At 36.2% G+C, this 72,089-nt stretch overlaps 2 protein-coding genes across 2 annotated transcripts; one reads left to right on the top strand and one right to left on the bottom strand.

Moving 5' to 3' along the window:
* Window positions 1–23,795: 23,795 nt before the first annotated feature.
* LOC110098295 (probable alkaline/neutral invertase D) lies at window positions 23,796–45,264 on the top strand. The gene is made up of 5 exons (XM_020825072.2): window positions 23,796–23,885; window positions 24,072–24,487; window positions 24,781–25,212; window positions 44,076–44,634; window positions 44,781–45,264. The coding sequence occupies exons 2-5, from the start codon at window positions 24,101–24,103 to the stop codon at window positions 45,074–45,076; spliced, it is 1,674 nt and encodes a 557-aa protein (XP_020680731.1). The 5' UTR covers window positions 23,796–23,885; window positions 24,072–24,100; the 3' UTR covers window positions 45,077–45,264.
* A 43-nt stretch (window positions 45,265–45,307) lies between these two features.
* Window positions 45,308–62,677, bottom strand: LOC110098296. The gene is made up of 2 exons (XM_020825075.2): window positions 62,488–62,677; window positions 45,308–45,827 (listed from the first exon to the last, which is right to left on the bottom strand). The coding sequence occupies exon 2, from the start codon at window positions 45,799–45,801 to the stop codon at window positions 45,520–45,522; it is 282 nt and encodes a 93-aa protein (XP_020680734.1). The 5' UTR covers window positions 45,802–45,827; window positions 62,488–62,677; the 3' UTR covers window positions 45,308–45,519.
* Window positions 62,678–72,089: the final 9,412 nt, after the last annotated feature.

The raw sequence follows: 72,089 nt of genomic DNA, 5'->3' as shown, positions 1-72,089 counted from the left end.
TGGAGATTTTTAAATTTATTACTAATGCAATGCATGTATATCGACTCGATTAAATGATTTAAATTTGAAATGAAGAAGTTTTTAAAAGGCTTAAAAATAGGTTTTATCATAAAGATTCACAAATTTCCCTTGACAGATCTGCACCCTCATAGGCTATGTGGTCTACCAAAACTTGCAGGCGGGGAGGTGCCTAGCAAAAGGAAAGAAGATACAACAAATATACATGTGAACTCCCAAAAATCTCAGGTTTACTTGTTAAATTCATTTGAGTGGCTATATTGTCTTAAAAGTTTTAATTTTGTTTAAGTAGAAATTATTTTAAATGAATCCTTATGAGCCTACGGTCAGATTTCAAGCTAAACAAAATATGGTATGCAAGTAAAAAGATTAGAAAAATAGGTAATTCTATTGCATAATTAATTAAATAAATCAAATCAAATTAATTACTCAAATTGAATGTCCATCTCATCATGTGGTAAGTGCCACTTAATATTACAAATCAGGGTCTGCAGAAAAGTAAAGTGGTCGGACATCACTGAAAACAATCCGGATTTCTAATCCTAAGACTCAAGTGACTTTGAGAATGGGTCTTATCGTTATCCACTTCTTCAACCTTCTGCAACTCCTTGGATCGTTGGATCTGGATATCCAAATGAAAAGAAACTTCCCCCAGAAGGGTGTTATCTTTTCTCTTTGGATATTTTAAAATTATTCTAATTTGGATCTCCAAATGGAGAGGGACTCTCCCCTAAGGGATGTCCCTTCCTCTTTGACTTCCAAATTGGATGTCTAATCCCCTTCTTAAAGTACTTTAAATTATTACAACTCAATGCTCAAATTAAATTACATCAAATGAAATTATAAAATCTTGACTCAACACCTCCAAGGTTATCCTAAGTAATTAATATTTAAAACATCCTAAGTAATTATAATTAATCTCAAGCAGTTAATATTTGAAAATTAAAAGGCATAATCAATCACAACGCAGAGTGCAGTAAATAAATAAATAATCAATCAATTCTAAGCTAGTAACTAGCATGCAGTAAAAACCACAGAAAATACGACACACAACTGCAGAAAAGTAAATACTTGCCTATCCTGAAACTAGAGTTGGTTGTCCTTGCAAACCATCTAAAGTATGTGTAGAAGGCTGTGTAGTTTGGATATGTCTTATATATGATATTTGATTGAAGCTGTTTAAGGTTCTGGTTGGTTGAAACATTTAAAGGAATATTTAAATTTGAGTTTAAATATTAATAGCTTAAAGTTCATTTTAAAATATGTTTTAAGGAGTTATTAGTTACCAGCATTGTTGCTTACTAAGGTCGTGAAGTTTATTTCATCTTCCTTGGGGCTAATTTAATAGCCTCATAGGCCTGAGTTACCCAATAGTACCCGGTATAATTAAGTGGTTTGATTTGATTAAAGTTTAAAAGTTAAAGAATTTTAATTAAAGTTGATTGATTACTAATTTTAAAATTGATTTAATTTTTTTTGGATTTTAAAGTGATTTTTAGATTTAAGAATTTTTGGATTATTTTAATCATTTAATTAAGGGATTAAAAGTTAACTTTTTAATTAAAGTTAAATTCTAGAAAGTTAGTATTTTTATAAAATATTAGACCTTAAAATGAGTTATTAAACACTAAGTTAACTGAATTTGGATTTTTTTACAATTAGTTATGATTTTTCAAAGCTTGATGAATTAATTAAATTTTTAAATTGGTTTAATTAAAGGACCTTTGTTGATTTTGCTTCAAATGAACTCCAAACTCCTTGGAATCAACTCTAAAAGTTACAAATGACCTAAGGAGAAATTACGCAGTGCTTAGGAATTTTTTAAATTTTTTAATTATTTTTAATTAATTAAATTAATTAAATATTAAAATTTAATTAAAATTAAATTAAGTTCAGGTTTGCTTTCAAATTAAAGAGCTTTTATTTTTCTTAAATTATAAATTGAATTCTGGTCAGTTTGAGGTATTTTTTTATATTTTTTGGGTTTAAATTTGATTTATTAGGATTTTTAAAAATTTTAAAGGCTTAATTAAGGGTTTAATTTTAAGTAGATTGATTAAGATACTTAATAATTTTTAAAACCAGTAAAAAAATTTTCTATGGGCTAAAAGTGTCACTAAGTTTAAGTAGTTTAAATTTCAACTCAATAGAAGATGTATCCTAATTATTGGAATTTCTCTAAGTTCTCTACATGTCCTTAATTATTATCCTTAATGATGTCTTAAGTTTAAATATATTTATACAAGGTTTCAACTAACCCGTAAACTTAACATAAACAACATGTAATTACACAAAACAAAACCTAGATCTAACAGAGCATAAATTTAAGTGGTGGGTGCACAACCTAAACATGCAAGGATTAAACATAAGATATGTAATTAAAGATAAAATTAGTGAACAATCAACAAATGACTATTCACTAATAATCCCCATTAATTCTATTCAAACAAGTTTACTCTAGGTTTTAAATCTCAAAGAATCTCTCAAATGTTCAAAATTTAAAATATGTATAATTTTAAAATATATACATATAAACTTAAATATGAAAAAATAAATCTTGGAATTAAATACTTAAAATATCATAAAAAAAATTTAAAAATATTTTGAGAGATCCTCTGATTTTTCAAAACAATTTGAAAATAAATTTTTAATTTTGAAAATATTTAATATAATACTTAATTAAATATTATAATATTCAATTAATTCAAATTAATTATAATAAATTAAATTTTAAATTACTATTCTTGATTTTCTAAAAATTTTAAGGTATTATGTTAATTTTAATGAATCAAAATGAATTTGTTTTGAATTTTGAAAGTTTTAAGGTTAATTAAAGTATTTAAAATAATTCAAAATTAATTACAATTTAAAATAATTTTTAAATTACATTTAATTTAATCTTAAATATTTTTTGGAATTTTAAATTGGTTAAAATAAATTTTATTTGAATTTTCAAAACTATTCAAATTTAATTTCAATTGTTAATTAATCAAAGATAATTAAAAATATATAAAGTTTAACTTAAATTAAATTAAATTTAAAATTAAGTAATTAAAAACTCTTTCTGATTTTTAAAATATTTAAAATAAATGATAAAAAAGGTTTAAAAATATTTAAATTAATATTAACCTAATATTAATTAGATATTATCATATTAAAAATATTTAAATAAAATAATTAAAATTAAATTAAATTTCAAATTTAATTTAAATTTTAAAATAAATACATTTCAAATATTTACAAAAAATTTTGAAATATTCTTAAAATCAAAATTTAAATCTTTATTATTAAAAAAAATAAAGAATTATTCATTTTTGATAATTATTAATTCAAAATATCAAATATTTAATTGCGAAATGTCACGTGGCACGATCGGATTGGAGGGATCCAACCGTGACCAATCATTAGATGGCAGCGCAATGATTGTGTCGCCGTTGATGATTGGGGAAATGATATCACGAGATGCGGTATCACTTAAACCACGTTTGACGATGTGGCGAGCCGTCTGATCTTCCTTCTTATGAAACCAACGGCTCAGATCAGATCCTACAGTCTGATCTCGTGGAGAGAGATTAGACGGTGGGGTTTTAATCCTGTGATCTGGATCAAGGGCCCAGATGTTGTCGGATGAAATGATTGACTGTTAGATCAGGTTCACGATCGGTCAAAGGCTCGGAAAGGATATATCTGGACCCTTGATCTTGAGATCAACGGTCTAGATTTTACGTAGTTGGAAGGTTATGTAAGTTGAGCCCTAGAATGAGTTTTTTAACTTGTTTGTTCGATCCAGTCAACCAAATCATTTGAAATTTTAAATCTAGGCTTATAGTTGAATAGAAATGATGGGGGATTTATTTTGTTGTAAATAAAGCACTTAATAAAAAGCTAAATAAACCTAAGTGTCCTAAGCTAGGTTTAGGATTTTCACCTTAATTTGTGAATGGATTAAACTGTTAAAGATAGCCTTGAAATTGTTATCTTTCCACGTATAATTTTGTTGAAGACACCACGATCAGAGGAACTACTGATTGGGCTAGAGAAGACTTGGACGTGGTCAGCCTTCAGTTTGGCCGGAAACTCACCACCGACAACCTCTAAACACCGGATTTGGACTTGGAAGGTATGAAAGAAGTGTTTGGGGTCTTGAAGGAGCATAGGGCTCAGTTGTGGAGGCTTGAGAGGGTGAGAGAATGTTAGGGTAAGAATAAACCCTTAAATGAGGGTTTTACCATATTCAACTTATTCTAGGTTGAATGGAGGGCTAAGATCGCTTGAGTGAACTCCCAGATGGATGCCATCTGTCCAAGGAGTGGTTGGGAGCAGGGGCATCAAATGACAAAGGTACAAATGAGGTAGAAAGGCCTTTTTGTCCTTTTGTCCACATGGGAGTGAATGAGAGCCATTCAATTTTGATCTAAGGGTCATGATAGACTCAAAGAAAGTTCTAGAGGCTGTAAATTTGCTGGGATGATTTGGATTAAGGAGGATTAAGTTTAAATAGGACTTTGACCAAGTTTGACCAATTTAAATGATTTGTTTGACTATTTGACCAGTCCACATGCTATGTGGGCTGGTGATGTGACATGGGAAAGAGTTTAGGAGCAAGTTAGATGTATTAAACCCAATGTCCCAAGAGGAATTAGGTGTTTAAAGGTGTTTGTCCACTTGAAAGCACTTTAGGGACTTGTTGACTGAGTTGACTAGTCAGCAAATCTACATGGCTGAATGAGGTGACACATAAATAGTATATAAATGTCCATATGATAGGTTGCAAAGGGTCCTAATGGGTAAAGCCATTGGATAGTGCATATATGGAGAGATTTGACCATGAATTGAAGTTTGACCAAGTCAAACTTGGTGTGATTTGACTTAAAATAAATTTGAATGTATTTGATTTAAGTTTTGAGATGGGTTTAAGAGCTTGAATTGGTTAGATAGGTCAAATGGGTTGAAGTGACTCATTTAAAGCCTTAAGGGGTAATTGGGTCAAAAGGTGTTGACCTGGTCAACTAGGTTGACCCAGGGGATGGGTCAAGGCTCAAAAAGTTTGATTAAATATTAAAAATTTGTTGGAAGAAGTTCCAAGCAATTTGGAGTTCATTTAGTTTGAAATGGGTATTTGAATCCCTAAGGGGTATTTTGGTCATTTTGTCCCCTGGTCAACTAGGGGTCAAAATGGGTCCACCAAAGTACAGTTTAATGATCAACAGCTAGGATTAAGGGTCTGGAAGTGAGTGGAGGGATTGGAGAAGGCTCCAAGGTCTGGTTCCACTAAGTGGCAGGTCTAGTGGCATAGGCCATAAATATTTGAAGGTTTTATATCCTTTGAATTTTAATTCAATTTATGGGGTTAGAGACCTCATAATGAGCCCAAATTTGTAGGGTTGCCTCTAGAGACATGTCATATCAATATGAAATTAATAGACTCTAAATTAGAGGTAATTTAATTAGATTTTGAAGTGTTTGAAAATTTACTAGAAAAGGCTTTCAAGACTTAGACCTTTAGCCTTGGGTTTGAGTTTGGACTGATCTAAGATCTAAATAGATCCTAAGGTCTAGATCGATCTAGGGTCTAGATAGATCGTAGGGCCTGGATTGGTCCTAGTTACCTCATACAAAAATGAGGTCAACAATAAGTTAATGTCATCAAATAACAAGCAACTTTAAAAATATTAAATATAATTGGTCGACTCTATTGACTTCTTCTCAACTGCACATTGAAGCATCTCCTATAACTTCTTCTTCAAAAAAAAAAATTTTGTTTATTAATCATCAGGCCTCCACTCAATTGACAATATTAGTGTGTCACTAGACCGGTGACAAGGTACATTGCTTTAACCACTTCCATCAGGAATATCTAATGTCCTCACACATTAGTATTGATGCATATTATTTTAGCAAAAAGCTACATAACACCCACCATCATCAACACTTCATCTGATGTCTATCGTCGGTCCTTTACTTCTTATAAGCCATCATCAGCTTCTCGCTTAACTGCTATTAGTAGTACACCCTCCAACAATCTCCCTCAACTTTCCATTTGGACATCAATTGCTATCATGCTCCCCTCGATCATCGATCTCTAACAGACTTCTACTCAAGCATCATCAAAATTCCTCCCATCTACTAAGAATCATTAGTAGTACACCCTCCAACAATCTCCCTCAACTTTCCATTTGGACATCAATTGCTATCATGCTCCCCTCGATCATCGATCTCTAACATACTTCTACTCAAGCATCATCAAAATTCTTCCCATCTACTAAGAATCATTGGTTTTCTTTGCGGGCACTATTACCACCAGATCTTCTCAAATCACCCTCGCATGTAAAAGGCATTTGATTTTCATTTATCAAGGATAGTTTTCATCTTGACTTATTCTACAAGAGAGGGGCTCTGAAATTTAATAGGGGATGTCACCTATCTAAGACAATGGAATGCCTCTAATGTAAGAAGAAGGCCAAAGGAGAATAAAAGCGACAAAGGAAAAAATTTTTAACTTCTACACAATAGAGGGGCACTGAATTTGATAGGGAATGCCATATATCAAAAAAAGCAGAATGCCTCAAATGTATGAAAGTTAGAGGGAAAAGAGAGGAGAATAAATGAGCAATTTTCCTCATGCTCTAAGGGGGGTATTTCTAGGAGGAAAATAGGAGAAATGGTTTGAAAAAGGGGAGAAAATTTGCTTCCAATTATGTTTAAAAATTTTCAAAAATTCTTTTAGAGTTTTCTAGAAATGTTTTGGGCCCCACATAAAAAAAAAAGAAAAAGAGATAAAAAAATTTTCTTTCTTTCAAAGAAAAAAAAAGTGCAAGACTCAAGAAAAAAAAGGAAAGATAATTTTTTTTTCTTTAAAAAATGTGTGTGGTGGCCACTAAAAAAATTGCCCTCTCATGCAAAAAAAAAAAAAAATCGGGCACTATAGCAACCGTACTATAACTGCGGTTATGTGGTGTAAAGCAGAAAGAATTCTGTAGAATTAAATATCATTTTACAAAAATTGCCCTCTCATGCAAAAAAAAAAAAAAATCGGGCACTATAGCAACCGTACTATAACTGCGGTTATGTGGAGTAAAGCAGAAAGAATTCTGTAGAATTAAATATCATTTTACAAAAATTACTATAGTGAATTACTGTAGCGAGTTAATGTAGTGCAAGGATCTGCAATCTTGTAGTAGGTATTGTAGCATATTGTAGCAACGTTGTTTCAGTATAACATTAGCTAGGGTTAGGGCTCCTAGTGCTGCTTTGCCGATTCTTCCCCGCCGCCTCTCGAGGAGGAGAACCCAGCAGCATGTCCTCCTCCCATTTTCCTCTTCCCCCTCCGCCTCCGCTCTTCCTTCCACTGATCTCCTGGAAGCATCTTTTTGACCTCCCAGGAACAAGTTTCTCAAGGTTTCTCCAACTCCCTTAGGCATTTCCCCACTGAAAACTTCACTGCTCATTTCTCCAAGTCCCAGTTCAAGGCTGGTGCGCCAGAATGGTCCTTATCTCTAGTTGGGTACTCCATTGGGAGAAGACCCTACTATGAAGCCTTGCTTTCCATTATAAAATGAACTTGGTCGCTAAAGGGGGATCTCACACTCCTCACCCTCGATGATGGTTTCTTCATTTTAAAGTTTACTGCTCTTGAAGACTATGAAATGGCCTGAACTGGAGGTCCGCGGTTTTTCTTTGGGAAGCCATTCATCCTGTAAAAATGGTCGCCTGATTTTGTTCCAAAAAGAGAAGAGTTCTCATGCATTCCTCTATGTATTAAGATTAATAACTTACCGCTCTCCTATTGGACCCCTGAAGGCATTTCTAGGGTTTCTAGCTGCGTCGGGATTCCCCTAGCTGTGGACGCCCTCACTGCGGTGAAGACTAGGCTTACTTTCGCCCGTGTTTGCGTTCAAGTGAAATGTTCCTCTCCCCTGCCGGATGAAATTTTCATATCTATTGATGGCAAAGTCTCTCCCCTAACGGTGCTTTATTACTGGAAACCTATACCTTGTACTCATTGTGCCTCCATCTATCACTCTCCTCCGTAATGCCCAAAAAACCCAAACCCTACCCTGCAGACTACGCTCCCTCCCCATGGGCGTAGCTCCAGTCGAAAGCCAAAACGCTCCCAGACCCCGAACCTCACCATTCCTAAACCTCCTCTGCCCCCACCTCAACACAGTAACACTATCCCCCCTCAGAATCTTCCTCCAAAAACCCAAATTTAAAATAACCTACCTCTAATCCCTAACCTAAACCTCCCCACATAAGAGTTGCGTCATCCTCCTGACCCTCCACCCTCTCCTCCTCTCGTGACATGTCTTCCTTGTTCTGCCTCTCTTCCCAAAGCAAATCAATTTGATGCCCTCTCTAAGCCTGAAGCCTCTGACCCCACTCCAGTTCTCCCCCTCCATTAAAGCCTCTTCCTCCTTCCTTGAACCTCATTCTATTCCCTCAAACTCAGACCCGGAACCTTCCTCCAGTCTCTAGGATTCCCCTATTAGCAAAACTCTATGCAATAACAGTAGCAACAGTCCAGTTCATGATTCCACATCTCCCACCTCCAAGCCTAAAAAAAGCAAAAATGCCAAAAAAAAGGCATCTAACCCATAATAATAAATCTAAATGTTCCCCTTATGGCATCCTAGAACATTAGGGGCTTCAATAGCCCAGCAAAAGTTATGTCTTGCAAAAACCTTATTAAAAACCACAACTTGGATATAGTTTTTATACTTGAAACCAAGATTAACCCCTCTGCTGCAGCAGACAGTCGGTTTTTATCCTCCCATGATGATTCCTACAACAATTTCTCTTTTTCCTCCCCTGGCCGTATTTGGATTAAATGGAATGTCCTTAGAATTTCCTTTACTCCTATCTTCACTACCAGCCAACTCATACATGGTGAGCTTTTGGTAGGTTCTGCTGTGGTCTGTTATCTGATGGTAGTTTTTGCTTCCAATTTTGTTATTGAAAGACATAATCTTTGGGATCAAATCACTCATATTGCTATGAATATTAACCTGCCCTGGGCTTTTATTGGCGACTTTAACTGTTGCAGGTTATCTTATGAAAAAGTTGGGGGGCACTCCTCTACATCACAGCAAGCTCGGGGAACTTAACAACCTTATTTTTAATAGCAGCCTTTTTGAATTGGCTTCTGTGGGTCATGCTTTTACCATGTATAATCAGATATCTGATAAGCCTATTCATATTAAATTGAACCGTGTACTTATGAATAGTGTCTGGCTTAATGTCTTTTCCAACTCTTTTTACAATGTTTGTGACCCAGACATCTCTGATCATTCTCCCTTAATCCTCTTGGATGGCTCCAATTTTAAGAAAAACCATAGATTCATGTTAAAAAATTACTAGACCAAAATTCCTAGTTTTTGGGATGGGCTTTTGGATGTTTTCTCTCAGCCTACTTCTGCTAGCCCTATTTGTGATCTCTATCACAAACTTAAAGCTCTCAAAAACTTTCTCAAAAGTTGGAATTGTTGCTCGTCCAATTATCTGAAACTGGAAATTGACAAACTCTCCTCCCTACAAAATGCTCTCCTATCTAAACTTCAGGACACTCTGTTGGATCATGATATTGTTGTTAGTCTTAAGGAGACTAATTTGAAACTTTTTGAAGCTAGTTCCCGTTGGGCTGAGTGGACCATAAAAAGAGCAAAGGCTAAATGGCTCACTTCGGGTGAAGATGACCTTCAATTTCTATACTCCAAAATTAATCAAAGATGAAACTCAAACCTCATCAAATCTATTTCCTCTAATGGTGTTATTTTGAATTCCCCCTCCACTGTCACTAATGCCTTTATTAGGCACTTTAAGGGATTGTTCTCCAGGCCCTTGTAACCCTCTAATAATGTTTCTCCTCTTCCGACTGGCACTATTATTCCTAATAACCTTGCTGCAGCTTTAATTGTCCCCATCACTATGGAAGAAATTAAAGGTATCATCTTCTCTGCTCCCAGTAATGTAGCTCCTGGACCTGATGGCTACTCTTTTGAATTTTATAAGGCTACTTGGAATGTTACTGGTAAGCATGTCACTGATGCGGTGCTCTCCTTCTTTTCTACCTCCTTTTTGCACCTAAGCAAGCTAAACACTCTACCATTACTTTAGTTCCTAAACACTTTCATGCTTCTGGTATTAATGACTATAGACTGATATCTCTTTGTAATTCCTTTTATAAGATCATTGTAAAAATTTTGGCAAATCGTATGAAGGATATCATGCCTTTTATTATTCACAAAAGCCAATCTAGCTTTGTGAAAAAGAGGATTATCACGGATAATATCATTCTTGCCAAGGAACTTTTAGGGAGGTTCAATCATAAAACCAAGGATAAATTCTTTTGTGCTAAATTTGATATATAAAAGGATTTTTATTTTGTCTCTCGTAGCTTTCTTTTGGATTGTTTGCATGCTAAAGGCTTCCCTAGCCTCTTCATCAACTGGATTAGCTCTTGCATTTCTGATATTCATTTCTCTCTGGCTATCAATGGTGCACTGGAAGGGTTCTTTAACTCTAATACTGGTCTTAGGCAGGGGTGTTCCCTGTCTCCTTATCTTTTTACTTTTATCATGGACGATCTTTCTGCTTGCTTTGATGAAGTTACCTCCAACCACAAGTTCACTGGTATCTCTACAAGTAATGCCTCTATCACTCATCTCCTTTACGCTGACGATCTTCTCATTTTTACAAAGGCTAGCTTGGAGAATGCTTACACTCTTAAGCAATTTTTGCATCGCTTTGCCTGCTGCTCTGGTCTTCTTATTAATCTTGCTAACATTGTAATTCTTTTCTCTAACAATTGTCCTCTAGCCAATAACATCTGCTCCATCCTGAATATCCAGTAAACACAAAGTGCAATTAAATATCTTGGTCTGCCTATTTTTATAAAAAACCTCTCCAGGCAGATTTCAAGCCCCTTATCCTGAAAATCATTCAAGCCCCTTATCTTGAAAATCTCTAGATTGTTGGATGGCTAGAAGGCTAAATGCCTCTCTTTTGCTGGTAGAATTCAGTACCTTAGATACACTATTTTCAACACAATTGGTTACTGGATTAGGGGCTCTATTTTCCCTAAAGTCTACTACAAAACTATTAATGAACTTTGCTCCATATTTCTCTTTAGTAGGGATATTAAATAGAAAAAATTACAATTGGTAGCTTGGAAAGACACCTATTTGCCTAAAAGGAATGGAGGGCTTGGCCTCCCATCTTTAGATTCTCTTTTACATGCTTTGGTTGCTCTTTGATCTGGCATTTTTTTCATGAAGATAACTTTTTGTCCACCTGGTAGAAAGATCATTACCATTCTCTATGGTGCCCCCGTCCCAAAAATAGCTTGGCTTACTGGAATTTTCTCTGCTCTATTGCTGGTAGAGTAAAACATTACCTCACTTTTAAAATTCATACTTCGAGCACACTATCTATGCTTTTGGACCCTTGGTGTCATGGGAAATCTTTATGGGAGATTTTGGCTTCATCCCCTAATGACTCCTTTGCAATAACTTTTGTTATTGCAAAGTTAATAATTTTATCATAAATGGCAATTGGCACATCCCCCCTATATTGGGAGAAGCGGTTACTGCACTGATTAATATGGTACATATTTTTGGAGTTAAGATGCGTAATCTCTGGTTGGGTACTGACAGCCCCTCCATTAGTTCCTTCAAGATACAATATTACTCCAACCTCCCGGTGGTTAACTGGTATAAATGTGTGGCTTTTAAATCTGGTCTTAAAACTGCAGACCTCTTAGCAAAGTGTGGTATTCAAGTTGATCCGATTTGCAAATTATGTTTTAAGGAGGAAGAAACCCATAGTCACATTTTCTTTGAATGTGACTTTACTTTTGGAATCATCAAATCTTTAATCCCTGGCATTGGTTCCCTCCTCATGAGACCAAACCTTTTACAAACCTACAGTTTTTGGGATGAGAACTGGCCAAACAGAGATGTGATTAATCTCTTTTATCTGATAATTGGCGCTACTATTTATTTCACTTGGAGATCAAGGAATGACCATATTTTTGGTAACTCTTTTGAATGTTCCTCTACTGTGGGTAGGAAAATCAAAACATCCATCCTCCACAAAATTTCTCACTGGAAAAATGTGCATTCTCTTAGACAATACCTGGCTTAAAGGGGAATTTTTGTACTCTGTCTCTTTGCCTTATTGGTTGGGGTATTTGGTTTTGGTCCTGGCTTCCTCGTTCCCTCTGGACGGCTCTGGCTGGCTACTAGGGAACTTATGCTACAAAGTTTCTTGCCCGAACATTTTTTGTTGGGATGATGATGAATGTTGGCTATCCCAGCTTCTCCTTGGATGGTCTTCTGCGGCAACCAGGAGTTTCGATGCTCTATTCGCTTGCTGGTGATCTCGTTTCTTTTTTGAGCATTATGAGTCCAATTTTTGGCTTCAGCCCCTCTCTTTTTATTTAAATTTTGTTCTAGTTTTCTTCTCTTTACAAGTTTTTTACTTTTGCTCTTGTTCCTACCGTTTTATCTGGGTAGTTGCTGGAGCCTTTTCTTTGTAATTATTTCTATTTTTTATAATCTATAAAATGGGCTTTGGCCCCTAATTTTCCCAAAAAAAAAGCATATTGTAGCAACCGTACTCTCTCTCTCTCTCTATAATGATTTAAATATATTTAAAATTAATCATATAATGTCTTAGTCAAATGATATGTAACCAATGAGCCTAAGATCACCAAATTTTGATACAATCAAGGGATTCAACATCGGCCATCCATTCAAACCACTCCCAATGAGAGAAGGAGGCCCAAGCAAGAAGAGGAGGAAAAGGATGAGTCTCCTCGACCACCACCAGACTTCCACCAGACATCCATCCGACGTCGGAGTTCTTCCCAATCACCAACTGATGCCATAAGTAAGCAAGAAAGTAAGACGAAAAGGAAGAAAAGAAAGATAAGGATGAGACTCCTTCTCGACCACCGCCAGACTTTCACTCGACAGTCGAACAGTTCTGCCTGACAACCGACCGACACCGGAGTTCTTCCCGACCACCAACTGACACTGGAGTTCTGCCCGTCTACCAATTATTGTCAGATTTCTATCCAACATTAAACTTCTGCCTGTTGTTGGACTTATGCCTGTCGTCTAAATTCTACCCGATGCCAGACTTTTTCCCGTCGCTAAATTTCTACCCGATGCTAAACTTATGCCCATCACCTGACTTCTGCCAATCGTTGGACTTTTGCTTGACAACCAATTGACACCATACTTCCACAAGACTACCAACTAACATTAGAATTATACTCGACTTCAAATTAATGCCAAATTTTTTACTTAGCCACCAACTAACTCCAGGCTGTTGCAACGCCACCAATTGATGACAGACCTCCAATGCTTTCCAACTACGGTCCTTTTGACCTCCATTGCCCATCGACTACGGTCCTTCTGACCTCTGTTACTAGACAACTGTCCTTTTGACCTCCATCTCCTTCTAACTATGATCCTTCCAACCTCTGTTGCTAGACAATAGTTTTTCTGACCTCAGTTTCCCATCGACTACGGCCCTTCCAATAAAAAAACACATCAATCGTGATTCTTCCTATTTACACCATGTAATACACTTTGTATGATGTATATTTGTTACATCAATCCAAGGCCTTCCCCGTAATAAAGGGCCTCATTTGTAAACAACTGCAAAAACTAGTTGATTCATTCAAACTGGGCAAGGCCCCATGACTTTCCCCTTTTCAGGGGTTTTCCATATAAAATCCTTGGTTTCTCTTATAAATGATGAACCCTCTTTTTTATCTAATTGCATGGTGGATCTTTGTACAAAGCTAAGATGTTAAACTTTATATTTCTCTACGGCCACAAGTACTCTATGACGTAATAGTTTGGCACCGTTTATGAAAATATTATTCCTGACTAGGGGGAAACTACTATTCCAATCTCGAAAGATTGCTCATATCAACAACCTAATATTAGTCATTGTTGCATCAATTTCATAAGAATTAGATGCGGACTAGGGGGCGACGTTGACTCCAATCATGGTTAAAAAGATCCTCCAATACTTTTCAACATCAAGATGATATTTCAGGAAAATCCCAGCAAATGCGAGGATGTTTCCAATCACTTATAAGCTTTATACAGTTATTTGCTGGACTTCAGGCATGCTCTTAATCTTGACCATAAAAAAGTAGTAACGATCTAAAGATTAACCATAATTCATCTTAAATTTGGGATACAGGTGGCGTTCACCCCCTCCTAATCAAGGCAAAATTGATCCTATGAGGATTTTATTTGACCTCTTCCATATAAGTTAACATCATTGATCAGGGATCTGACATACAACCTAAGATAGGTCATACATCCTTGGTGGATTCTCTCAACCTCTTCTATATAGGTTAATATCATTAAGGAGGGTTCTGACATATAACCTCAGATAGGTCATACATCCTTGATGGATTCTCTCGGTCTCTTCCATATAGGTCAACGTTATCGAGCAATGCTCTAACATAGAACCTAAAATAGGTCATACATCTTTGGTGGATTCTCTTAATCTCTTTCATATAGGTTAATGTCTTCGAGCAACACTCTAACATAAAACCTCATGTAGGTCATATATTCTTGGTGGATTCTCTCAATCTCTTCTACATAGGTTAACATCATCAAGTAGCGCTATGATATACAACCTCAGATAGGTTATACATCCTTGGTGGATTTTTTTGACCTCTTCCACATAGGTTAACATCATCGAGTAGGGCTCTAACATATAACTACAGATAGGTCATATATTCTTGGTAGATATTCTCGAACTCTTCTACATAAGTTAACTTCATCGAGTAGTTCTCTAACATACAACATCAACAAGGCCATAATTCCTTTGTCAATTCTCTAGACCTCTTCCACAGAGGTCAATATCATCGAGAATGCTATGAGTGAATAACATTCTCTTTATAGAGATTTCATGAAAATAATTTGTTGATAAAATCTTCACTCATATGAAAACCTTAACAATCTAAAAAAGTCTCAAAAAGCATGGGGGGAAATATATCAAAGCATGACTAAAAGTTGCACAAATAACTTAGTTTCCTCTAGGGGATAAGTTCATTTAAAATAAAAAATAAGTATCGAGCTCATGCAATAATCTAAACTTCATTTACAATATCAATGGAATCACATTGCAAAATTCCACATCAGGTTGAAGTATACATTCATTTGTACATGAAGATGAAATTAAAGTTACATCGATATCATCCATACAAGTTAATGTCATCAAGTAACATGGTGGATTCTATTGACCTCTTCTCTATAGCACATTGAAGTATCTTTTACAACTTTTATAAAGAAATATTATAATCTGATCTTCATTAGGCCTCCACTTAATTGACACTATTAGTATATCATTAGGCTACTAACATGACACACTGTTTCGACCCCTTCAATCAAGAATATCTTGTGTCCACACACATCAGTATGGATGCATATTGCTTTAGCAGAATACAACTGGACCACCACCATCATCAGCCCTTCGCCTGATGTCCATTGTACATCCTTCACTTCATATCAACCCTCATCACCTTCTCGCTCAACTACTAATAGCAGCACAACCGTTAACTCTCTCCTTCAGCTCTCCACTTGGTCATCAAGTGCCAATAAATTTTCACCCAATCATTGATCACTGACAAACTTCTGCTAAAAAATCATTAAAATTCTACCAGTTAACTAACAATCACCAACTTTCCTCCTAGGTGTTATTATTGTCGAACCTTCTTAAATTACCCTTTAATATAAGAGGCAGTTGATCTTCTTTTATCAAAGGTTATCTATAGAGAGAATAAACTCTCATCATGACTTCTTCTACAAAAAAGAGGGGCAATGAAGCTTAATAGGGGATGCCACCTATATCAAATAGGGGAATGCCTCTAATGTGGGAAGAAAAACACAAGAAAAGAAGAAAGGGAGGAGGAAAAAATCTCCTTCTACACAAGAGAGGAGCATTGAATTTGATAGGGGATGTCACCTATCTAAGATAGTGGAATGTATCTAATATAAGAAGAATATCAGATAAGAAGAAAAGGAAATAAGGAAAAAAATTTCATTATGTATTAAAGAGGGGCATTAAAATTTGATAGGGGATGTCACTTATCTAAGATAATGGAATGCCTCTACTGTAAAAGAAGACCAAATAAGAAGAAAAGGGAAGGAGGAAAAAATCTCCTTCAACACAGAAGAGTTGAGGCTCACGATCCCTCTAGGATGATGTCCCCTTCCACCTGGCGCCCATCCGAGGCCCAACCCAGTCAATCCCGGCCGTCCAAGCTCGCGGGAGGTGGCTGAATAGGGCAGCTCATCCTAGGAGCTCCCATTTGATCCCAAGCATTCGTAATCACTCCCCAGAGCTCTCTTGTCTTTCCAGTGCCATTTCCCAGCCTCCTAGGCTGTCCCGTCAACCCGTTCATGCGAACTCCAGCGAAAGCTTTTAGCATCGCGCTCAATGTTGTACCTCCGGCCATCCTCCAATCTCAACATCTAAACGAGATCTACTCGCCTTCATCCCCTGAAGCTTCCTGATAGGGAAGCTCATCCGTTGAGGCCTTCTCTATGGTAATATTTTGATCCCGAGCTCCCTAGCTAGGTAGTCCGGTCAAGTGTGAAGGAAACCTTCACCCCAGCGAATCTCCACCGTTGGATTGAAGGTTCCCATGCCCCTGATCCTCCCTGTGAAATTTTGTCAACGTTCACTGGCGGGATTGCTCAGATTACGCCGGAGAAGCTTTACGGCTTCGAATCTCTACAGGAGGTTGAAGATAAAATCCTGGCCGTTGATTTTAATCAATGGCGTGGATTAGATCCTGCGGTCCGGAGCCTTTTCAATCATGGCCGTTCAATCGTTCATCCAACAGCTACAATTAATCCGACCATTATCCAGTCAACCGCCAATGATTTCCCAACCAATCGCGGCGCGCCGCGTGTAAAGCACCGGTTGACTGAGTAATTAAAGTATTTAAATTCACAAAAATTAGGGGAACTTAAAAAATCAATATATCCTTGCACACTTAGTCGAATTAGGTGTTCTTAGGCTCATTGGAAAGGTCTCAGGGAGACCTACAAAAGCCCTATGGTTCCATGCTCTGATTGCATATGTATGAAGTCTAATTTCTATATTAGTGTTTTGTTAATTATTGCATTTACTATTTAAAATGAATTCACCAGGTCCTGTAATTTTGGGAGAATGAGTTTGAGTATGTCCCTGACATGACCAAATTTTATCTCCCCTATTTGAAGTGTTTAAGGGCATTAGCATGCCAATTTTGATTCAAGGGTCATGGGTTGACCCTTAAATCCAAATTGGAATTATGACCTATCCAATGAGATTTAGGATCTGATTTTGAGTGTGCTGATGATGTGTAGCATAGGGAGTTTAGCGCCAGTGATTTTACCCCAATCCAATCTTAGGATAGCTCCCTAGGATTTTTTATGGTGACTTAGGGATCACCTTAGGTAGCTTGGTTAGCCATCTTAGAGAATTCCACTTAGGATCAAATTTGGTTTGTTTAGGCCTTGGGATCAGGTGATCCCATGGTCCAAATTTCATCAGATTTGGTGCCCATTTGGTCCACCAAATAGGAGCCAAAATATTCCTTCCCAAGAATTGGCTTAAAAGCCTAATTAATTTACTAAAAATTCCTATTAATTCCTAAAATTTCTTAAAACACCTTTAACTAACTCTAGTTAATTCCCTAATATGTAGAGATTTAAACCCCTTTAATTTGACATTAAAATCCACTTTAATTTAACTTCAATCAAAATCAATGTTTAATTAATTTTAATTAATTAAAAATCCCAAAAATTCTTTAAACACTTGCTGATCTCGCCTTAGATCATTTCTTATCTTTGGGGTTGATTTCAAGAGGTTTATGACTCATTTGGGCTCAAATCACTAAAAAGGACCCTTAATTAAAATAATTAAATAAGTCCTTAAAGTACCCAAACTTGTAAAATTCATAACTAATTATACAAAATTCCAAATCAATCAAACTCAATGGCTCTAAGTAAAATATAGTATTTTCTAAAAATGTTAAATCCCCAAAATCTGGTCAAAGTCAAAAGTCAACATTTTGGTCAACTCTGGTAAAAAACAGGTCAAAACTTCTAAAAATCATAACTTTTTATAAAAAACTCTGATTTGAGTGTGCCACCTATCTAACAACTCATAATAAGGCATAGTATTTATTAAAATCCGAAACTTATAAAATTTATCCTAATTCTAAAAATCAATTTTTAACCCCTTAGTTAATATATATGGATAATTTCCCCAAAACCCATTAATGCATTCAAACTCCAAAAATTTTTAACTTGGTTAATAAAATTCTCAACCAATCTTTTAAAATTAATAATCAACTCTCCTTAATATTAATCCACTCCTCTTAATGTTAACCAACTTAAATTAACTTAATCTACCCTGATTACTACTATGTAACCCAGGCCTACGAGACTATTAGCTTAGCCCCAAGGAAGGTGAAATAAACTTCACGGTCTCGGTGTGAAACAAAAGTAGTAATCAATTAACCTTTAAAATATATTTGAATAAAATTCTTAATATATTAATATTTAAATTCTAACATAAATTCCCCTTAAGCCTCAACAAATTCAAATTTTGAGATAACTCTAACTAATCACCCAACCTAGGATCTACCCCAGCCACACAACCTTTTACACACACTTTAGATGATTTGCTAGGACAACCAATTCTAGATCTAGGTTAGGCCGGTGTTTACATTACTGTTGTGTGCCGGATGTTTTATGATTTTACTGCATGTTGTGGATGACATTGCCTTGCTGTGTCTGTTTATTTTTTTACTGCACTTTGTGGATGATTGAGGTGTTTGGCGACTAGATTATCCTTAGGATAGGAACGATCTGGATGTTCACACAGTTTTCTGTAGGTGGCCACGCTCATGCAGGGCGATGAAAAAGGGGGCTAAATAAAAAAAATTAATTATAATTATGCTTGCACATGTGCTTCAGCTGCTAAAGCCCCCAAATAAAAAGAGCGTGGCCAGTATATTTATTTAATTTTCTACACATATATAACTGCTTGGAAATAAATGATCTTGATTTATTAACTACTTAGGATAACCCTGCAGGATAGTCTAGAATTTTTATTTTTATACAAATATAATTTGTGTAAGTGTTAAGCGTTGTGAAAGTGTAGTTTTGAGTTGGGATACTTAGATCCAAAGATTCGATTCCAAAGAGAAAAGGACACCCCTTAGGGGAGTAGCCATTTTCTATTTCGAGATTCAAATTTGGATCACTTCTTCCCTACCCAAAGAGGAAAGAGTGACCTTCCCCTCAAAGGAAGTGCCCTCTTATCAATTTGGGTAGCCTACTACGAAGAATCCAAGGAGCTTGAAGAAAAGGAGCCCGAAGGAGAACAAGATTGAAGATTTGAAGACTAAAAGTATCCAACTCAAAACCACTTGCATCTCTACTAGGTTTAGAATCCGGGTTATTGTCAGTGGTGCCCGGCCACTTTACTTTTTACAAGACTCTGGTTTGTAATAAGCAAGACAACTTTGCCTATGGACATTTATTAATTAATCCATTTATATTTGATGTTTTGATGTGATTGCCTTTAGGATTACCTATTTTTCCTAGTTTTTTTGGCGTATGTGTGCCGCTTTTATTTTCGCCTGGACTCGTGAGAGTCGTAAGGGTGTGAAAGTTTTATACTCATAATTTTAAAATTTAAAAATTAGTGAGTCTAAATAACATAGAAAGATAACGAATCTAGGGAACTAGCCAGGGATCGACCCCGAGGTCGCATGCATATTTCTGCACTATTTCTCTCCTTTCTTTAGACCTTTCCCCACCTGCGGGTAGAGTCCGGATAGTCTGACCTATGAGGATGAGGTGTCGGGCCTGCGGAAGCCTAGTCTTCTAAAAATAGGATTACCTATTTTTCCTAGTTTTTTTGGCGTTTGTGTACCGCTTTTATTTTCGCCTGGACTCGTGAGAGTCGTAAGGGTGTGAAAATTTTATACTCATAATTTTAAAATTTAAAAATTAGTGAGTCTAAATAACATAGAAAGATAAAGAATCTAGGGAACTAGCCAGGGATTGACCCGGGGGTCGCATGCATATTTCTGCACTATTTCTCTCCTTGCTTTAGACCTTTCCCCACCTGCGGGTAGAGTCCGGATAGTCTGACCTATGAGGATGAGGTGTCGGGCCTGCGGAAGCCTAGTCTTCTAAAAAATTATTTTTTAAGCCTATATTTAACTTTCAAGCATATCTGATTTGAAGTTGTTGACTAGCATGCATTGCATTAGAAACACATTTGAAAGAGTTAAAATTTTAATTGCATTAGTTCTTAGCATTTTGCACCCAACATAAGTCAAAGGGGTCAATTAGAAAAATCTCTAGATGTCGGCCCCAGCTCTCCTAAACCCTAAATAAAATGTCCATACTACTCTTTCATAAAAGACTGGGACTCATGTATTTTAAATCGGTAGGTGGTTAGCTAGCTCCCCAATCCAGGCCGGGGTAAGTCCAGACCTTGCACTGCATTAGTTAGGTTCGGATCTGGGGCATATCTTTGATTATAAGACCCCAAACTTCGGGAATCTAATCTCAAATTTCTAATAAAATGGTCAACTTTATATAAATATCATTTCAATCTAAAATATAAAGCCCAACACTTAGATTAAGTTGGGACACTTTCGGATGGTTCCGAAATCTCAAAGTGTCCTCTACTCTTCTTCCTTTGATTCTGTTAATAACTGCTCAATTTTGATCCATTACCTTTTGAGTTTCTAAAATCCACCTATTTTTGATATCACTCCTATAAAATCTAATGAAATTTTGTCGCTATTTTAATCGAGAGTTTTCATAGGGGACTATATCTCCCTACGATGTAATTAACTATGAGGGCTTGCGCTCTTAGGAGATTTAGAACCACACACGCACTTGATTTTAAAAATTTGATTTTTCAAAAATTATATTGGGTTCCTTTGGGAAAGATCAAAAGATGATCGTTATTATCACATTCAAAGAATTATCATTGAATGACGTTATCTCCCTTTGGGGAGATACATCTTTCTTTAATAAGGTTTTGGATGTGAACTTAACGATCACACTTCTTGAATATTATAGCTGGATATTCCGTTGAACTTCATTTTGACCCTTTGGGGCCATATGAAGTTCTCTTTAGCATCCGGTTATAATATTCAAGATGAATTTCATAATTCTAAATCTGAAAGCTATTATGAATTTTTTTTCTCCTTTCGAGGTGATATAATCTTTCTAACAGGATGATTCAATTTTAGAATTAGGATTTAACTTTAACTCCCAAAGAAAACCAAACTTTGAAAAAATCCGCTTTCAAATTCCAACAAACACCCACCTAAAAAAATAGATAAGGGGAGGCTGTAGCAGCCACCCCATTAAAAAAAAATTACGTGGGCACCACAAGATTTAAAAAGATATTTATTACAGCATATAACTGGTTAAATAACCGGTTGCTGTTGTTAACTTACGCCAATTGGCGAACCTCTTTCTGCCAAGTGCAAGTGCAGCTACCGGCGGCAGGCCGGCCGGCCGACCGGTTCAGCCACCTATGCATGTTCGGGTCCAATTTTGGTCTGGACAATCCAAATCAGATGTTTTTGGGGTCTCCGAAACTTTTTTTCTGACGTTCTGGACTCAATTTTGAAACTTTCGGAGCTCAACCGAGCTTCTATGATCAAATTTAAGCAATTTTAAATTTTTTGGAACTCAATTTTCCAAAATATTTTGCGATTCAAATAATTTGAAATGATATAATATATATATTTTCAGACTGAGCAAGCATTGACGTCTGAAAGTAGGGCAACTAATATATCATCAAAAATTATGTTGATTGGTACTAATCTCGAAGAAAAAATCAAGTTAGAAAGTTCAAAAATTAAATCATAGACCATCTCTATTCCGATTTCAACAAATTTATAGTCAAACTGAAGGTCTCGAAAATACAAACCCAATGACACCAAATTTGACCGAGCTCAAATGGACCCAAATCAATGACTCGAAGCACATTTGAATGGTTCAATCCATAATTTGGGTTGCCAAATAGTTTCTAAATGTAGTGAGATTATACTCGAATCGAGTGGCTTGATGAGATGAATCCAGTGAGCTAATGATCACCAAATTCTGATATCATTAAGACATTTAAATGCTCAATAAATAATCTAGGATCAAGAGATTCAACATCAACTATCCATTCAAAGCACTCCCAATTTACCCTTGATCTTCCTTATATTTACTGGTCATGTCACTCTGAGAAAACTATAAACAGACTCATCGTTTCTCATAGAAAGGGACCCCCAAAGAGGGGAAGAAGGATGCCCAAGCAAAAAGAGAAGGAAGAAAAGGAAGAGAAGAAAGAGACTCCTCCTCAACCACCTTCGGACTTCCACCAAGCAGCTGATCGACTCTAGAGTTCTTCCCAATCACCAACTGATGTCAGAATTAAGCAAGAAAGCAAGAATAAAAGGAAGAGAGGAAGAGACACCTCCTCGACAACCACCGGACTTTCACCCGGTAACCAATTGGTGCCAGAGTTCTTCCTAACTACCAACAGACGCTAAAGTTCTGCCCGACGTCGACCATCGTCAGATTTCTACCAAACACCAAACTTTCTCCTGTCGCCGGACTTGTGTATGTCGCCGAACTTCTACCTGACGCTAGACTTTTGTTTGTCGTTGTATTTCTATTCAACATCGTACTTCTACCCGACTGCCAACTGACGCCGGACTTGTACCTGGCTACCAACAAACATTAGAATTCTACCTGATTGTCAACTAATGCCAGCTTTTTTTACCCAACCACCAACTAATGTCAGACTTTAGCAAGGCCACCAATTGATACCAGACCTCCATCGCCTTCCGGCTACAGTCCTTATGACCTCCGTCGCACGCTGACTACGATCCTTCTGACCTCTATCGCTAGACAACGATCCTTCCGACCTCCGTCTTCGGCTGACTACGGTCCTTCCGAGCAAACGAGCACATCAACAGTGATTCTTCTTGTTTCCATCATGTAACACACTCTGTACGATATATATTTGTTACATCAAGCCATGACCTTCCCCCTAATGAAGGGCCTCGTTTGTAACAGACTGCAAATACTAATGGATTCATTCAAACGAACTGGGCTAGGCCCCGTGATTTTTCCCCCATTTCAGGAGTTTTTCACGTAAAAATTTTTGTGTCTCTTATAAATGATGCACCCTCTCTTTTTTTTGATTGCGTGCTGGATCTTCGTACAAGCTAAGACATTAAACTTTATATCTCTCTACCGCCACAAATACTCTAGAACAAAACATATATATTGGAATATTTAGACCAATTAAGATAAACTCTCACACGATATATACGTAAGACTGGAATAAACTTCTTGATTAATAATCAAAGCTCCCAACCAACTTATCAAAATGGACTATATCAATTTAAAAATATTAAACGGATTCTTATTCATTTTAATCTAATTTAATACATAAACTAAAGTAAGTATACTTCAACATCATCGCATTTACTTAGTGAAGAAAATGGATAAGTATCAAATCAAGACTGTTCACGAGTGTTGGCTTTCCAAACAACTCTAATTTTAACCGCAGACACTCCAACCAACAACTCGCGATGCATTCTCCTTCCTTAACCATAAAGGCGGGACCCGCGAGGGAAGCGATTCCCTTCGCGCTCGGTCACCTTCGTCTTCCCTCCAACTATAAATACTCTTCTCCACTGTTACTCATCGTCCCCGTCCCCCGAGCCTTGCTCCTTCCGATCCGCTTCAACAGCCCCGGATTACGTAGCTCTAGCTCACTTCTTCCTCATTGGAACATCTCTGGTTTTGTCTCCTCTCCTTGCCAATTCCATTCCTCTTGGATTTATTCTGTTTTATTTTGCTTTCGAGAAATTGTTTTTTTTTTTCTCCTGCAAATTGTGCAACTGGAGCTCCCAGATCTTTAACAGGACGATCTTGCATTTTTAGATTTCTTGATTGATTTATTGGATTTGTTGGCGCTTGATGCAGATCGGTGGATCTTTCTCTACGGCGGAGAGATGGAGGAAGCCCGGGAATCCGATTTTCGGAAAGTGGAATCGAACTCGTATATGGACGCCGACGACTTGGACCTCTCGCGGCTGCTCGACAAGCCGATGCTAATCATCGAGCGGAAGAGGTCGCTGGATGAGCGAACAATTAGCGAGATCTCTATAGCCGGAAACTTTAGGAATGTTGAAAGTTACGAAAACATGTTCTCGCCTATGGCATCAGGGGCGGGATGGAACACTCCAGCTTCGTCAACTCCTCACGCTTTGGAAACCGTCCCAATGGTGAGCGAAGCCTGGGATGCTCTACGCCGCTCGTTGGTGTATTTCCGCGGCCTCCCGGTTGGAACCATGGCCGCTTTTGATAACCAATCTGAAGAAGTCCTAAATTATGATCAGGTATGCACTGTACCATAAGCTGCCTCTAAAACTGGACGGGATAATGCCATGATATCTCGCATTCCAGTTTGCCACAGTTCTTTTTATTATAATTTTTTGAATGTTATTGGATACGAACATTTCTTTAAATTCTGCAATTTACTCTGCATATCTAATGCTTACAACATTGATAAAACAGTTTTGAGATAATAATTTTGTTTTAGTTTCAATAAGTGATAGAAAATCATATGATATAATTGGAATATTGATCAGCCCAAACCTGCTTCTTGATAGTTTCCTTGCCTAGGGAACAGGTGTTTGTGCGTGATTTTTTTCCAAGTGCGATGGCTTTTCTTATGAACGGGGAATCTGATATAGTTAAGAACTTTTTATTGAAAACTCTGCAACTTCAAAGCTGTGAGAAGAGGATAGACCGCTTTAAGCTTGGTGAAGGAGCTATGCCAGCCAGCTTCAAGGTTCTTCACGATCCCATTCGGAAAACTGATACCATAGCTGCAGATTTTGGCGAGAGTGCCATTGGAAGAGTTGCTCCTATTGATTCTGGCTTTTGGTGGATTATACTTCTTCGAGCCTATACAAAGTCAACTGGAGATATATCTTTGGCTGAATCATCAGAATGTCAGAAGGGGATGAGGCTTATACTATCCTTATGTTTGTCTGAGGGTTTTGACACATTTCCGACCTTACTATGCTCTGATGGTTGCTCCATGATAGATCGAAGAATGGTAAAGCTGATAAATTGCATGTTTCTTTGTATCGCACCCCATATTTCCTTTTTTTTTTACTTCTATTAATTGCTTGTCTTATATTGAGATTGAATGATTGTGCTCCGATGATCGTAGTGCTATGAGACTTGCATAAGACAATGGCCATTTTGGCTCCCACATTACTAGATTGCATCAAGACTTATTGATGAAGATCAAAACCTGCAATGAAAGGATTACAGAACACAAGAGATAAAACAGGAATTCTGTATTAGAAAATCAAGAAAAACTGCTATACTCTGCTATACTCATCACTCATATACCCCTCTCCTTCCTCTCCAGGCGTTCCCCAAACGGGACAAAAAGTAAAAAGGCCAAACAGTACGGTTTAACTAACTAAAGTAACTAAGATAGTGGTCATGTGCTAAACGGCTAACGAAATAAGAGAAAATGAGATAAAATGCTCCTCAGGATCACTGTAGTATCGATGCACCACATCATTCGCCCCAGCCGTGAGAAGAATCGGATTGTACCGATTCGATAGTAATTGGGCTGTCATCTGGTGGCACATAAGCAAATATATCAGTAACATTGAATGTATGTGACGTAGTAAATTCGGCCGGAAGATCGACAACATATGCATTGTCGTTGATCTTTTTGCTGATAGCGAACAGTCCCCATTTTCTCCTGCTTAACTTTGACTGAGGACCTGGTGGCAGCCGCTCCTTGCGTATACGTACGTATACCAAATCTCCTGGTTGGAAGGTGTGTTCCCGACGGTGTACATCTGCGGCTGTTTTATAATTTTGGGAAGATTCCTGTAGCTTGCAGCGAACGTCAGCAATCAATTTGACAAATTGATCCGCGAATGTAGCAGCGGCTTTACTTTGAGTTTTGGGAAGAACTGCAACGTCAAGTACCGTGTTAGGTAATTTGGTATAAACAATACTAAACGGACACATACCCATGGACCGATTAGTCATGGAATTAAAGGCAAACTCGGCTTGACAGAGAATTTCATCCCACAATTTAGGATGTTCTTGAACAAGGCATCGGAGGAGATTGCCGAGAGTCCGGTTAACCACTTCCGTTTGCCCGTCTGTTAGTTGATGATAGGCTGAACTCAGTTGTATCTGTGTACTCATGCGCTTCCACAACTCCCGCCAGAAATGGCTAATAAATTTAACATCTCTGTCTAAAGTAAGACTGCGGGGAATGTCGTGAAGACGTATCACTTCTTTAAAAAAAAGTTTGGCAAGGTTGAGGGCGTCAAACGTCTTCTTACACGCAATGAAATGCGCCATCTTGGAGAATCTGTCCACTACAACCATAATGGAATCGTTACCGTGCTTTGTTCGTGGAAGACCCAACACGAAATCTAAGCTTAGATCTTCCCAGATCGAGCTTGGGATCGGTAACGGTTGATACAAGCCGGTATTGTGTCCCCCTCCCTTGTAGCTTTGGCAGACCGCGCACCGTTGCACAAATTTATTCACATCACGCCGGAGGTGTGGCCAGAAGAACCGTGTCTGCAACTGAATGATGGTGTTATCACGCCCCATATGAGCCGCCAAATCTCCTGCGTGAGCTTCGTGGATTATACGTTGCCTCCAGGATGAACTCGGTATACACAGCAAGTCAGCCTTAAATAAGAATCCATCCTTTAAGCAATAGTCTGCCACTGTTTCACGGTTCCTGCACTTGGACCAAATTTCTTTAAAAATAATATCATCAACGTATAAATCTTTGATACCTTCTAATCCTGAGAAGTCCGTCTGTAGCTGAGTTAAGAGAACAACGCTCTGGCTTAAAGCATCAGCTACCAGATTTTGTGTTCCACTCTTGTGTCTTAACACAAAGGTGAATTTTTGTAAAAATATAATCCAGCGAGCATGCATCCGGTTGATGTTCTTTTGAGTGTTAATATATTGAAGAGCCTTATGATCACTACAAAGAACAAAGTCTTGATGTAGTAAGTAGTGTTCCCATTGTTTCAGCGCTCGGATGACAGCATACAGCTCCTGTTCGTATACCGTCCATTTTTGTCGAGACGGGCTTAATTTTTTGCTGAAGAATTCAACCGGTCTATTATCTTGGGATAGCACAGCACCGATCCCCACCATTGAAGCATCAGTATCGACGGTGAATGGCTTATCAAAATCTGGTAAAACTAGAACAGGGGCGTTAGTCAAGGCGGTTTTGATCAATTCAAAACTATGTTGCTGTTCTGCTGCCCATGAAAATTGCGGTTGTTTGAGGATGTCAGTGATTGGATCCATGATCAAACTGAATCCCTTGATAAACCGCCTATAAAAATTCGCCAATCCATGGAAACTGCGGATATCAAAAAAAGTGCGTGGTGTTGGCCAATCTCGGATAGCACTAATCTTCCTTGGATCAACTTGTATTCCAGCAGCCGAAATCATGAAGCCAAGAAAAGCCACTTGAGGAGTTGCAAACTCACATTTTATGATATTCAAATATAACTTGTGGTGTCGCAGAGCTTCGAAAACGGATGTCAAATGTTTCACATGATCTTCCAGAGTTGTGCTGAAAACAAGAATGTCGTCGAAGTACACCACACAACATTTATTGAGAAGGGGCTTTAAAACTTCATTCATTAGTCTCATAAAAGTTGCCGGAGCATTACATAAGCCAAATGGCATGACTCTCCATTCGTACAAACCTTGGCGAGTTTTAAATGCTGTTTTCCACTCGTCGCCCGGTCGAATCCGAATTTGGTGATAGCCACTCCTCAGATCTAGTTTGGAGAAGATTTGAGCCCCCGCCAATTTGTCCAGCATGTCTTCCATACGTGGCATTGGAAAACGAAATTTAACTGTAATTTTGTTTATGGAGCGACTGTCGATACACATCCTCCAACTACCATCCTTCTTGGGCACTAACAGAGCCGGCACTGCACATGGGCTGAGACTGTGTTGGATTAATTGTTTCTCAAGTAATTCATCAACAATTCGTTGTAAAGCCTTGTGTTCATTCGGGCTCATGCGGTAACGTGGCAAATTGGGCAACGTTGATCCAGGAGTTAATTCAATTTGATGTTGAATTGTTCTAACCGGAGGTAGCTCGGACGGTAACTCAGGAGGAGCAATGTCCATAAAACGATGCAATAACTGGCTAATACACTTTGGGACTGCACAAGGTTCTGTAGAAGTGTTCTGTTCTGAAATGACCAATGCCAGGATGTAATCGGACTCCCTCCAAGCGTTGAGCAAAGCCTTTCGGGTAACAGCAAACAAGGCCGTTTTGCTATGTGAAGAGCTGCTTTCTTGCTCTGGTGAATGCGGTAGCAAACGTAACTTCTTACCCTTCCACTCAAAGCTGTAAGTATTCGCCCGACAGTCATAAATGGCTCCCATATCAAATTGCCACGGTCTTCCAAGAATCAGATGGCATACATCCATGTCTACAACATCGCACATAATTTCACTCACATAGTGGCGGCCAATGGAAATCGAAACTTTACACATGTCCGAGACTGTAATTTCGATCCCCTTTCGTACCCAGCTTATCTTATACGGATTTGGATTGGGGGAGGTTTTAAGCTGTAATGCTTGAACAACCGCTCGAGAAATAACATTCTCCATACAGCCGCTGTTGATGAGTAAATCACAGACTTTACCCTTGATAGTGCATTTAGTTTTGAATAAAGCATTACGTTGTGTCTTGCTGGGTTTCCGAGGAGCTATGAGAAGCTTTTGTAAAACACAAACCAGGGGATCTCCTTCATCTCCTGCCACATCTTCTGCATCGGCATCATCGGTCACCTCGTTGTCTTCGAAAGTTTCTTCTTCCTCACCATCCATCAATTGAATTTGTGCCCGGGTCGGACATTCGTTGGACTTGTGGCCCACTTAAAAACATCAAAAGCACTTAATACCTGCAGGTTTAGCATATGGGTTCTCTCGTACAGGACCCTTCCCTTTTTGAATTTCCTTGGCTTCCACACTTTTCTTGCCATTACCAGAAAATGAATTGTTGGCCGTTGTAGCTTGTATTGATCTGTTACCACTCGGTGTGTTCTGAGAACCCAATTTACTTGCCTCGGCTGAATGCTGAAATTCAGAATTTCTCCTGAGTGGCCTATGATGCATCTGTCTCTGCAATTGTGTCTCTACCTTGAGGGCATAGTTCATGGCTTGTGATAATGACCAAACCGAGTTTAGTTCAAGACGATCCTGAATTGACTCCTTCAGCCCTCCAATGTATCTTGCAACCAATTGATTATCGGATTCGTTGAGATTGTTTCTCACGCTCAAGCGATAGAATTCTTCCGTATAATCATTTACCGATCTAGAACCTTGCACACAATGTTGATATTGCATATATAACATTTGCTCAAAGTCTGTTGGGAGGAAATGGCCTCTCAACAATTATTTCATACGGTGCCAGCTTCGCATGTTACCCTTCCCCTCTCGCCTCCTGGATTGAATAATTTGTTGCCACCACGCGCTAGCACCGCCCTTCAATCTGCAAGCCACGTACTTCACCTGTTTCTCCGGCTCAATCTCCATGTATTCGAAGAAGGTTTTAACGGCCCTCTCCCAATCCAAGAAGTCTTCTATGTGTAGTTTTCCTTCAAAAAAGGGTATATCTAATTTAACTCGAAATTCACCTGGATAGCGGTCTCTGGCGTTCCGGCGATGCCTTCGAATCAAAACCGGCTCCTCTTCAGAATTAGTCAGCTCCCCCGAATTAAATTGCCTCAGTTCTGCATCCGAATCCGAATCTATTGGCCGCTGAATATCTTGTTGCCGCTCTCTGTCCGTCACGGGCTCCCGTCTCACTGCCGGCATAACCACCGGAGTTACCGTTCGAGCATGAACATTCCGATCAAGACGAGCGTTAATCAACCTCAATTCTCGGTGCATTTCTCCAAACAAGCGATCTATATTATTGGCGATGTCCTCCGTTCTTCTCGCCAACTGACGGTGCTCCGTCCACAAAGCTTCCAGGCCGTGATTCTCTCCGGCAGCCACCCGGTTGTTTGCATCCCCCATGCTGAGCTCTGATACCAATATGTTGAAGATCAAAACCTGCAATGAAAGGATTACAGAACACAAGAGATAAAACAGGAATTCTGTATTAGAAAATCAAGAAAAACTGCTTCCTCTCCAGGCGTTCCCCAAACGGGACAAAAAGTAAAAAGGCCAAACATTACGGTTTAACTAACTAAAGTAACTAAGATAGTGGTCATGTGCTAAACGGCTAACGAAATAAGAGAAAATGAGATAAAATGCTCCTCAGGATCACTGTAGTATCGATGCACCGCATCACTTATGATAATCTTTGATAAACCTTCTTAAGTTACATCTACTCAGCACTAGCTCATGCTCCAACATAAATCCAACTATCCAATTAAAATTATCATCAACATCAATATCAAAACTATTAATATTGGACCGAAGGTTCGACTATCCAGACCAAATCTCGAGCATTGATAATCTAGTGGCTTAAGGTTTTTACAGATCTATTCACTTCATTATGAGCATGATGGCCCAACATGGATAGCATTGGTCACATGATTTGGCTTTCAAACCTTCATTGATTGGAACTAAAATGCAACTAGATTAGAGATATTTGTGCTACCATAGATCTTAGAGGTGCATGACTCACTTATTCAATTTAAATTTTGCTGATGTATCAAAATGTCCTTTGCTCAAGTACGTATAAATACACCCCCTCAAGGAAAGGTAAAGGACTCTTCTTTAAGTTCTCTTTACACTTTTACCCTAAAGAGAATAACTCTACGAAGTTAGTTTTAGCTCTTATTCACCTTTATGCTAATCCATTGATTTGAGCATTGGATGGCCTTCCTAAGGAAAAATCCATTGATTGGTTTGTTGACCCTACTTATGTAGCTAATGTGTGCATGATATAGTATTAGGTATAAAACAATCCATCAATTCAAACTATTAGCTTCAAAAACTATTTTCATCACACTAGTTTGGTAATATTTATGGGAAATTCATCTTATCATCACCAATTGAAACAATTCATACCAGTCGATGAGCTTTTTTATGCGAGGATGTATTATTTTTGTTGAGATATTTAAAAGTGAACCCCTTTACTTTTTATCAAGGGTTGACTCTCCTCCCCTTATACTCAGACCTAAAAAACTCTTAAAGCCTCCACCAAGGATTGAGAGGAAAGTAAGGAGGATTGTCATATATAGGGGGCATCACAACAATATCTTTTAAAGACAACGACAACAATATAATGCTCCTCCATAACAAATATTACTCCAAGATAAAAATGATGTCATGGCTTTGGCCTACATCGCCATATTATAGAGTAGACAATGGCATAGCCCTAACCTACCCCATCAACCTCAGAAGGACTCAAAAAATATCACAATTTCATTGCCCACTGCTTAGATCTCCACATCACGCATACCCTTTCATGTATCTTTGATGCTCAATACTTAGTTGTTGTCATCAATTGCTTTTTTTTATGAAACTTTGTTATTATTCTTAATAATCTTTGTTGTCTACACATTTTCATACAAGTTTCATCTCCTACTCCTTGGTCGACCACATTGTCTATACCTCTTCAATGGCCTTGTTTTATGCACCTCATGCAACTTCATTGCTTATCCCATAAGCAACATAAATGCATGTCACTTATGCAACACTTCATCTACAAACTAATATCACCATATAAAAGGATTAATCACCCTGCTGATGGTATTTCCTACAAGCAACAAAGTGTCATGAAACATTTTCAAGGTCTTAAATCTCTCAAAGAATAGAATGAAGCACTAATGGAGTTTCATACAAGGGTTAATTTCTAACTTGGAAAATGCACCACTTCCAAGAGTTCCACTAACCCTTATCATGGATTAAAGCAATCAAGGTAACTTCCCTTCACTCCTGGGATGCCCACTTTATGGTTTAAGAAACACATTGAAGAATAATCCCAAAGGGATGTTCTTCAAAGTCTAAAGAGAGATTGTGATTGTTGAGTGTTGACCACTACACATCAAAGGATGCACAAAAATGGCAAAATCGATGAATTAGGCAACACCGTGCATCGGCGCGTCGCATCATTTGAAGGGTCAAATGACTTTTGATTGTCATACGGACTGCGTCATTGCAATCAGGACGTCAAGTTCACCTAAGAAGATATCCCTTGCAGTCAAATCTGATGAGATCGATACAAAGAGACTACCGACACCCAGAATTAACTTGCGATGTCGCTCAAACTATGTTCGATCTCCAAACGGATTTCTCTATTGTATCTGAAATGTCGCAAACACCAAAAAATCACCATCAACCTATTCAATTGGGGTCATTCCAGGCGTCGACATGAATTTTGAGGCGATGACACGAAAACCAAGGAAATTAATGCGCAATGTCATCCAAACAACGTCTGATCGCAAAATGAACTTTGCCGTTGTATTTGTATTGTCGTCAACAACAAAAAATGATAGTCAATTTCATCAATTAAAGTCAGTAAGAAGATCAACACTCATCTTGAGGCAACTTGCACAAATCGAAGAAATTAACTCGATGCGTCGCCCAAATGACGTTCGATCACAAAATGAACTTTGTCATTGCATTTGAAAAGTCAACAATACTCAAAATTGACTGCAAATTTATACGTAGTGCATTCCTGATGAAATGCTCTGATTTTGAAGAAACTCACGCAGATTGAAGCGTTGACGTGTGAGTTTCGAGAATGAATTGATTTTGGATTCATTGCTCTAGTTGTAATAAAATTACTATTATTATAATAATATTATTATTATACTTTAAAAAAATTAAAGTCAAATGAAATCAAAATCTAATTTAATGCAAACCTCGTATCACCTGTGTCATCCCTGCTAAATCCCGTAAATACAGTCGGCTTCGCGATCAAATCCCATCAAAATCATCTACTGAAGCTACCGCGCGTCTCCTCACGAGATATTTTTCTCAGCTCGCCTCGATTAAACATCGGTCTCGTCATTAAAACGAGACAAAAAAAAAACCAACGACCTCTCCTCTTCTTCGCAGGCTGAACCTGCTCTGATCTTCTCTCTTCCAACCGAAATTCTTCACGCTACAAGACTCTGTTTGACCCCAACTGTTCATCAATTTCCTCCTAGCCAAATCGCAAGCGCCCTTCCCACGCACGAGATTTCCTCCACTCGATTCCCTGTTTCACTTCCTCGCGTGAAGTCCACAGCTCATCTGTCAGCCCCTTCAGGTTCGATTTGCTTACAACTGCTACTCCAACTCCTAATCCAACCCAAAAAAACTGGTCTTCTCTCTGAAAAGCAATCAAGCCCCCTCAAACCTGGCAGGCCTCTACAACTCTCCAAATTGTGCCAAGCTCTCCCAATCCATTCACCTCTACCTCACCAATCCCTAAGTCACGATCCCGCCTCCCTCACAACAACTTCCACTGAGCCTCCTCTCACTAGTGAAAGCTCCAGCCTTACTCGACACTTCACGTGAACAAAACCAAACTCCAGCCCTTACCCTTACCTTTCCATTGTGTTCCCTCACAGCCACTCACAACAGCCTTTTTGTGAGATGTCGGGAGGTTGCCAAAATTTTGATTGAACGTAAGACTGTACTTAGACTTGATTGAACTCAAAGAGCAACATAACTTGGACTCGAACTTGTGAATCTTTGAACAAAATTTGAACTTGATTGAACATATACAAAGGACATGAATTGGGACTCCAATGAACTAGCTACAAGGACTTATATTTGAACACAAATCAAATGACTAATCAAGACTTGCAACTTGACTATGAAAGATTTGGTCTTTAACTTAAACCTAAACTAGAACTTAAATGAACCACAAAAGAACTTGAACTTGAATTGAGTTTGAACTCAAGAAGATCAAAAGAAACTCAAGTCAACAAATAAACAAGAGACAATTGAACTGGAATCTGATCACAAGAGTTTTGAACAATATGAACTATAAAGAACTTGGTCGGAATACACAGGATTGGGCTTTGGATAGATGAGCAAATCAAAGTCTAAATGCATCATGGTCATCCTAGTGAACAACAAGTATTCTACTACCATAATGACATTCATCGATTAGCAATGTGCAGTCTAGTTGCAAGTGGAGGCATAAGGATATTTCAGTGAACCTTACAACACATGTGTAAGTTGAGTTACTCACAGTTGAAGATGAAAACCAAGTAATCATCAACAAGAAGAAAGGACTTGTGGATCCGAACTTGAAATCAAATTTAAATTCGATGGGTGTATAATTATCTCAAAACCACAAGTATCGATCATTGAATTCGATAATGCAAGCTCTCAATGAATATAATTTGCTTATAATCAAATGAAATATTTGTGTGACATCATCATATATGTTACAAACAGCATGTGGAAACAAGGAGTTCACAATCATACCCTGTCTACAAACAATTCATCTCAATTATGAAGGATACACAGTGGATACGACGGGTCCTTCACATAACTACAGTGTGTTGTCTATAAATGAAGGAGTCAATATAATAACTATAAACAAACAACAAATGTAAAATCCTCCTTACATTCAACATCATATATTTTGCAAATGAACACAACCACCTGTCAGTCAATGTATATGGGGAGAACATGCAATAAATGCAATTCATCTGGAAGGCAAACATCGATATACAGATGGGTATACCAACTCATTGGCAACGACAAAGTTATAAGCAAATACACACAATACAGCATATGATGATCATCATGATGGTAGAAGATCGCACAGTAATTTGCTCACAAACAGTAGAGAATGTATGACATGTGTAGTGGTATTCCTATGACAGGGGATGATTAAATAAAGAATACTGATGCCCATGGGCTTTGAAGGTTGATACACAAGGAAGTGAATAGTATAGTCTCCTATAATCGACACTGATCGACATACAAGTACCTGTAAAAATCCCCACGAACACTGAAATAAAGGCAAGATAATGTAGCGGCTCGTCAATTAACAAGTATGAGGGGGAAATATTAAATGTAGCAATATCAAACATCCAATGTCAATATACACTGCATCTCGCCCATTAGAGTCAATTATCCATGTTCAACAAATGTGCTATTAATGATTAATGCAAAGTTTGGTGGTCCAAACCCTCAACTACATATAGAAAATACATCTGTCATTCCAATCATCCCAATGGTTACAACAATCACTTTGGAAATGAATATCTCGTATGTTTCTCCTATACGATGCGGGGTGCCTTCAATCGCTATAATGTTCACTCAAAGCCAACAGCAAAAAATAATGATGATGGCATAACTCAGAAGCTGCTTATTGATTTTCATTTGAGTCATGAGAAAAGAAAGACAAATCAAATCATTATTTTCAAAGGAGTGAGTGAGTCTCAGTTCAACCAGATCCTAAACATTGAGTTGGATAAGATTATTGAGGCTTGCAAGCTTCTTGATGAATAATGGTCGTGCATCTAATATGCATTATATGTACAAGTATTGAAATACTACAACAAATGCAAACTTCTACAAGTCATCGTAGAAGACCCATCAAATATTCAAAATGCCCCCGCACATGCACCGTAGTTTGTATACACATAGGTACACAAAAGAGGTAAGTGCAATCACAATACCTGTATGGGCCCCACCCAGTAAATGTGTTGTAGGAACACACATTACGTCTAGGGATGCTACGCGGGTCAATAAATTTGAACACCTTCCTCCTAAACAACTAGATAGGAGTCGATAAGGATCAACAAATAATTATAAAAAGACCATAAACACCCGCATGGGCCTCGACGAGCGTGTTATTGGTACACATGTAACGTCTAGGAATGCTGCGCTGGTCAATAAATGAACTCAAGTTCGAGTCTGATCCTCCTATGTAGGTAGATAGGGGATAACAAGGCTCAAACTATTAAATAAATATCTGGTCGCGAGGTCGATTGCGATATTTATTTTTAATACATTCGTATTATGCTTTCAAGGCTTATAACAAAGAAAATTCATCAACAAAGGCATAAAGCCTACGAAACTCAATCCCTTATCGGAAAGTTGATAGGATCCATAAGATTTAGTAAATGAATGACCCCATTATCCCGATGGTGGCCATGTTGAACGTAGATCTCAATCAGAGAGATTAATTCAAAATATTTCTAATGCTTCCCAAATACCCATGAAACTCAAAACCTCCAAAATTCTAAACTCTAAGGTATTTAAAATGGAATACACTCATCTAACCGCTTAAAGAAAAATCCATCCACCCTCCACAATAGTTTGTCGGGATGGACAAATTGAAATTTACTCTAGCTCACATAGAGCTAATATCTAGCCAAAAATATCACTATGATCCATTCTCAAATAATCTCCTGCTAGTAAGGACGTGGTACATGTCCTCTGAACAGCGGTATTGCTGCCAAATGACACCGCTAGATAAATGGTTATGATTCAGGTCCCTTTGAACCAAGTGGTTTCACCACCAAATGGCACCACGAAATAATGGTTATGGCCAGAACCAATACATTCCTTAATGGCATCAAATCCTTGAAATATGAATCAATAGTATATGATCAATAGGGCACAAAGCCCTCTATTAGCTAAGGTGGATTCAAATTTGTCCCCTTAGATAAATATCCACCATAGGTCTATAAGGTCCCCTTGGAGGAAGCAATCCATGGCTGCCGACAAGGATTCTTCTGTTAGGTTGGGTCGACTGCCTCCTCTGACTAAGTAGACCAAGGACCACGATGGCCCGGGATGACGTAACCATGGGATCTTGATCGGGTTCATCATCCACTCCCCCTCCATTTGCTTTACATGCAAGATGGTAAAATTCTTCAATTTTAAATATTAAATTCCCAAATCCAAACTCATGTTGCTACTATACACCCGATATTACGTATCTATGGATATAATGTATCTGATTGATGACTAGCCTTAATCGAAAGTTCTATCTCATTATCGGGAGGGGTAATAAACTATAGGGGCTTACGCCTATAGGAAACTAGAACTCAGATCATAAAGTCCTCGCAAAGAGAGGACGAAATCTCCAGGTAGTGTCTTATATACAAACTCATCTGTCTTCTCAAAATTACCCCATAACTTAATTCCGTTAAAACTCCCCCGCAGAAAAACAACAGCGAGCAGAGGCTAGGACCGAATTTTTGGAGCCCACAATTCATAATGAGGAAGGTTAGGAAGTTGTGAACCCAGAACTAAGTCAATAGCATGTTGGGTGGTTCTAGGAGGTGGTAATTCATCAAGAAGTTCTTCAGGTGTAATTTCGCTAAACTCAAATAGGAGTGGAGATACCCCAACAAGTATGTTAGTCTTGTTTGAGTCTTGGGTTACTTCTTTCACATATAGCAAGTGTAGGGAGATCAGATTAGCAAATTCCTTCTAATTGATTATAAATCATACAGTTTTTATTATTGAGGTTATATAAGAATGTATAATAGTGGTACTATAATTAGAATTAGGAATGGCAATGTTATCCCTAGCAGTAGGGTTTCTTATGACGATGAATTGGAGTTTAGTGCCATTCTTGTGGTTGAGTTTGGGCTATAAGCCGAGATTATTTTATGAGGTGTTATGATGGGTGTCTTTTTCATAGGTTTAACTAATAAGAGTTTGATGGTTTATTATTATATTTAAAAATATATGTATTTTCCCTACTATAGTGAGTCACATTTAAGTTATATAACTAGGGCCTACCTAACAAAATATGAGCAACATCCATAGGGAGGACTTCACACCAAACTTAATATTCATAACTACTAATTTTAATGGGAATGAGACACCTATCTATTATGGGCAAGATGTATAATTGACCCAACAAATATGAAAATGTTCATAGTGTGGTTCAATCTTGAGATTGGCTTTTTGGTGCTGGTGAGGATTGAGATGACATTCATTTCACTTTCTCCATTTATAACTAACAGTTGAACTACATATGAAATACATATGTATAAAAGAGTGAAGTTGAAGACATAAGTGACGCGCGCATCGGCGCAATGTGTCACTTTAGGGGTCAAATGATGTCCAATCGCTGAACGGATTGCATTGTTGTGACCATAATGTCGAATTTCCCTAAGTCGATGCCCCTCGAAGTCAAATCGGGCTCTATAGGTCGAAATCGGTGACTAACACCAGAAAAGAAGCATGACGTCGCTTAAACGACATTCGATCGCAAAACGGACTTCGTCGTTGCATTTGGAGCGTCATCAATATTCAAAAGTGACTGTCAGTTTGTTTAACTGAAGTGGTGCAAGGAGATCAGTGTGGGTCCAAAGGCAACAACGTGTAAATTAAAGAAATTAATCCGAGATGTCACCCAAACGACGTCCGATGATAAAATGGATTGCGTCATTGTGTTCAGAACATCAAAATCATCCAACAAGGACTATAATTTCACTCAACAAAAGTTATGGGTGCGAATCAACACGGTTTCAGAGATGTCGACGCACGAATTTTGAGAAATTAATGTGAAAGTCGATGCAAAACTTTCGATTCTAAATTCTATTCATTTAGCAATAATTATTATTCATTAAAAATAATTATTATTACTAACTAAAAAAATCATTAAATCAAATTAATTTAACTATCCTCATTGTAGATCGGATGATCGGCAAAAAGCTTCACAAGATTACACCCACGACGACGACGAGCGCAGTTCGGCCTTTCTGTACGACCTCTGATTTCGTTTTAATTGAGATGGAGAGGGGTCTTCAGCTTTTAACCCACAAATATGAGCAATTCGCGAACTCTCCGTCACTTGAAAGCTTTTCTCTTGTCTCTCTATTCTCTCTGTTCTAGCACTCGATTCCACGCCTACTTCCACCTATTTCTCTCATGTCCTCCTTGTCTCCAGGTGAATACCCGTCCGTCGAAATCCCCTATCCACTGAACTGGTCATCCTCACTGGATTCAATCAGGCGCAAGCAACCGCAAGTCATTGTTTGGAAATCCTATTTGAAGTCTCCACTACTTACCTAGTCTAGCTCAGGTCTATCACCTGTATTGAGCAGCGCAACCTCCCAAACCTTCAATCCAATACCTCCAGAATCGAAGATCACTCTGCCATATGGTCCTACTTCCTTCCACCTTCTACAGATATATAATTGGCCCAATCACTATGTCGATCGGACCTGTGTTGATCAGCATAGCTGAATCCATCCAAGCAGCTGATCTTGACGCATCCTTTGACGAGCTTTCTTTCTGACGGATCAGAAGTCGCAGCCTTTTGTGTTCTCTGTTGGATCGGAAGTGATAAAGACAGAAGCTTGTAAATTCGGACGTGCAAATTAAAGAAATTAATTTGAGATGTCACCCAAACGACGTCCGATGATAAAATGGATTGCGCCATTGTGTTCAGAACGTCCAAATTCAGAACCTGAAATTTAATGAGCAAGGATGTCAAAGTCCTTTGACCGAATAGTGCGCCATCGTGCCTTTCAAGAAAGGAAGTTGGTCTTGGTGCAGAGAAGGTCAATCATACCGCATCGAAAAATTAGTGGCAAATTTGTATCTAACTAGGAGGGCCCTTTCGTTATTGAGAAGGTGTATTAGGGAGGAGCGCATCAGCTTATCAATCTTGAACGGTTATAGGCCCATGTCGCGGATTAACAGTCTATACTTGAAGAAGTATTATGCATAAAGATTACTTGAGAAATCATGTGCTTAATGTATTATGTAATTGTTAAAGTATTGTATACATGTTTGTTAATGTATGTACATATTTCCTTAAAATTCTCTTGTAATACAAGGAATCATTTCAAGTATCCCATAAAATCCTCTGTAAGAAAGGGGTCATTTTAAATATTTATTTGGGCCACTAAATGGCACTACTAAATTATGGTTATGACCAGAGCTAATACATTCCTTAGTGGCATTAAATCCTTGAGATATGAATCAATAGGATATAATCGATAGGGCACAAAGCCTTATGTTAGCTAAGGCAGATTCAAATTTGTCCCCTTAGACAGACATTCACCCTATGTCTACAAGATCCCCTTGGACGAAGCAACCCATGGCTGCTGACAAGGATTCTTCTATCAGGTTGGGTCGACTACCTCCTCTGACTAAGTAGACCAGGGACCACGATGGTCCGGGATGACGGAACCATGGGATCTTGATCGGGTCCATCATCACTCCCACCACCATCCACTTGAAGTGCAAGATGATGAAATTTTCAATTTTAATTATAAAATCTTTAAATTTCCAAATTCCCAAACCCATACTGCTACTATATGTTAAATAAAACGTATTTCTATGTATCTAATTGACGACTAGCCTTAATCGAAAGTTCTTTCTCGTTACCAAGAAAGGTAATTAACTATAGGGGCTTGCGCCTATAGGAAACCAAAACTTAGATGATAAAGTCCTCGCAAAATTAGGGCGAAATCTCTGGGTAGTGTCTTATCTACAAACCCATCTGTCTTCCCAAAATTTACCCCGTAACTTAATGCATAAAAGCTCCCCCGAAAAAAGCAACAGGGGAGGCCGGGCGAATTTTTGGAGCCCACAAGATGACAGTTACACACAAATGAACATGTCAATTTGTTTGTAACCAACATAATAGATTCTCTTGCAAATATACATAATGTTGCATACAATAAAAGCTGACATATGCTAGCAATAATGGAAGATCTGTTGTATGCGCAACAGTGATAATCAACAACCATTCATTGTCGGGTGAATACATCAATCCCCTACAAGCAAGTGCACAAAGTAACCCATTACAAATCACAAATATGAATGATACTCATTGACAAGTAGTAGTAGGAGACATGCAGGAATATGCTTGCAAACAAAGTATGGAGATACACAATGAATGTACAACATCCCCACAACTAACACCAACTAATTTGCAAAGAAGTACATCGTACCCTATAAGAAGTGACAATCGACATACGATGAATATGAAAGACAGCTTTCAGATATCGATGAGGGTATGATGAGCCTTGTGAATGCATATACCCAAGATGCTACCTATAAGCAAAATGCAAAAGAGCCGTAGTAAATTCAAACATTAGTAAATGACACGAAAAAATATACATTCGATGCAGCTCACCCACAAGTAACATTAGAAAGCATAAGGAAATCACAACAAATGCAGGACTATAATAACTTCAAATACCTACGAGCCCTTGTAGAAGAATTGTTGTATACACTATGTGCTACATACGAGTAAATACAAAAGAACTATAGAAGATATCAACAATAGTAAGAGATTTGTTAGTGCACAACAAGCTACCTGCAGAAAAAAAATAAGTAGTGCATAATAGTTTACTTTTACGAAATGGGCAGATGACCACAGTGCTACGCCAGGCCATCGGATCCGCAACACTCATACAAGCAGACAGAAGATGTGTATAAGATCTATAATGGAATGCTTCGCACTCGAACGACAGTTGCTGATCAGCTAAAATATTTCAAAATATCCTCACATCTCAACTATAATATGTATACACCTAAATACAAAACTGCACGTGTAATCATATACCCGCATAGGCATCGACTAACGTGTTATATTTACACATGTGACGTCTAAGGATGTTGCACAGGTTAAGAAATGAACTTAAGTTCAAGTCTGACCCTTCTCCTTGCTAGGACATGAGTCGACATGACTTGAAAAAATGAATAAATATACAATCGCGATATCAACCGAGACATTTATTTTATACGTTCATATTTGGCCTTCAAAGTCTATTAAAAAAGTCTGCTAAGAAAAGCACAAAAGCCGGCAACGAACCTGATCTTCTGTCAGCATCTAGATAGAGTCAAAGGTTCAATAGACAATTACAAAAATGCCCCTCAAATACCCGCTTTGTCCCCGACGAGCGTGTTGTATTTACACGCAACTTCTGTGGATGCTGTATAGGTCAAAAAATAAACTTAAGTCCAAATCCAATTCTTCCCCTTGATAGGACGAGAGTCAACACAACTTGAAAGAATGAACAAATATAAGGTCGCAATGTCGATCGGGACATGTTTTATACATTCATATTAGACCTTCAAGGTATATAAAAAGAAAATCCACTAGTAAAAGCACAAAAGCCGGCAACAAACCCGATCTTCTATTAGCATCTAGATAAAGTCAAAAAGGTTCAATGGACAATTACAAAAATGCCCCCCAAATACCCTTATAGGCTCCAACGAGTGTGTTGTATTTACACACACGGCATTTAAGGATATTGAGCGGGTCAAGAAATGAACTTAAGTTCAAGTCCAATCCTTCCCCTTGATAGGACAGGAGTCGATACAACTTGAACCAATGAACAAATATACGATTGCGACATCAACTGGGATATTTGATTTTTATACATTCATATTAGGCCTTCAAAGCATATAAACAATGAAATTTCACTAACAAGGGCATAAAGCCGACAACTAACCAGATTCTTTGTCAACAAATCGACAGGGTTCAATCCATGAATGAAATATCCCATAAATAACCCGATGATGACCATGTTGAACATAGATATCAATTGGAAGGGTCCCCAAATATTCAGAATGCCACCCAAATGCCCACAATACAAAATTCTAAAGATTCCAAAATTCCAAATATTTAAAATAAAAAATTAAACCATTAAATGCTTAAAGCAAAACTCATCCATTCTCCGCAACAGTTTATTGAGGTGGACAAATTCAAATATAACTTCAGCTCATAAAGAGCTAATATATGGTCGAGAATATCACTAGGATTCATTCTCAAACAGTCTCTTAATAGCAAGGACATGACATGTGTCCTTTAACCGGCGATTTTGCCACCAAATTGCACTGCAGTTAAACGGTTATGATCGGGGTCTTTTGAATTGGGTGGTTTGCTACCAAATGGTTCCACTAAATTACGATCATGGCTAGAGCCCATATGCTCCCCAATAGCATAAAATTCTTGAGATATGAATTAATAAGATATAATGAATAGGGCACAAAGACCTTTGTTAGCTAAGGTGGACAACATCAACCCCAGGTCTACAAGGTGCTCTTGGACGACGCAACCCATGACTGCCGACAAGAATCCTTCTGTCAGGTTAGGTCGACTACCTCCTCTGACTAAGTAAACCAGGGATCACGATGGCTTGGCACAACGGGACCATTGGATCTTGATCGGGTCCATCATCCTTTCCCCCACCATCCACTTTAAGTGCAAGATGGTGAAATTTCTAATTTTAAATATCAAATCATAACTCAAATCATAAAGTCCTCGCAAAATGAGGGCGAAATCTCTAGGCAGTGTCTTATTTCAAACCCAATCTATCTTCTGAAAATTTTACCCCAGAACGTAATCCATTAAAAATCCCCTGAAATAGAAGAGGCCGGGGCACGAATTTTCGGAGCCCATATCCAACAAGTCAAGTACGCATAACATTAAGGTTATGTTTACTCTTCAATTTATTGGATTTTTCCTTCAAATCAAAAAAGAAAGGGAATTTACTTTTCTACTCAATCAAACAAGTGTTTCAATTAAATTCCTATATCATCTGCATTAACATTTATTTTCATTTCACCTCTTTCAATTCCTTCAAACCATAGTGCCTTAAGGAAGCAAATCTAGATAATTATGAAGAGATTAGAGATGCCTTTTAATGAGCATTCCTACAAATTATTGAGCCAATGCTTCTACGTTGCAGTATTTTCACCACCTGAGTTCACTTTAATACCCAGCTCTCTTAGATAATTATTTGTCGGAATGCATCCATGCTGACATGTAACTAAATGGTGTCATTATAACTATCAGAAAAAGATGCTGCTTTGGTATTACATTGGTACTGCTTTGTCATTACATTTTTTATGATGAGAATTCCTAACAATATATTCATAATCCTTGCAATAAATAGTATAAAATTCTTGCTAATAGTTCTTCATTTATTGAATTAACTCTAATCAAATTTTTATGTGCCCATATTTTTCAATTCCTATTTGCAGGGTATTTATGGTTACCCCATTGAAATCCAATCTATTTTCTTTATGGCACTGAGATGTGCTTTTTCAATGCTGAAACATGATACAGAGGGAAAAGAGTTTATAGAACGAATAGTGAAACGTTTACATGCTCTAAGTTATCACATGCGGACTTACTTCTGGCTTGACTTTCAACAACTTAACATCATCTACCGTTACAAAACAGAAGAGTATTCTCACACAGCAGTTAACAAGTTCAATGTCATTCCTGATTCTATCCCAGATTGGTTGTTTGATTTCATGCCAACTCGTGGTGGTTACTTTATTGGAAATGTGAGTCCAGCAAGAATGGACTTCAGGTGGTTTGCCCTCGGTAATTTCTTCGCCATCTTATCTTGCCTTGCTACTCCTGAGCAATCTACTGCTATTATGGATCTTATAGAAGAACGTTGGGAGGAGTTGGTTGGTGAGATGCCCTTGAAGATTATTTATCCTGCCATTGAAGCACATGAGTGGCGAATTGTGACAGGTTGCGATCCAAAAAATACCAGATGGAGTTACCACAATGGCGGATCATGGCCAGGTTAGAAAACAATTGATTCCCATTTTCATGATTCTACATTTTGGGAAATTGAATCTCCGATATTATAAATTTCTCTATACCCTAACAATAATGCCTTTGCACTAACTCATTATATATAACTTTTTATCTTTAAAATTGTTGTGCAGTGCTTCTATGGATGTTGACTGCAGCATGCATTAAGACAGGGCGGCCACAGATTGCAAGAAAAGCACTTGATCTTGCAGAGGTCCGACTATTAAAGGATGGCTGGCCAGAGTACTACGATGGAAAGTTAGGACGCTACGTAGGCAAGCAAGCTAGAAAGTTTCAGACTTGGTCCATTGCAGGCTATTTGGTTTCGAAGATGATGCTGGAGGATCCCTCTCATGTGGGGATGGTCGCCCTTGAAGAAGACAAGGCAATGAAGCCAGTCTTGAGGAGGTCTGCCTCATGGACCTGTTAGATTGAAGAAACCGTGTACGCCTCTGCCATTATTTCCTGCTGAAAATTTCATCAAATTATTTCATTCTTTACTTTTCAAATAGGAAAGCTGTGTTGTTTTGGCCCAGCTATTTCATGTACAATACAATTTTTTTTTGGTTATATTGATACTTATTAAATGATAGGGCATTTTTAGGAGAAATAGGGTGATTGGTAACAAAAGACGTAGACAACAAAATGCACCAACAAGAAATAGGTGCCAAACATCATTACAATGACTTGAAATCAGAGTGTTTGGTGTTTTCCAAACAGTTTCTAATCAAATCTACTTTTAAACACTAGGCCCTCTTAAATACTCTCATCATGGCCACAAACACTGAGGAAAGTAGAAATCGTCATATACAAATGGCTGAGATGCTGGGGATCTAATGTTGTACTGAGCCTTCTGGTTCAAGACGGAGCAAATCAGCTCTCCAGAAGAAGTTCATCGAAATTCCAATCCCTCACAAGATCTCTTGTCACAGCACAGCTCCGCACGAGGCGTGGGGCTCCTGCCATGCCCTGGGCATTTGTGATGCTCGAGAGCGGGGCAACCTTTGCATTCCCTAACAGATTGTTGGTCGTCCGGGTCAGGCAGCTCACCATTGCAGTGCAGCGGCCTTCATTGTCTGCACTTGAGACAGAGTAGCTTCTTAAGGAATGTGTTGGGCTGTCTACGCTGCGGCACGCAAGGCACCCCAAACTCATGATTTGCTCAACTCACATGCAATGAACTTAATAAAGGAAATGTCACAAAATTAGAACAAATTAGACGATTAGCTAGCATAAAAGCATCAAAATAATTCATCCTAAAAACAGGTATGAAAGGCTTTTGCAATCATAAACCTAATATAGGAATAACTTTAGAAAGGAACATCAGTTTGAATAAATGAAAATCCTGAAAACAATTTTACTTGAAAGGTGAAGATTTGAAAAAAAGAAAGACACAAACACTGGGCGAATTATTAGGTCCGGTCACCGGACTTAAATCTGCGTCCTAAATCTGCGTCCGGAACCCATGCGCTTTTACTGAGCTTTTGATGTATTTTTGTAAAATGACAGTTAATACACAATTTTAATCGCATATTAGCTGCTTTTTTGTTGAATATTTGCAAAAATAAAGCAAAAGCGCAACAAATATCTCACTCATTGTGTATTTGGTGCCCTTTTGCTGCGCTTTCAAATACTCAGTAAAAGGGCAGCTAATAAAAGCGCATATTAGTTGTCCTTTTGCAAAAATACATCAAAAGCGCAGTAAAAATGCATGAAAAGTGCAAGATTCCGGACGCAGATTTAGGTCCGGTGACCAGACCTAATAATTCGCCCAAACACTGAGGTGTTCTAAATAGGCTAATTTTTTAAAAGGAGATTAATTAGTAATTAAATAAGGAGAAGGAACATTAAAGCATATAATATTTTTCTTCCTTAATTTTAAACATTTTGACAATTTTAGTAACCAAAGAAATAGTTCTATCAAATTACGAAGCACAACACAGGTTAAACAATCAACAATACAATGTCTTGAGATTACTAGCATTGGATCCCAATTTTACATTATTAAGAAGTTAAACCTTAAGGGGAGCATGTAAAGCATAACAAGAGCATTGCATTTCTTTAGAGCTGTTCTGTACCTAATGATTTCAAAGCCATAAACATAGTAAATTCACATTCTATATTCTACCAACTCCCTAATACGTGAGAGCTTTATATTATCCAAGGCACTAGTAATGGATTTGAAGTCAAGGATTCGAATGAGTTGATAGTTGTTTTGTGAATGACTTCCATATGATTATCTTATGTTAAGTCCTAGTTTATGAAAATATAATCATAGCACTTTTGTTTCATTGTAACCGTGTACTTCTCTGCTATGATGCATAGATACTTTTACTCAAAAAGGTATGAAGTGCCCGACAAGTATCAGACATAACAGGCATCCGACACACCTTTGAAATGTGTCAGATATGCCGATGACAGGTCGGATTAAAAAAATATATATTAAAGACAAATTTGACACGTGTCTTAAATATTTTATGATTTTTTAATATATTTCTTTTACTTCAATTTTTATTTATTTAAAAAATAAAAATTAAATTTCTTATTTTCTCTTCATAGCCTCAAACTCTTGCTTAGAAAATATTAAAAATTACTTTTTTTTCCTTTTAGATTTAAATGAGAATTTGTCGCCTTAGATGATTTGGTCACATAAAATGACAACCTTCTAATGACCCGGTTAGGAAAGTAGATGTATCATATTTGACTTATGTTAAGAAAGATAGAGGTAGACCTAAAAAGACTTAGATAGAAAATGTTAGAAATGACATTTTCTTATTAGATTTAAATGAGAATTTAACTCTTAACAAGTCACAATGGAGAAAAATGATTCATGTAGCTGACCATACAGTGGGATAAAGGCTTGATGTTGTTGTTGTTGTTGTTGTAGATTTAAATGAGATTTAACTTTTAATGGGGCATAATGGAGAAAAAAGATTAATGTAGATGACCCTGCATAGTGTTATAAAGGCTTGTTGTTGTTGTCATCATCGTCATATACATAGCTCCATATCAATCGCCCACACTCAATACTTCATTCCCCAAATATTTCCATTTTCATTCCTCTCTGTAGGATCGCGTCTAAGATCTCCCAACAATGTCCGATGTCAATTCAATATCAACATCTGATATCGTCACAAGATAAACATTTCAAAGCCACCTCAAAATCGATGTTTTCTTAACATTGACACTTGATGCCAGCAATTCACCCACAATCACGCCCCGCCCCATCTCGACATCTCATCTTTAATCAATGTATCTCAACATCAACGACCAACGTCGTTTCTACATTAACTATCAATGCTGCCTTAACATTGAAACTCGATGTCTATTGCACAACATCAATGCCCGACTTTCGATAGCAATCTATTCCCCTCTCGATGCTTGACACAGAACATTAATACCCGACTCTCAACATCCTAATATTAATCATTTTAACCACAAATCTTAGTTAAATGATTTATTATTTCTAAATTATTTTTAATATTATATATGGTCATTCAATTTTTATACACTGTTTTTAAGAGATAAAAATTATAATATAGTGTCTAACATGTATTTGTGTCCTATATTTTTAATCATTGATATGTCCCATGTCCATATCATGTTGTTTTTTATGTATGTGCATCATAGCTTCTCTATTGTTGCATTTAAAGTATGGCAAACATGAATCAAATTCTATTAAAAGCTAAGATGCTTCCTTATATAGTATCATGAAATGCCCATCCATCTAGGAATTTGCCAATTTCTTGAAATCAAATCAAATTTCAAGAAAAAAAAAATGAAAACTAAGTGGACTTGATCATGGGACTGCGGACCAATGTGAATAACATAAACAATTTTCATTTTGAGCAACACATTCCAAACCGAGTCTCAAAATTGGCTCAGCTCAACCAATCTAATGCAATTACATGTGCAAGTTGAGTTTTGGTAAAAGAGACTCCATGAGGATTGTTCTACCTGAAAATTTAATCTACACTACACCAACACCAATTGACTCAAGCCTGAATTTTATCTTAAAGACCTCCCTTCCACAAAATGCATCCATCACAAATGTTGCCCAATTCTATAAACAAGTGCAAAGTGACTTTTGGAGGTCTAAATTGTCTCAAATTTTACTAATATGAAAATAGTTTAATAACTGTTTTTGAAAAATTAGTAATTGATAAAATCATATTCTAAACAACTTGATTTCTTCTTCTTCACCAATAACGTGTGGATAGACCAAAAGCATGAAGCTCCCGCCAAGGGGAGTTTCAATAGGTGCTGATGTTTAGACTATTAATGTGATATCAACCTTGATGTGCAAATAAGAATATGGTAGAATCAAATTGTATCTAACCAGATCCCACAGGATATAATCTTTATTGACACAAACTATATTGAGAGACGAAATGATCCCTTAGTAGTAAAATGGATGGTGAGGACAAGTATACTCGTGTTTCATTCTGACATCACAGGGAAAAAAGGAACCCAGCTACCATCGCAATTGGAGACAGCGTGGTCCAGGAGTTACCACTCAGCATCCTGGAAGGTATTAGTAGTATGTAATGGGGTGTTAATGACTAAAATTAGGGTGTTATCATTTCATAATGCTGTAAACTGACTCTTTTGAATTAGTGTTTTAATATTGGTGAGACTAATGGTAGAAATAACTGTGATATTGATGAGGTGAAGTTGGGTTATTTAGTGTATCTTTGTGCTCTTAAGAAACACTCCATATTATTAGGATTTGAAAGAAGAATTCAAGTTGGCAAACTAGGTGAAAAGGCTTATGATTGCATCATTGAGCCAAGGGTATAACATCAATCACTCTGGTTCTGATTAGATGCCCCCGGAACTAAAGATGCATATTCATCTACTATCACAGTTAGTTCTAAACAGAAGCTACACCGGAAAATTAGTTTGGCAGAGCAATTAAAAATGGTTATTAAGTCAGTTCCTTAGATGATTTAGCACTATGTAAAAAAGCAAATCTATAGAAAATTAAAATTTAGCAAAACTATTTTCGACAAGCACAATGAGTCATTCAAACACCTTTTAATTTACCAGCTATTGATGAACAGATACAGGACCATGACAATTAGCAAAATGGTAGCATAAAGCTACAATTTCATCATCAGCAGCTTATCCTAACTATTTAGGGATAGCTTTTGAAATTACCATCTTTCATTCATTCCTAGTAAGTGTTGCATGGGGCATCATCTTCATTATTTACACATTTTCCTTCCTAATCTTCCACATTAATTGTGCACATCAGTTTTACTTCTACATCTTATATTCATTATTGTACATGCCCACATACTAACAATCTATTTTACATCACCAAATCTTCAATAGATGCCGCGCCCATTATCTCTCCAGTTTCTCAATCATGCATCTTGTGATGAAAATTTAAAAGTTCAGATTCATCAGAAGCATGAAAAGTCAGCTTTAAAAGGAGCAAGTGTAATTTACATTGTACTTTCTAATTTTCTTTTAGTTCTAATTAAGCATACCTATGATATTGATCCCATTAATAATGGGTTACGTTCTCCAATATTATAACTTCTCGCTTTATATTTGGTTAACTATTGCGAGGTTATCAATTCAATCGCTACTTGAGTAGCCTTGATTTTAGTTCTTAAGGTTTTCTATCTGTATATTACTTCATACAGTTTCCTAATAATATTTATTATGGTCTTTTGCTTAATATGGCTGATAGCTAGAGTCCTGAGATCTATATAGGAAGCCAATGATTGCTACGCTTCTGAATCAATACAAGAAGTTACTAATTGTAACAGTCCTGTAATATATGGTGGTTGATAATTTCTATAGTCCCAGTATCACTAGTTACTATAGCAATCGGGACCACCTCGTGTTTTTTCCATTTGCTCAAGTGGTGCCGGAATTAGAATTTGTAGTGTCCGACTGGATCTTAGGGATTTTGAGGAATTTTTTATTTTTGGTCCTTTGAGGCTATCCATACAGAGCCCATAAGCCATGCAGAAATTATTGTGAGCATTAAGTAATAAAATAAAATTATATTTTTTCATCAAATCTTTTTGTGTGCTGATAAAATGCGTGTTATTCAAATGCTTCGCATGTCTTGATCACTACCAAGGGCGGGCCTCCTATAGATATTAGGACCAAATTTTTCTTTTGGTGATTTCTATCATTATCTTTTGCTATTCATATTTTTAGTGGATGGCGTATGTGTATAATTAAAATTTTATCAAATGCTGATTGCTAGAGTCCTGAGATCAATATAGGAAGGCAATGATTGCTACGCTTCTGAATCAATACAAGAAGTTACTAATTGTAACAGTCCTGTAATATGTGGTGGTTGATAATTTCTATAGTTACAGGATCACTAGAAACTATAGCAATCGGGACCTCCTCGTGTTTTTGCCATTTGCTCAAGTGCTTCCGAATTAGAACTTGGTAGTGTCCAACTGGATCTTAGGGATTTTGAGGAATTTTTTATTTTTGGTCCTTTGAGGCTATCCATACAGAGCCCATAAGCCATGCAGAAATTATTTTTTCATCAATTCTTTCTTGTGTACTGATAAAATGCGTGTTATTCAAATGCTTCGCATGTCTTGACCACTACTAAGGGCGGGCCTCCTATAGATATTAGGGCTAAATTTTTCTTTTGTTGATTTCTATCATTATCTTTGCTATTAATTTTTTTAGTGGATGGCGTATGTGTATAGTTAAAATTTTATCAAATGTGATATTTCGAGTACCTTTTTGCATGAATCTTGATTTTTGCTAAATATTTATATATTTTTATTATTTTTCTTGCATAATTTTATATTTTGATGACTAATAAATTATTGTTTAAAATGAAAGAAATATGTTTATCATTTTTATATAAAAATTGACTACTCACTAAAGCTGGCAGTTGACGACCTGTGAATTATGGGTTTTTTTTTTTTTTTTTTTTTTTTTTTTTTTTTTTTTTTTTTGTGCTTTAATTATGTATCTCATCTTAAGATTAAGTTCTAGACCAGTAATTGTCATATATTAAATCAATATCAGAAAACGTCACTCAACAGTGGTGCGAATTATCAGGGTCAATCAAAAGATCACCTCGGACAAAACCAAATAAAATAATTACTAAAAGCATGACCAAAAAAGCTAAGGCATGAGCCAAGTTACAATTGATTTTAGCACTTTGGAAGTAATCAAATCTGCACACAAGAATTGCATAATGAATCAAGCCTTACTGAAGAGCTTATTCACAATACTATTCGAAGCTGAGAAACTCGCCATGAAAATCATGTAGATGCATCTACTTTTGATGGGAGAATAGATCTTATAGCTTTTCTGAATTGGATGCAACAAAAACAACAACAGTAACAACAACAACAAGCCTTTATGCCACTACATGGGGTCAAATAAATGAATTATTTTTCTCCATTATGTCCTATTAAGAGTCAAATTCTCATTGAAATCTAATAATAAAATATCATTTCTAATACTTTATAACCAAATCTTTTTACATCTATCTCTACCTTTCATCATATAGGATAGATCTAATACATCTACTCTCTTAACTAGGTCATTGGAAGGCTAAAATTTTATGTGACCAAACCATCTAAGGCGACTCTCTAATCTTATCTACTACTGAAGCTGCTTCAAACTTTTTCATGTATATACTTGTTTCGTAGTATGTCTGTAACTATAAACCACTCATCCACCTAAGCATCCTCATCTCTGTAACACTTAATTTTATGTTTCTCTTTTAATGTCCAACATATTGCATCATAAAGCATTTCAAATCTCACCACCATCTTATATAATTTTTGCTTAAATTTGATGGATACTTTTCTATAACACAAAAAGCCTGATGCATTTCTCCACTTCAACCATCCCACTTGAGTTTTACTAATAATATCCTTATCTATTTCACCATCACTTTGAACAATAGACTCATGATATCTAAAACATATACTCATTTTAGTGACTTGATCGCCCAAAGTTACAATCCCCCACTAGATCTATTACTATTGAAATTACACATCATGTATTCAGTTTTAGATTTATTCAAACGAAAACCTTTACTCTAAGGCTAACTTTTATAATTTAAGCTTTCCTTTAACTCCCTCACTAGTCTTGTCAGTTAGAAGAATATCATCAACAAAAAGTATACACCAACATGCATCATCTTACAAATGTCAAGTAAGAACATCCATGACTAAAGCAAACCATTGATGTAATTCAATTGAAATCGAAAAAAACTTGATCAAATCACCTTGTGTTTGGACACAAGTAATAGCTCCTAAATAAATACTCTTAATGACTTGAATATAAGCATTATTAACTCTTTTCTTTTCAAGAACTCTCCAGAGCACTCCTCTTGAAACTTTATCATATGCCCTCCCAATAAATTTATATCTTAGATAGCATACTTACCAGGCATGAATCTAAATTGATTTTGAGAAACCTTAGTATCAAATTGTAACTTATGCTCAATTACTTTGAATTGGATGATAGATAAAAATAATTTCTTTGATTGACAAATAATGTTGAAGTAAAAAGGTTGTTAAACTTACTACAGAGTAAAAATATACTAGATAAGTGTAGAAAGACAAAAGGAAAAATTGTGGTTTCAATTAGAACTAATTACTACATGGGCTGCATTGAAATTGTTGTCAAAAGAAAAGTACTTGCAGTTATCTATTGAGATCGATTGCTCGACTCATAAAACAAGCAACAAGGGTTGTAACTTAATACATGACAAAGTTTGAAGAATTGTTGTTACATTTTGAAATTAAGAAGTATTTAAAAAGAACACTTTATAGGTTTAGAATTATTATAAATTCTAAATATAAAAAGTGATAACAACATATAACAAACTAAAATTTTGTGTCTGAAGATAGCTATACTAGCATCAACAAATCGAAAGTAAAGTTCGTAGTTACTAGATCAATATCTAAACTTTTTTACTATGGCTTGTTTGGGATGCCACCAAATGCGCCATCATGAGAGTGATTAACCAGGTAGAAGCATGCATATTAATATTCGAGAAAAGTTAACAAGGATGATAAATAAGATGTTCATGAATTCAACAAGGAAAATAGTGATTCTAAACATGTTTATATTAAGAAATCTTTGAATGTTGTGTAATGCATTATTGCCACTTTAGGTTGAAATAAATTGTAATAGAATTTCAATCTTTCATGTGTACATTAAGGGTGGTGAAAAACTTTGTAAACTGAATATTAATTGTAAAATGAATGTTGTTGTCAAGTTAGATCTAGAATATGACTTAAAAATTGAACTGCACCCACATCTTACAATGTATAGCTTGGCTAGATATAACTACAATTTTTTGTAACTCGAAAATGTGTGATTTCCATTCAACTTGCTACCTAAAACAATACAATTTGGTGTGACATCTTCTACACGGATGCTTAGGCAGACCTTGATTATATGATTTAAATGTGCGCATTTTGGAAAGTCCAATACATATGCATTTAAGATCAACAATAGGAGGATAGTTCTGAAACCTTCCAAACCTAAAAATTCTCCCGCTTAAAAAAAAAATCAAATGTTATTAGAACTAAAGAAACACTTTCATATCTTGACTCAACATGCTTTTAAAAAGGAGACTTAGTTGAAGGAGTAATTTATGCCTTAATAGTTGTCAAATTGAACTGAAATATAATAGGAAGTACATGAATGTATAGGGATGTTAATCAATTGTTATATGAATTTAAGGAACTATGCCTTAATGAACTATGAATTTCCACCACTTATGAATGTACAACATATGAATTCATTTTTGGATCACCATTACCTAATTTACAATATTTTAGAATGAATCCTACCAAACATATTGAACTTAAAAAACAAGTAGATGAATTGCTTAGGAAAGGTTATATTGGGGAAAATATGAGTTCGAGTGTTGTGACTACATTACTTACACTTATAAAGGACTGAGAGTAAAAAATTATGTGTGTATAGTCCGATTAATATAATAATTATCAAATATCAATTCCCCATAATAGAACTAGATGATACACTAGCTATATGATAATTGGGGCAATGATTTTCTCAAAAATTAACGAGTAATGGCATTAAGTAATGGTGAGAGAAGGGGTGGATAGAACAATGCTTTTAAGACAAAGATCGTTAGTATAAATGATTATTGATATCTTTTATATTAACAAATTCCTCAAGTATTTTCATGAGAAACTTGAACCACATTCAACAACCTTTATATGAATTTTTATTGTATACTTTGACAACAATCTAATTTACAACAAAGCTAGAGAGAAGAACATCTAGTACATCTTAGGAAAGACTTCAGAAATTTGCAAATTGATAAATTGTATCCAAATTTGATAAGTGTCATATTTTTTAGATTTGAAAGTCCAATGAATTATTTGTTAACCTTGATAAGGTTAATGTGCTTAAAGGATGGCCAATACTAACCAAAATTCATGATTTTCCAAGTTTTTATGATCTAGCTATATTATATCAAAGATTCACCTAGAGATTTAGTACTACAACAACAACATCATCAAACCTTTATCCCAGTACATAAGGTCGGCTACATGAATCCTTTTTCTCCATTGTGACCTATTAAGAGTCAAAATCTCATTTAAATCTAATAAATAAATGTCATTTCTAATATTTTCTAACTAAGTTTTTTTTTAAGGTTTACCTCTACCTTTTTTTAACATAGACCAAATCTAATACATCTACTCTACTAACAGGGTCGTCAGAAGGCCGCAGTTCATCTACTTTGCTAACAGGGTCATCAGAAGGTTGTCGTTTTACATAACCAAACCTTCTAAGACGACTCTCTCTAATCTATGCTCATTTCAGCTAGAGATTTAGTAACGGCACAATTTTTTATTGAGTTAAGCTTGACAATCAATAGCTTACTTCAGTGAGAAGCTGACGAAGCCAAACAAAAATACTCTAATTATAACAAATAATTTTTTTGTTATTATATAATCGCTTTGATATTAGAGGCATTAGTTGTTGCCCAAGGGATGTGACTACATTTGAATCATCTGGCATTAAAATACTTACACTGCTGAAAATGTATGGCATAAGCATGTTAAATAAATTCAATTCTATAGGAATACACATTTTTGCTAAAATATTGCATGGACATATAGGATTATTGTAATCTTACACACAATGTAACTAAAGTGACCGATTTCGATAACATTAAAAATGATTATGCCAACTATGAGGACTTTAATGATATATATTAATTTAACTGTTAGACCAGCCGGTCCACGCGGGACTAGCCCAGGCGCGAATGAGGCGGAATTTCTCCACCTCCTGTTTTAGCTGCACGAGCCGCAAGATCCACGGGAGCCAATTTGGAAGGATTTTTAGGGAATTATGAGGGAAATTTGAATGTAGGGACAGTTTAGATATTTCCTTTTGAATGGTATGCATTAAATATCTTGTTTTCCTGGGGTTAGGGCATCTTGAATTTGGCAAATTTTGGGATCTCTTAGGTTTAGGTTTTGGGCTCTAGATTCGTCTAGAGATTGGGAAAGATTGATTCTCCTCTCGAACAAAGGATCACTTGTATCTTGTTGTTTTCTTCCGATCTATTTGATTCTTGCAATAAAATTACTATTTTTTTAGTTTTCTTTTGGAATTTTGAAGAGTTTCTCGCTAATTTTCTAAAATTGATAAGATTTATTTGAAATCTTCAAGTGTTTCCTATCAAATTGGTATCAGAGCAAGTCTTGGGATCATCATGGGTTGATAGTCTTGGGATCATCAGGGGTTGATTTCCTGTAATTTTAGCAGCAAATTTTCATCTGAGGAAGGAACGTCTGCTGATTTTTGGAGCGAAATCAAACATTTTTTTTGGCGACCAAGAAGGTAGATGCGCTGGAGAAACGTTTGGAAGAGGAGATGAATCAGATAAAGACGGCGGTGGAGGACAGAATTTTCTCCATGGAAGGGCAAGTAGCTAATTTACGAGATATCATGAAGAAGATGTTGGAAATCCACAACTAATTGGCAGCTTCATTGGAGAAAGGACTAGAATGAAAGAATACGAATTCTAAATTTCGTAAGGACAAAGATGAGGTGGAAATCGTAGAGGGAGAAGGGATAATACCCCATCTGGAGCCTTTCCAGAGAGAGGATAGAGGAGGTAGGCTTGGGGAAAGGCATGGGTATGGAGGGCAGGAGCAAATGGGTGCTGATTGGGAATGTCGGGAGGAATATTATGGCCGTCGAGGGGCAGAATTTGAAGAAAGGAGAGGGGAATTTGAAGGGGGTTTGGGTTATGAAAGGGCAAGGGAAGACCGGGAGACGTGGGGAGGACCAAGCACTTGGGAGAGGGGAAGCTATGGAGGAATAAGGGGAAACGGGGGAGATCACAAGGTGAGGAAGCTGAAGATACCTATATTTAAGATTGATAGGTATTTGGTCGTCAATGGGTTAACGGAAGAGGAGAAATTGGCAGCAGCAAGCCTATGTCTAAAGGGGAATGCATTATCATGGTACCAATGACGAGACCAGAGGAGGCCTATAAGGAGCTGGAGAGCATTCAAAGATTGTTTATTAGAACGTTTCCAAAATGACGGGGGATGAGACTTCCATGAGAAGTTTTTCGCACTGGTGCGGGATGGAATAGTGGCAGACTATCGGGAGCAGTTCAAACACCTGACCAGTCATAGTCTGCTTTGGGGGGGGGGGGGACTTCATGAAGGGGCTTAAGGCAAAAATCCAAGCGGCAATGAAAGTCATGATGCCTTGTGAGTTGGTAGAGGCTATGAAATTGGCCCAATTGGTGGAAAATCAAAAGAATCTAGAGAGGAGAGCCAAGAGTGGCAGCTCAGGAGGCACTTACAAGATGATGACTACTCATTTAGCACCCAGGGGTCCGACATCAGGAGAATTTCATGAGACCGCCAAGGAGAAGCCAGTAAAAGGAGGAAGTGGGGAAAATTTTAAGAGGCTAATAGAGAAGGAGATACAGGAGAAGAGGAAAAAGTGGTTATATTTCTAGTGTGATAAGAAGTATACTCCAGGGTACAGGTGTAGCGATCGAACTCTTCAGGTTCTCACCGTCTGTGATGACGAGAAAACTGAGGGAGGTGAGAGAGAGATGGATGACAAGCTGCATCTGGATGTGGTGGAAGTCCCCCTGAATTCAGTTGTAGGATTCACTTCGAATCATACGATGAAGGTGAAGGGGAAAATAACAAGCATGGAGATGGTAGTATTGATTGATAGTGGGGCTACCCATAATTTCATTTCCACTCAGGTCGTCAATCAACTAAGAGTGAAATTGGTGGACACCAGTTATTATGGGGTGATGATGGGTACATGGAAGGTGGAGAAAGGCTATGGGATCTGTAGAGGAGTGATGTTGACCATCCAGGGGATTCAGGTAAGGGAGAATTTTCTCCCACTAGAGTTAGGAAGTACTGATATCATCATGGGGATGAAGTGGATGCAAATCTTGGGGGAAACCAAGGATAATTGGGGAGCACTCACGATAGAATAAAGGGTGGATGGGAGACAGGTGGTTATAAGGGGAGATGCAGAGCTATCCAAAGCCATGGACCATGATAACACTTAAGACCATGGTTAGGAGCATATAAGAGGTGGGAGAAGATTATCTGGTGGGACTACATAAGCTGGATGTGATCAGGATAAAGGAGGGAGGGATGTTTCTCTTTCAGTGCAGCCCTTGATTCAACAATTTGGTGAGGTTTTTTGGCCATCTCAAGGATGGCCACCTCCACGAGAACATGAGCATATCTCCACCTTGAGGACAAGGTGGATCTTTGGAAGGGGAGTATTGTTAGACCGATCCAGCAGGTCCACGTGGGAGTGTCCCAGGTGCGAATGAGGAGAAACTTCTCCATCTCCTGCTCTAGCCGCACGAGCCGCAAGATCCACGGAAGCAAATTTGGAAGGATTTTTTAGGGAGTTAGGAGGGAAATTTGAATATAGGGACTGTTAGAGATTTCCTTTTAAATGGTAGCATTAAATATCTTGTTTTCCTAGGGTTAGGGCATCTTGAATTTAGCCGATTTTGGGATCTCTTAGGTTTAGGTTTTGGGCTCTAGATTCTTCTAGAGATTTGGAGAGGTCGATCATCCTCTCGAATAGAGGATCACTTCTATCTTGTTGTTTTCTTCCGATCTATTTGATTCTTGCAATAAAATTACTATTTTTCTAGTTTTCTTTTGTAGTTTTGAAGAGTTTCTTGCTGATTTTTTGAAATTGATAGGATTTGCTTGAAATCTTCAAGTGTTTTCTATCATTAACTTGATATCTCACCTTTGCTTAGTAAGAATTTCATGATTACAAATGGCTTTCTTTTTATGGAAAATCAACTTTGCATGCCTGATTCACTTTACAAGATTTTCTTATCTTAGACATATGCTGGTGGTGTTGTACGACATTTTGATTGAGATAAAATTATGCCCATTATTGAGGATAAGTATTAGTGGTGTAGCCTAGAACATGAAGTTGCATATCAGAATGCAGAATGTGCAAAAGGTTCAAGGAAAAGAATGGGCTTTGCACGCTATTACCTATTCCATATAAACATTGTGAAAATATCAGCAAAGACTTTGTTCTAGGATTACCACAAACATTAAAACAAAATATGATTCTACTTTGCAACAGTTGATCGTTTTTAAAAAACGGTTCATTTCATTCCATTTTGAAATTTCAAATGCATTTCACATAGAAAAATTATACATTAATGAAGTGATTAAACTGCATGGATTACGTAAAACTATTGTGTTTGATAGACACGTTAAGTTCATGAGCTACTCTTGAAAAACCATATGGAAGAAAGTGCAAACCCAATTAAAGTTTTCAACTATTTATAACCCCCAAGTTAATAGGAGTTTGGGGATCTATTACAGAATATAATTAAAGAACATGAATCTGGTTAGAATTTAATACGAGTCAATGACTGAATTGGCATATAATTCTTTTGTTAATAGGTCTACAAGTATTAATCCATTTGAAATTGTCATAGGATACATTTTTGAAAACAAATAGATATTGTTGAACTTCCTGCTGAATCTAGACCTAATCAATTTGCACAATGATTGGTGGCATATGCATGCTCTACATGAAGATATTTGTAGAAAATCAACTGATAATAATAATTATTATAAGTTTAATAACGCAAACAAAAGTCAAGCTATGTGATAACATAATGGTGCATCTAATGCTAAAATAATTCCTTAAAGGGAATTTAAGAAATTAACAACAAGAAAGGTCAGCCCATATAAAATCTTGCACCGCATTGGACAAATGATTATAAACTATATATCCCTGGAAGCACTAATATTAGTTCAAACTTCAACACATCTGATTTAACATATTTCATCAATATATATCTGCATTGCTACTTTATATCCAACACTATATCAGACAAGTCTACTAGCTTTGTTCTTGAAGCTACCATAGAAGATGGGATTAGCATGGCATATCTTCATATGACTCACGGATTACTCAACAAGAAGCATAACAGTTCTGCCCATACTTGAACACATGCTTAATTTGTCCAGAATAATTTTTTTAACCAAGCAGAATTAATGAGAATTTGAAATTATATACTCTGCATAATCACATAAGATAAAAATTCAGAAGAGGAGTAATTTGCATTGTCTTTCTTTCAGTTTGCATTGCTTTTTTTTTCTTTTTTTTTTATTTTCATTGTATGTTAAAGTATGCCTATGATGTTGATCCGATTGAGATGAATTGTGTTATCTAATATTCTAACTTCCTCTTATGCTTGATTAATTGTTGTGAGCATCCCAATTTAATTAGCATATTGACTAGTCTTAATTTTAGCTTTTTAAGGGTTCTTTCTATATATTGCGTCCTACATTTTCTTTTTATTATTCCTGTCATATGGTTGGTTTTTACTTCTGCTGATTGTTGCAACCTTGGAATCAATAAAAAAGTTGTTGATTGTTAAAGTCCTGAAGCCATATATTGTATTTGCTAATTGCTACTGTTCTAGGATCGATGATTGCTATAACAACAAGGGTCACCTCATAATTTCTCTTGTATGGATGTATACATATGGAAATTATGAAAAGTATAATTGATTCCTATTGTTAAGTGCCGGTAGACTTGGAGCATACAATTTTTTATTGGATCTTAGGGGATTCTGAAGATTTTATTTTGATTCCCTTATTGGCTATTATAGGACCCCTGAGGTATGTAAAAAATTATTGAACACTAAGTATTAAAATAAAGTTTAAATTTTTCTTCAATTATTATGTGTGTGCTAGTTGGAAGTATATTTTTCGAGCTCTTCACAAGCCTTGAGACGAGTCTCCTTGTAATATTGTGAGATCTAGACCTTTCTTTTGAGTAATTTATATCACTGTTCTTGCTACAAATTTATTTATTGGTCAGTGTGTATGCGTTATTAAAATTTTATCAAGTACAATACATCTAGGATTCCTTTCATAGCGCAAATCTTATCATTATTGAAACATTATATTCCCACTATTATTTATGAAATTTCAGATTTGGTGAACATTAAAAATTCAAAAACCTATTCACTGTTTTTACAACAAAAGTGAATAATTTTTGTTAAAAATGAGAGTTTGTAACCCGCAGATTGTGATTTTTTTGCATTTTTATTATTCATCTCATACTAAGTTGTATTAAAAAATCTTAGATCCTCATACATCCTACATCTCCTTGACTCTTTATAATATTCTCTTTTTATATAGAATTCACAAGCACTTTTCCATTTTCATTACCCAACCATTTGAGAAGTGATATACTCATGTATTCTTCATTTTTTTTTACAATAAATCCAATATACTTCAATCTATCACATATAAGTATCTCTTAATCTTCTACCAATATTGATGAGCAACTTTTGATATCATATAAACTAAATTTTCACATCAAATGCTCATACTTTTATATCATATAAGCTAAAATAAATCCAACATACTTAAATCTGTCAAATATGAGTATCTCTTAATCTTCTACCAATATTGATGAGTAACTTTTAATACCATATAAACTAAAATTTCACATCAAATGCTCATAATCCTCGCCTTTCTCCCCCTTTCACTCCTACCCAAATTACCAAAATCCTTGACTTCAAAGTGAGGAAGTTGCGATCGGAGGTAGCTGAATAAGGCATCCATGGGAACATTGGCCAGTGAAGGAGAGAGGAGTAAGGATATAGGAGGTATGTGAGAGTTTGTGTCCAAACTGCAATAGGGAGATTGTGCCAAACATGTAAGTGGCTAAATCTGCTAAATCCGTCAAATTAAAGGATATGTGATTCCCAGCAAAATGGATGTGAAACAGGATTTAGAAAAAAGTAGTAGGATTTATTTTGATTGTTTGAACCATTTGGCAGGATGTACCGTAAATCTTGCTTAAATCTTACATAAATCCAGCTACCAAACAGACCATTAGGGCACTATACTATTGCCCTTAACAGTTTATGTGCAGTAAATAATTAAAGAAGACTTTAAATCTCCCTTCAGTTTTTTTTTTTTTCCTGATCCTAGTCACATTCAAACACATCAATATCCTACATCACCAAATCCCCGAACAATGTGCATTAACAGAAATGCCATCATAAAGCAGAATACAAATTCATCAAACAAGACCCGCTTATCGCCCTAATCAACTGCATCCAGATCTGATACCTCAAGAAACAAAAAAAAAAGGCCACAAACAGAAGAAATCTAGTTTCTGATTAAATCCCAACCTTATCAATCTTAAGAACCAAGAAACATAGAATCTTTAAACCCACTGAACGTATTCCATGCAGTTCCAACAAAATAATCGAAACCTAGAACCAAAGATAAGATAAAAGAAAGGCTGAAAACAAACATATCGAAAGCTGACCTGTTTTAGGACTGACGAACCGGCCTCGATTTGGTAAAGTGGTCGGTGGCGGGTGATCTGATGAAGGTGGACTCGTCAACTTTATAGATAAGAGAGATCTTATTAGCAGATTAGCAGAGGACGGGTAATCAACGGGGACCTCGAATCACACGAGGAAGCAGAAGATGGCCACACCGGCGATTGTGTAGCCGTCCCTGTTTCCAGCGCCACATGGTTTCAACTGCAGCGTACTTGCTGCCCGAAGTGTGGGCCCGACCGGTTGAATCATTCCAGCGGTTAAAGTTTAATAACTATATATATATATATATATAATTTAATTATTTGCTTTGGAAGAAAGCCCATTTGGTTTAGAGATAGAATGTGAAAGTCATACATGAAAAAATTAAAGTATCTCTAGTAAGAGAAATATTAGAGAAAGTCTTCTGAGATGATTTGATTATATAAAATATTGGCCTTCTGATAATTCTGTTCGAAGAATAAGATTTATTTGGGATAATTTTTTTGTTGTTTTCAAAAATAACTTTTTGGTATTAAAATTTTTTTTAATAAAACATTATTTTAGAAGTCATTAAAAAAGTTATTCCAAACAAAACATAATGCAATAGATCCAATCAATATTAAGAAAGGTAGAAATCGACATAAAAAGATTTAATTATAAAATGTTAAAAATTAACTACTTTATATTAGATTTTAAATAAAAATTTAACTCTTAATGTGATATATTGAAGAAAAAGAATTCATGTGATATGCCTCATATTTTGGAGAAATTATTCAGTGCGTACACCAAATGGTTCGGAGACCAACCAAAATACTTCACGTCACTCGATACACAGCGGTATTGAGCACCAATACAAAGCAAAAAATAAGTGAAGTGGTGCATTCTTTTTTGGTCTCTGAACGCCACCCAGTGTCCGCACAGAGTAATTTTTCTATATATTGGGATATTCTGTTGTTGTTGCTCCTGCTTTGGAAGAAAGTCCATTTGGTACAAAATTGGAAAAAATAAGCATAAATTTTAACCGGATAATTTGTAATGGGTCAAGTTCAAGAAAATGGGCAAATATTTGAAATACCCAAATATTTGTTAGTTGCTCTAAACCTGGCCCACAAACAACTCGAACTGACTCAAAAACTCATTTTAATTAAAAAAATATTTGTATTAGTCTATTAATCATAAATTTTACATTAATTGATAAAAATAAGATGATTATACTAATAAATAAAACAAAATATGAAAAAAAAAAAAACATGTTAATTTGATCAAACTTAGGTTGATGAGTCAACCTGAACTCTGCCCATTTAATAAATTGTTCAAAATACTTGACTTGAATCCAACCTGCTTATCAAATGGGTCAAACTGAGCCCAAATATTTTGGAGTTGAATAGGGTTGGCCAGCCCGATCATTTTTTGGCACTCCTAATCATTTTTTGCTTTTTCTTAGAAAATACAAAATATTTTTGTATTTCTAATGAAAATATGAAATCCTTTTGCATTTCTGAGAATATAAATTTGTTTTACATTTTCATTAGAAAACAAAAAAAAATTATTTACTCTTCCTTAAATTAAATTTAAATTGATTTTCTTTTACATAATTATAGTTAATATTTGCTTCTTTCTAAAAATTTGACATAAATAAATTGCTTAAGAATATCTTAAACATAATTTGTGATTTGTGAGGATAAACTTAATTTGTTGATTTGGATTTGTTGGTGGGCTATTAGATTGCTGATGTGAGGCTAGTTAAGGGTGTGAATGAGTCGAGCCAAGCTCGAGTCATATCTAATTGGAGCTTGGCTCGTCAACCAAATCATAAGTTCAAGCACAATTTTGACCCGTAGTGGTAAAAATGGGCTCTCGAGCAGCTCATGAGAAGGAACAATTATTACGTCCTCTGACCGGACGTAGAGCTACATTCGACCGTCAATAACATGTCGCCACGTGCTCTTACTATTTACCGCGCGACCCGACTACTTGACATAAACTGGAACCTGGGAATGTTATGTTCGCGTATTGCGAGGTATTACTCGGTATTTGCTCGGCATTGCTCGGTATTGCTAGGTATTGCATGACAATAACGAGAAATACCGCTCTGTGAAGACCAATACCGAGCAAATACCAAGTTTTACCGAGTTGTACTAAAACTCGGTACAACTCGGTATTACTTAGTATTTGCTAGGTATTGCATGGCAATAACGAGAAATATCGCTCTGTGAAGATCAATACCGAGCAAATACCGAGTAATACCGAGTTGTACAAAAACTCGGTACAACTCGGTATTACTCGGTATTTGCTCGATATTAATTATTGCCAAGCAAAATCGACCTATACCTAGCAATATCTAGTAAAATCGAGAAATAACCAGCCATCCTGGGTTCGTTCCGGGTCGGATTGTCGGCCGAATGTAGAGCTACGTCATGTGACCGGACCAAATAAAAGTTCCATGAGAAGGCGGCTTTACTGGAAGGTCGCGTGTGTTGGAGAAGAAGAAAAAGACACATCTCTTTGATTTGCATTTTTTTTTTTTTTTTTGTCTATGAAATCGAGAGAGTTTTCTCTTTTTTGCTACACTTGATCTTAGCCAAAAGGCCGAGAAAGATTTTTGTCTTTTACTTATTTTTTTCTGCAATTTCATTAATGTAAGGGGTAGGGCATTAGCTGAGCTTGAGAACTGCTACAGCAAGGCAGTTTTTTGCCTTTTTTTTTTTTTTTTTTCAAATTCAAGCTGTACCAATAGCTTTTGTTAAGAGAAAAAAAGCTTTAGCTAATTAAAGAAAAAACTATTATTAAGTGGAAGATAGCGAGCTCGCAAATCGAGCCTCATGAAGCTCGAACTTGATGAGCTTGAGTTTTAACTCAAGCTTGAGCTCACGGCTCGATAAGCTCAGCTCGTGAGCGTGAGTTTATTATCGAGTCAAACTCGAGCCGGCTCGGCTAAGTTACACCCATAAGCTGAAATTTGAACCAACAAAAAAAAATTGCTTATAAAGTTGGTTAAATTACAAAGAAAGTGCTCCAGAATCTTCAAGGCTTTATATTGGTGGAGCCTGGAGCAAGAATAAATTAAAAAATCTGGGAGCTAATCTGAAATTGCTACTGTTCTAAGACGATCTAATTGGATTCTGTATGTGGTTTCTCCCTCAGGGGAAGAGGTAGAAGAAGACTCGGACTATCCAGCAAATTTTTACTCATTTCTTCAAAACAAGTGGAGGGATCGTGAAGCTGTGTTGTTTAATCGGCCTTCATTTGAGGATTCCCATCTAATTGAGCTGGACATTGCTCGAAAGCTCCACGGAGATGAAAATTATTAGGTCCGGACAAATAGGTCTGGATATCCAATTAAAATTTGCGGCGTGATCTGCGCTTTGACTACATTTTTTGACTGCGCTTTACCTGCACTTTACATGCGCTTTAAATATGCTTTACCTGTGCTTTTGACGCGCTTGACTTAAAATTCTGCAGACACGTGTTCATTTCACATATTAATATTTTATTAGACAATGGATGTATCTCTACGTCCGTTGTCTGGACCTAATAATTTTCCCCAGGAAGAGGTCTTAGCTATTGAAATCAAAGATGTCGTTAGCTCTATCGGGTCAAGCGGAGCACCTCGATTGGATGGGATTACGACTTTTTCAAGCATTTCTGAGTAATTGTATTATTTTTGGGGATATTTAAGTTTATTAAGGCAAATTCATATACATATCACATAGGTAAAATTCGAATCCAATATCTGACAGACAAATCTCTCAACCAATAGACAAAAATGAGCAGCATATTTCTGACAAATTGTCGGGTTTTAATTCGATTCTTTGTTACTGGTAGAATGTCACGATCAAGGTCGCTTTAGTTGTCCTTATCCCTAAGATGGCTTCAGTAGGTTCTCCCTACAAATTTAGACTAATTTGCCTTTGTCAATAATGGTTCTTACCTCTTGTTTTTCATATGTTTCGCAATAGTTACTCAACCACTCCAACTTTTGTGGTGAAAATGCTTCAGTTAATTTAGGCTCTACTTATGATTTTGTTTAATTAATTAGTACTATATTTTGGCTGTTTTATTTAGAAATTATTTCACTTCATGTATTTCTTTATGAGATTTTTTCACTTCATGTGTGGAGATTGGAATTTTTTATTGTGGTTATTCTATTGTGTAATTACTCATGAATGTAGATTTATATGTGCATATTTAAATTAAATTATTTCATTATAGTTTATGTGATGATTTTCATTACAAATGAAATTGTGTTCTTTATAAATTAGGCTAATTTAGTTGTGATTAAAATTATTTACCATCACATATGTGAAATATAGTATTGCATCATCATATCTTATCGACGGAGATTTTTTTTCATTTTAGGAGAACTTGGTGTTTGATCTAAAAATTATATAGCTTGTATGGTTGAGCATATGATTATTAATATGAAGCTTAATAATTTTATCACTCGCTCACTCAATCTACACCTTTTGATTGTAGCTAGATGTTGTACTTATAAAATTTCTATAAATGAGCACTGATGGGGGTGTTTGATGTGATAAGATAATGTTGAGCTAATTTAAAACTCATTGTATTTGAAATATGTTTAGATTTTTTTGATATAAAATTTAAACCAACACACTAATTTATACAAGTAAATATTCTAAATCAAGTAATAAAGTGATAAAATAGAGTGTCAAACCCATAAGTAGTGATCTATTATTATGCAGTAAAACTATTATTGCTTACTCTGAATGCATGAACTTATTCCACTGAAATGAAAATAAGATTTTTGAGCACCTATTGCTGATGAAAACAAGTATCAAAGTTGATACAATTTTGATAAAATATTTTGGACTAACGTATGTAAATAATATATTTTTTTCTAATGAAACTCTTAATTGTAGATGAGGATCAGAGAATGTGAATCTCTAGATCTTTGTCAAGCTTGTAAGATTGAAAAGAAATATTATTAGTCTCCCTACAATTTTACTGTCACTAGAGAACCTAGAATATTCAAACATCCTATTTCTAAGCATACCAATATTTTTAATTATTCTTTCATTCCTCCATTGAGGCTATATATCACATTAGGTTTTAACTACATATATGATCATTATATGCATTAAATTAAGAACGAGAGATATTAAAAATATCATTATTTTCATTAAAGAACAAGAGTCTACATTAGTACTTAATATATTCTTTACATCATTAGCCCAAAATAGAATATGTAGTCATACATGAAATAAATAACAAGCAAATTCATATTCTTTTTTATTCATAGAAGAATAAAGTACAAGAGAAGTAAGAAGTTTATCACCACAATGGATCTATGTATCTTCTCTATACTCCTTCCTCAACTTACAGTGTTGCAATATTGTATCTTGCACTTTTCTAGCCTCCCTTATACTTTACTCTAAAGGGACACTAAAAAAATACATCGAAAATATATTAAATTACACTAAGGGAACTCAACTCTTCAAACAATAAAACTGACTTCTATTTATAGTAATTACAAGATAGGACTTGAGCGATGTGATGCTTAACAAAGTGTCGATGCGACGATGAAAAATGAACTAGCACCTAGGTGCTATGATGTTGGCTCTATTGTGATGCTAGGTGACATGGCATTATAGTCTGGATCAGTGCATCTCTTCTCTAAGTCAGCACGTCTCATAAAATTTATAACTGCTTTGTCGTGACATTATGAAATATGAGTGCAAGGTGCTTGGAATAACTTTCTGACACCACAACACTGAAAAAGGCTGGCGCTCATGCGTTGAATTTTCCCAAGGCACCTAATATTACAGTACTTATTTCGGGCACAACGGCGTTGTGATGGGTTGCAACGCTAACATCTATGATGCCACAATGGTTGCAAATAGAGTAGGTTGTCACTGTCGCTTCAAAATTGGTGCTCCTATGTGGATCGATACGATGTTGCGACATTAAACTTGTCGATGCTTCCCAATACTTGTAAATTTCACTTTTCCTGCACAATTCCTGTATAAAAATAAACAAAGTAACATATTTTTACTGTATTTAACATAAAATATAATTCACAATTTTATACTTATTAAATTCCCTAATGCTTAAACTCTTGCTTCTCCTCAAGCAACATTTGCATTCACTACTTGATCACCTTAATAGCCAAAATAAAAATTACTAAAATATATGATAATACATCACTATCTAGAAGTAATTTGGAATAAAAAGTTATAATTAAAATTTAAAAAATACATAATATTTATCCTAGTAAGTCATTATTATTATTGCTTATTTTTGAATTTATCCACTATATTTGAAAATATAAGATTAACTTCTTAATATAGAATAAATAATGTAGCCTAGTGATTAGCAACTCATAATTTAAATAGGGAGTTCATGAGTGCACTATCTCATGTACTAGATTATTTATTTTATACTTTTTTTTTTTTGTTAAATAGCAAGATATAATAAAAATCAAGCTACAATTGATACCAATTTAAAATGTACTTCTTTTCCATTTTGAACTATTTTATTTTCCTTTTTTCAAGTTTTTAATTTTTATTTTGTAAAGTACATACTTAATGATTTTAAATATCAATTTTTGTTTTCCTTCTCTTGCAATCCTTTTGAATTAATATAAGGATTCAACAAATTTTCTAGTTAATTATGTTTTTCTTAATTTAAGCTATATGTATCTAATTCTTAAATCTACTTATTCATTTTAATTCAGTTGTCAATATCAAGTAATGCATAGCTTCTAAATTCATAGTTAAGCCAAAAATATAAATGATCTAAAATAGTTAAATGTTGGATTTTTTAAAGTAAGAATTATTATGTTATATTCATTCAAACTGTAATATAGGATTTCATTATTATCTTAATTTAATATAATTTTTCATTACAATTTTTATTTTGGCTATATAATGAAATTAAGTGTATTAACTGTAGAGGACAATATGCACAAATTTAAACATAAAAAATTTAATAAGATATAAAACAAATACAAAACATCCATAGGGTCCGAATAAAAATTGAAAATAAGTAACATAAGTGGGTTGCCTTTCATCAGCGTTAAGTTTATAGTTTTTAGTCAAACTTAACTTAGATTTATCAATTTGGCAGGAATACAACATTATTACTCCTCAAGTGGTTTTCACTGGATTCTTTTTCTTTATCTTTGGGGTTAACTTCAGTATTACTAAGAAGAGATCCAAGAGGTCTACTACTGAAAGAAATTTTATGCTATCCAAATTGAGTTTCCAAAGTTTTAATTCAAGCAGCTTGACTTTACAATTGAGTTTTCAATTGAATCGCTATCTCTTCCATTGGTTTCAGTAGGTCAAACCTAGTTTGTGGAGCCCAGACCCAGGCCCTATTCAACATTTTTGACCAAGTCAACCTATATTGATTCAACTAGCCCAAATTGCCCTTATTTGGGTTTTAATCAATTCCAAACCTTTCTTGGCTCAATCCTCCACCCACTTGGACTTGTTTGACCATGTTAACTAGGTCAACACATGGATTGTTCAAACCAAGCCCTATTTGGTCAAATTTGACATATTTTAATCAAATATCTCCTTATTTATTATATTTAAGCCATTCCTAATATATCCTCCCTTGACCCAAACCACAGTCAAGGGGTATTAATTCCCTCCTAATTAACCCTAGGATTGATCTTGACTATTGATCATGAGCTTAGGGTTATATATAGAGGTGTTAGGGCTCCTTTACATGGACTTTTGCTTTTGCTCTCACCCTAGCCTCTCTCAACCCGAGAACTTATGTGTGTGAGATTCCCTAATCTCTCTCCACCTTTCCCAAGCTAAATCCACCGGCCAAGCCTTGTCGGCGGCGAGATCTCTAGCGAACCGAATCCCTAAACCTTCCAATATGAATTCCCATTGATACATTGCATTTTGAAACGCGATTCCTTCTACAAATAGGAGCGTGGACAATCTACAAGTGCAACAAACCCAATATCTCTCGAATCCATCCATTGTATTAGGTAAAAACTCAAACTCTAGTCTAGTGAACTTAGAGGTAAATAACTTCTTGTATAGAGCGTTTTAGAACGTAATTTTCATCCCCCGTGAATGCTCTTTACTCATAAAAGCTACATTTAAAATTTTATACAATTTGGTTCACCCAATTGAGAGAACGAGGTGAATTATCGTTTTAGGGCTCGGGTTGCATCCTCTGTTCACTAAGGGAAGATCAAGATCGTTGATCTCGCGATCAACTATCATGATCTAGCCTTTCTGCGGTTCTCATCAACCTCGGATCTTGATCCCATGATTTTTTTCCGTTCGACGTGATTTAGACCGTCTGTATTAAACAACGGACGATCGGACGGCACAACGATCGTGTTTGACATGGTTAATGATCTGGCGCTGATTTTCACGCTGCGACAATCATTGCCAATGATTGCCCCACGGTTTGGGCAACCAACAAGAGGCCACCACGTCGCCCACATCTGTCGTTTTATTTAAATTAAGTTTTAAATGTATTTTTAAATCATATTTCTTCAAATAATTATTAAAAATTATTTTTAAACTCAAAACTTAATATAATACATCACTATTTTTATGAAATTATCTCCTTTAATTTAAAATAAAATTAGTTTAAAATATTAGATGTTTTTTTAATTATTTTAATTATTAAATACTTTGTATTTTAAATTAATAATTAATTATAAATGATTAAAATATTTAATGAAATTTAAAATCTTATTTTAAAAATATTTTAGAATTTCAAAGAGATATTTAATGTATTTTTATTTTAAAAATAATTTAATTTAAGAAATAATATTTAATTATCTGTTTGACGATTAGCCGTAATCGAAAGTTTTCTCTCTCTATCGAGAGGGGTAATTAACTATAGGAGTTTGCACTTATAGGAAACCTGAACCCAGATCAAAAAGTCCTCGCAAAATGAGGGTGAAATATTTGGGTAATGTCTTATTCAAAACCCAATGTGTCTACTAACAATTTACCTTAAAACCTACTCGTTGAATCTCTCCTCGACGACCCAAAAAAGAAAGAGAAAACTGGCACAGAGAAGTTGGGATTCAAATTTTCATAGCCCACATACTTAAATGTTATAATTTTTTTATAATTAGTTAACTATAAGCAAGGCAATTTCATGATCTTAGTTTTTTAATGTTAATTTTTTTCTTAAAAAAATCATAAATAAATTTTAATTATTTTTTATGATTGCATTTGTAGTCAAAATTTATTATCTAAATCATATTTTATCAATTCTAAATAGCCAAAAAATTAGGTGATAGGAAATTCTTAATTATTTTTTAAATATTTCATGAAGGTGAAATATTCTACCTGAATAATATGTATGATTGAATAATATTATTCATTTAATTAAAATTTTAACATTTTTAAAATCTTCAATTCCTCTCATATTTATTAATGAAACATGTGTAACTACAATCTTATCAGCCTCTTACGTCCCTAAGCACCGCACCACATTTATTAATATATGAACTTACAATATTGATACTCATCAAATTTCTCAAGTGCTAAATAACACTGCTCACAACATTTAGGTCAATTAAAACACTTATAAACACATCACATACACAAACATCAAATTTGAGACCACTTGGTTGGTAGCCAAACAAATC

This window comes from Dendrobium catenatum, unplaced genomic scaffold, assembly GCF_001605985.2.
Source record: "Dendrobium catenatum unplaced genomic scaffold, ASM160598v2 fragScaff_scaffold_1089, whole genome shotgun sequence".
NCBI classification, from domain to species: domain Eukaryota; kingdom Viridiplantae; phylum Streptophyta; class Magnoliopsida; order Asparagales; family Orchidaceae; genus Dendrobium; species Dendrobium catenatum.
This window is presented reverse-complemented; position numbering and strand designations above follow the sequence as displayed.

Bases quoted from the DNA above. Each gene is read 5' to 3' on its own strand.
- LOC110098295 (XM_020825072.2), top strand. From the start codon at position 24,101: ATGGAGGAAGCCCGGGAATCCGATTTTCGGAAAGTGGAATCGAACTCG. The intron at 24,488-24,780 runs GTATGCACTGTA...CCTAGGGAACAG, and splicing joins AAGTCCTAAATTATGATCAG to GTGTTTGTGCGTGATTTTTT. The intron at 25,213-44,075 runs GTAAAGCTGATA...TCCTATTTGCAG, and splicing joins CCATGATAGATCGAAGAATG to GGTATTTATGGTTACCCCAT.
- LOC110098296 (XM_020825075.2), bottom strand. From the start codon at position 45,801: ATGAGTTTGGGGTGCCTTGCGTGCCGCAGCGTAGACAGCCCAACACAT.